The sequence below is a fragment of the Heterodontus francisci genome, chromosome 9 (assembly GCF_036365525.1).
Source record: "Heterodontus francisci isolate sHetFra1 chromosome 9, sHetFra1.hap1, whole genome shotgun sequence".
Classification (NCBI taxonomy): Eukaryota; Metazoa; Chordata; class Chondrichthyes; order Heterodontiformes; family Heterodontidae; genus Heterodontus; species Heterodontus francisci.
This window is the reverse complement of record NC_090379.1, coordinates 96,958,715-97,030,803: the sequence shown is the minus strand read 5'-3', so window position 1 is coordinate 97,030,803 and position 72,089 is coordinate 96,958,715. Positions and strand designations below refer to the sequence as shown.

The 72,089-nt window shown below is 46.4% G+C and overlaps 1 protein-coding gene across 1 annotated transcript; it reads right to left on the bottom strand.

The window, feature by feature from the left end:
* Positions 1–25,095: 25,095 nt before the first annotated feature.
* Positions 25,096–30,279, bottom strand: LOC137373348 (putative nuclease HARBI1). The gene is made up of 5 exons (XM_068038169.1): positions 30,115–30,279; positions 29,692–29,868; positions 29,409–29,588; positions 26,838–27,060; positions 25,096–25,388 (listed from the first exon to the last, which is right to left on the bottom strand). The coding sequence occupies exons 1-5, from the start codon at positions 30,277–30,279 to the stop codon at positions 25,096–25,098; spliced, it is 1,038 nt and encodes a 345-aa protein (XP_067894270.1).
* Positions 30,280–72,089: the final 41,810 nt, after the last annotated feature.

Genomic DNA, 72,089 nt, shown 5'->3' with positions numbered 1-72,089 from the left:
AGGAACAGATCATGGGGACAATTTAAAATGGGACGCTACGCCGGGAGGAACCTAATGAGTATTTTACAGAAAATAATGAAGAAAATAACAACACAAGAACCTGTTGGGTAATTTATTGTTTGAGTGCTGATGTTGTGGGAAGTCACACTTAAACTGCATAGGATTCAGGTCACACCACACCTAAAGTCTTCCATCTAGAACTGGTCTCATGAGAGACAGTCAAACCATGGAGGTGGTGCAGGGACGATTCACAAGATTGCTTGTTAGTTGTTAGAAATCTGAGCTATGGGGAAACAATTAGGAATCTTGGGATTTTCAGTGAAGAAAGGTGATAACTGAGAGAGAACCTCAGAGGTATATAAGTGAATCGATGTTACGGAAAAAGATAAGTCTAGAACATTAATTAATGCAGGAAAAAGAGACATAGGCTCAAACTAGTGAAAAGCAAATGTAAGACAGATGTCAGGAGTTCTTCTTTACAAGAAGAGTGATCAACATTCGGAATGGACATTTGAGTAGCATAGTGGAGACAAAGACCTTGGAATTATTTTTGGGTTGGATGGTGCTATGGTGGAGTGTGGTGGTATGGGGGCTATAGTTTCTTTCTAGCTCAAGTGGGCTAAGATGAACGGAGTCGTTTTGCTCCTCTGCATCTATATTGTAATCGTGATCATTTCTGCTCCTGTCATCAGAATCAGTTTACCATCTGTTTCCACTGTTGCTGAGTTTTGCAGTTGCAATTGAAATTACATAATTGAATACAGGATTGCTGTGACCGTCTCCCATTCAGTGCCAGGTGGCAGGAAGAGAAAAGATATGTGAATAATTTTCCCAGTACTCCAAGTCCAGCCATCTCTCCCTCCCTTCCTCTTCATCCCCAAGCAATTTTATTAAAAACATGTGATTCTTTTTTTTTCTTAGGAAGGAGGGTGTCAGAGGATCATTTCTGCTAATAAGGAGAAAGGATTTTTTTTTATAGAATATAAAATGATGGCTGGAAGTCAAGAAACCCAGTCAAGAAATTATGATATCAGAAATCCTATCTTTGTGGTTTATGCAATCAGCTACAAGCAGACAGCTTTTTGCAGCCATTATGCTAATAGACACCCTTTATCTTTGTAATATATATAGTTTTTTTAAGCTACGAATAATTGAGTGTGTGACCCTCTCCTCCATTATCAGCATTATGTTTTCTTTACCAATACCAGTTTAGCTGTTGAATCATATGACAGATGTTTGACAACAACATGCTTGACAAGAGTTATAACGGGGTAGTTGACAGGAAGAGAAATTTTACTGAGAGGTTATATAAATTTACAGAGGCATAATGCTCTTGTATAAGAGTATATTGCAGTTGTTACATGTTATAGTTAGACAGCACATTTCTTCGGTGTTTTGAAAGGGTGAAATCTGTTTTCTAAGCATCTACATAAGAATCCACTTTAAAGATTTCAAAAATCAATTCATCATCCTGCATAGTTGATAGATTTGTTGCTCACTTCCTCAGAATGGTATTTCTCCATATGAAGGTATTCATTAGACTTTCAGTCCTCACCAGACCATCACTGCTGCTGAATAAGTGTGATTGCTGTTATTTAATGACATACTTTGCACAGCAAAGGACAATAAGTGTCAAGGTCTGACTTAATAAATATGTGAACCAATTTATAAATAGCTGCAAAAGGAGAAACAATGTAGTAAACATCTCTGTTGAAAATAGGCCAAACGCCTGCTAATGTCAATCTACATAACATTTCCCTAAAAAAAGCACTTTCTATCTTTACATTAAGGGTTCTTGTCGATTATATTTCCTAGAGTATTAAAGTAATATTTTGTTTATTGTAAAGTTATACCACAGAAAATCCTATTATAAATGGAAAAATATGTTCTCCTGAAAAGAGAAGGCTGAGGGCTGACCTAACAGAAGTACGCAAAAGCAAAATATTGCAGATGCTGGAAATCTGAAACAAAAGCAGAAAATGCTGGAAATACTCAGCAGATCAGGCAACATCTGTGAAGAGAAAAACAGAGTTAATGTTTCAGGTCCATGGAACCTTTCATCAGAATTGGCAAAGGTTAGAAATGTAACAGGTTTTGAGCGAGTGAAAGGGGTGAGAGGGGGAAGAGAACAAAAGGGTAGGTCTGTGTTAGGGTGGAGGGCATGAAACATTAAATGAAAGCCAAGTAAAGAAAATGCTAGAATCTATTATAAAGGATGTGATAACTGGATACTTAGAAAATAATGGTAGGATTGGATAGAATCAACATGGATTTATGAAAGGGAAATCTTGTTTGCCAAAGGAACTAGCAGAATAGATAAGGGGGAACCAGTGGCAGTGGTGTATTTGGATTTTCAGAAGGTTTTCGATAAGGTCCCACACTGGAGATTAGTAAGCAAAATTAGAACACATGGGATTGGAAGTAATGGATTGAGAATTCGTTAACGCACAGAAAAAAAAAGTAGGAATAAACAGGTCATTTTCAGGTTGGCAGACTGTGACTAGTGGTGTATTGCAAGGATTTGTGCTTGGGCCCCAGCTATTCACAATCTGTGGCAATGAATTGGATGTAGGGACCAAATGTAATATTTCCAAATTTGCTGATGACACATAACCAGGTGGGAATGTGAATTGTGAGGAGAGATTGGGCTACCTGCAAAGAAGAGATAGTTTGGGCACAGTCAAGGCAGGGTCCCTCAAACGGGAAAGGTAGGGTAAACAAATCCAGAGCTCCCTGGATGACAAAAGAGGTAGAGATTAAGATAAAGAAGAAAATGTGTGCTTATGACAGATGTCAGGTATAAAATACTATTGAGAACCAGGCTGAATATAGAAGGTGTACAGGGGAAGTGTTAAAGCAAATAAGAGAAGCAAAGAGAGAGCATGAACAGAGACTGACAGCAAACATTAAAGGGGATCCCAAAATGTTTTCTATCGACATATAAATAGTAAAAGGGTGGTAAAGGAGGAGTGGGGCCGATTAGGGACCATAAAGGGGGTTTACATATGGAGGCAGAGGGCGTAGCTGAGGTATTAAATGAATACTTTGCATCTGTCTTTATCAAGGACCTTCCAAACCCTCAACCTCTATCACATAGAAGAGCAAGGGCAGCAGATGCATGGGAACACCACCATCTGCAAGTTCTGCTCCAAGCCACACACCATCCTGACTTGGAACTATAACGCCATTCATTCACTGTTGCTGGTTCAAAATCCTGGAACTCCCTTCCTAACAGCACTGTTGGTGTACCTACCCCATATGGACTGCAGTGGTTCAAGAAGGTAGCTCACCACCACCTTCTCAAGGGCAATTAAGGATGGGGAATAAATGCCAGTGATGTGCACATCCCATGAATAAATAATAAAAATAGGAAGAAGATGCAACCCAGGCAATGGTGAAAGAGGAGTTAATTCAGACACTGGAAGGGTTTAAAATTGATAAAGACAACATATTATATAGGCTGTCTGTAATTAAAGTGGATAAAGCACCAGGACTGTATGAGATGCATCTGAGAATACTGAGGGAAGTGAGGTTGGAAATCGCAGAGGCACTGGCCATAAGTTTTCAGTGTTCACAGTGAACACCCTTGTTCAAGAAAGAATGTAAAGATAAGCCCAGCAACTACAGGCCAGGCAGTTTCACTTTGGTGGTGGGGAAACTTCTAGAAAGATTAATTCGGGACAAAATTAATAGTCAGATGGACAAATGCGGGTTAATTAAGGAAAGCCAGTATGGATTTCTTAAGGGAAAATCATGTTTAACTAACTTGCTGGAGAATTTTGAGGAGGTAACAGAGAGGGTTGATGAGGGCAATGTAGTTGATCTGGTGTACACGGACTTTCAAAAGGTATTTGATACAGTGCCACACAATAGACTTGTGAGCAAACTTACAGCTCATGGAATAAAAGGGACAGTAACTACATGGATATGAAATTGGCTGAGTGACAGGAAACAAAGAGTAGTGGTTGATGGATATTTTTCAGGCTGGAGGAAGGTTTGTAGTGGAGTTCCCCAGGGATCAGTGTTGGAACCCTTGCTTTTCCTGATATATATTAATGACTCAGAGTTTGGTGTACAGGGCACAATTTCAAAGTTTGTGGATGATGCAAAACTTGGAAGCATTGTGAACTGTGAGGATAGTGTAGAACTCCAAAAGGACATAGACAAGTTGGTGGAATGGGCAGACAGGTGGCAGATGAAGTTCAATGTAGAGAAATGTGAAGTGATTCATTTTGGTAGGAAGAAAATGGAGAGACAATATAAAATAAACGGTACAATTCAAAAGGAGGTGCAGGAGCACAGGGACCTGGGTGTATATGTGCAGAAGTCATTGAAGGTGACAGGACAGCTTGAGAAAGCACTTAATAAAGCATACGGTATTGTGGGCTTTATCAATAGGGGCATAGAGTACAAGAGCAAGGAAGTTGTATTGAACTCGTATAAGACACTAGTTTGGCCACAGCTAGAGTATTGCATCCAGTTCTGGGTGCCGCCCTTTAGGAAGGACGTGAGGGCATTGGAGAGAGTACAGAAAAGATTTACAAGAATGATTCCAGGGTTAAGGAACTTCAGTTATGAAGATAGATTGGAGAAGTTAGGACTGTTTTCCTTGGAGAAGAGAAGGCTGAGAGGTGATTTGATAGGGGTATTCAAAATCATGAGGGGTCTGGACAGAGTAGATAGACAGAAACTGTTCCCAATTGTGAAAGGATTGCGAATAAGAGGGCACAGATTTAAAATATTTGGTAAGGGAAACAAAAGTGACATGAGGAAAAACTTTTTCACACAGCGAGTGGTTAAAGTCTGGAATGTGCTGCCTGAGAGTGTGGTGGAGGCAGGTTCAAATGAAGCATTCAAAAGGGAATTAGACAGTTATATGAAAAGGAAGAATGTGCAGGGTTACAGGGAGAAGGTGGGGGAATGGAATTGAGTGAATTGCTCTTTCGGAGAGCTGGTGCAGACACGATGGGCCAAATGGCCTCCTTCTGCACTGTAACAATTCTGTGATTCTGTGACAGCCGAGGCCTCTGACAGTCAGAGGGCTGTGGTTGGCCAGGCCCAAGCTGAGCCCCAGGCTGATGACGAGTCTCTGGTTTCAGCAGCACAAGGCATGCTGGGGTTGCAGGGAGAGGTAAGGAAACATCTGGCAAAGATGCCAGAAGCCATGTGTAGCCTTGAGCAGACGGTGGGAGAGTCCATCCATGCTTTGAGTGCTGCCATGTCCCAGGCATATGAGTGCATGGCTTCATCCATCGAGGGGTTGGCAACACTCTTGGACAGCCACATTCCGCAAATGCGCAAGGACCTGCAAACCCTCGTCTTGGCCATGAGGTCCACACAGCAGTGGCAGGGCGAGAGAAGGACCAGCAGGTCGGAGAATGTTCCAGCTCCTTGTTCTTCTCCAGTGAGCAGGGAGGCTCCAAGGAGCCTTGAGAGGGAGGAGGAGAGGATGCGCTCCACATCTTGGGTTTCCCCTCAGGATGATTCGAATGTGCATACTGGCTCCTCATCCCCTCTGCCAGTGAGGCAAGCTCCAGCAGCCATGATGCCTGAGTGCACTCCTGCACCAGTACAGGAGGCACCCAGAGGAATCCTGCCAAAATCATCCCAAGCCAAGTGGCATCATGATCAGCAGCCTGCTCCATTCTAGCTGCTGTTGCAGGGGATGTACCCCGCAGGAGCACACGCAAATGTATAAAAAAGACACCTTGACACACATGGGTATTCACGGATGAAATAGATATCTTGTGTTTAATGTAATTAAAAGTTTATTGGTGCAAATCTTCAGCCTTCATTGATTGATAAACACATTCCACCATGGCATGAGTGTAACTACTGCAATCCTCTCAAATACCTTACTACTACTACCTTACAAATGACCACTGACATCATTAACATGATCGTTTCATTATCCGACTGATGGCACATGGGCACTGGCTGAATTGGATCTTGCCATTCAGGCTGGAGAGCAAGATAATATGGAGGCAGAAAATGTGACACTACATGCACGGGGGTGCGTTTTGGTCAGAATATTTATTGCAAGTCATGGATTTCGGAAAAGCTCCATTATAAGACACTGCCTTGCTTCTCTTGCACACTGCTCAAGATAACTGCCCTCCATCACTCTTCTAGGATCTGCTATGGTTGCTTGGCCTTGTGTACCTTCGGTGTCCTCTTTGTCAGAGGAAGTCTCATACTCCCACATGTCTTCCTCTTGCAATGCCTCCTCCTTCTGTAGTGCAATGTGATGTCGAACACAATAGACCACAATGATGCGCCCAACCTTCTGTGGGGTATACTGAAGGGCTCCACCAGATCCATCAAGGCAGCAGAAATGCACCTTCAGCATACCAATGGCCTGCTCGATGGTTGCTCTGGTGGAGCTGTGACAGGCATTGTAATGCTCTTCCGCATCATTGCTGGATTTCCTTACACGTGCTAGAAGCCATGTCCTCACTGGGTAGCCCTTATCCCTCAGAATCCACCCTTGAAGGTGAGCAGGGGGAGTGAAAAGATGTGGCACCAGGGACTGCTGAAGTATGAATGAGTCATGGCAGCTTCCTGGGAAGTGGGCACACACTTGTAGGAACTGCTTTCTGTGGTTGCACACTATTTGTACATTAATGGAATGAAAACCCTTCCTGTTGATGAAGGCAGCTGGTTGGTTTGTGGGAGCCTTGATGGCCACATGCGTGCAGTCGATTACACCTTGGACCAGTGGGAATCTCGCAATGGCCTCAAATCAATGGCCCTCTCACCCTGACTCTCAGGGTCTGTCCTGTAGCGCAAATACTCGCTGGCCCTCCTGAACAGAGCATTAGTCACCTCCTTGATGTAGCGGAATGCTGCGGATTGAGAGACCCCACACATGTCGCTGGTGGATCCTTGAATGATCGAGAGGCATAAAAGTTTAGGGCCACAGTAATCTTCAGGGTCACAGGCATGGGGTGACCACCAAAACCCATTGGTCGCAAATCGATATTGAGCAGTACGCAGAGGTCTGCGACGGCCTCTCTGGACAGCCACAGTCTTCTCCGGCTGTTCCGCTCTCAGACATCTGCAGGTATGTCAGGCAAGTTCTATATACTCGCTGCTGTATCTGCGCTCTTTGTTGTTTTCTCGGCTGCTGATGCGCATGTCTGGGAGTTCTCCCAACTCCCCCCTCACAGATACCACTTAGAGTTCTCCCAACCACTCACCCCATGCCACCAACACCATCACCACCACCCGCACCTCCCCCCCCCATTCCGCACAGATAATGCAGTTGCTGAATGCTTCCAAACAACCACTTCCCCTAATAACAGCGGTAAAGTAAATTACCCTTTCGAGTCACCGAGGACTCTCGCCTTGGTGCCCCCAGCTTTTTAAAGACACGAATCTGAAGGCACGTGAGTGCCACACACCCAACACAAGACTGCAAACACCTGGTAAAATCGCTATTAACTAGACTCAGATGTATACTAATGAGTATTTAACATATGTAAATGCCACGGCACTTCGCCACCTCCGACAGAATCAGAACCCGGAATTGTGGTGTCGAGTTCCATGATGGACGAATCTGCGGCGATTCTCCACCCACCCCTTCACTTAAAAACTCCCCTGACAGAGGAGCATAAAGTTCAGCCCATTTTTTTTGTTGTGAAGTTATACCACAGAAAATCTAATTGTAAATGAAAAAAATATTTAAATAACACATATAAACTACTTTCTTTCTTGGAGTTGCTGACTCATGTTTGTCTCTGGAACATTTCCCACCTGCTGGTACCCTGCTAATAGAGTCATAGAGATATACAGCACTGAAACAGGCCCTTCGGCCCACCGAGTCTGTGCTGACCATCAACCACCCATTTATACTAATCCTCCATTAATCCCATATTCCCTACCACATCCCCACCTTCCCTCAATTCTCCTACCACCTACCTACACTAGGGGCAATTTACAATGGCCAATTTACCTATCAACCTGCAAGTCTTTGGCTGTGGGAGGAAACCGGAGCACCCGGCGGAAACCCATGCGGTCACAGGGAGAACTTGCAAACTCTGCACAGGCAGTACCCAGAACCGAACCTGGGTCGATGGAGCTGTGAGGCTGCGGTGCTACTCAATGCGTCACTTTGCCATCCATTCTTTATGCATAGACCTTAATGATAGGTTCTGGCAGGTTATTCAACTTTAGTGTGAGATGGGACCACTGCCAAACCTGATCTTGCTCTGGCCCAACATCTACACGCATGCTGTTTCAAGCAGGGTTCACTAGTTAGTGAAAAGGAATGGTGCAGTTTTGTGTTGTTGTGTGTTCCAGTGGATGGTGTGGCACAGTCTGTTAAACACAGCTGTGGGTGCTTGTACATTAATGTCCTGGGACCAAGAGCTTTTAGTAATGTAGTTTTGCTCAGCATTGTCTTTTTTGAGATTCTGGGAAAAGGTGAAATCATGATAAAACAGGTCTGAGGTTATTTCCAGCTGTTGGTAATTTTGAGGCCATTTAAAGGTGGCAGCCCATTCCAATACAAAGCTAATCAATCCTGGAAGGGGCCAATTACCATTGATTGCAAGGCAGCATGGCTCTTTTGAGAGTGGAAGGTGTCTGGAGCCTGCCTCTAGCACAGTTAGCGCAGGGGTCACACCTCGTAGAAGCACTCACAAATGTATAAAGAGCACCTGGGAATTCACGGGTGTATTACATCTGCCCTTTATATTGTTTTCTGCTCTCTCATCATAAATGGAGTTCACATTCATTTTTGTAAAATACACATTCTTTCATGCCTGAATTGGGAGATGCTGCCATCAACCTTCCTCCCTCAATGGGCTGCCAGCGTAGGCACGGGCCGCGGTTGATAAGCGTCTCAGATATGCCACAGCACGCGGTGCAGCTGGACGCTAGGCACAGAATCGAGATAGAAAGAAGGCAACAGGCAGAATGCAGTGAGGTGAATCTCTACAGAGTCCACTTTGACAGGCCTTCATGATGGAAGGAAGTGTGTATGTATGAGTTTTCTCCTGTCTTTCTTGTGCGTCTTTCAATGGTCCCAGTCTCCGCTGCAAAGGAATCAATATCTAATGGTGCCTACTCAGTAACCTCCCCCACATCCTCCTCATTGGATTAGGACTGGAAATCACTGATATCTCGTTCATGCAAGGCCTCCCCCCTCTGCAATGCAAGATTATGCAGAGCACAGCAAACCACCATGATATGTAAGACCCTCACTGGGGCATACAGCAGAGCTTCACTGAATCTTATCCTCAGCAGCCCAATGGCCTGCTCAATAATCACTTAGGTGGAGCTATGGTAATTGTTGTATCTCTCCTCTGCAGCAGTGCGAGGGTTCCTCACAGGCTTGAGTAGCCATGTCTTCTCTGGGTAGACCTTGTCCCCAAGAATCCATCCCTGAAGGTGAGTGGGGGACCAGAAAAACTGTTGCACCCAGGAACGTCGAAGTATGTGGGCATCGTGGCTGCTTCCCGGGAAGTGGGCACACACTGCAGGAAATGTTTTCATTGGTCGCAGACCAGTTGAGCGTTGATGGAGTGAAAGCCCTTGCAGTTGATGAAGGAGGTTGGCTGGTCTGTTTGAGCCATGATGGCCACATGTGTGCAATCTATCACACCTTGCACCTAGAAGAATTCAGCGATGGTCACGAATCCAATGGCCCTCTCTGCCTGTCTGTCAAGATCAATCCAGGAGTGCTCATAGTTGCCAGCCTTCTTGAACAAGGCATTGATCACTTCCTTGATTCAGCGGTAGGTGGCACTTTGGACTGCCAAAGTATATCGGCATCATGGCTGCTTCCCGGGAAGCAGGCACACACCTGCAGGAAATGTTTTTGGTTGACCGTTGATTTAAGGGAAGTCCTTCCCTTTAAAGAAGGTGGCTGGTGGCTCTGTGGGATCCTTGATGGCCACATGCGTGCAGTCAATGACACCTTGCAGCTGGGGGAATTCAGCGATGGCCCCGAAACTGATAGCTGTCTCCGCCTGACTGTCATGGCCAGTCCAGTAGCACACATTGGTCGCTGGCCCTCTTGAACAGGGCACTGGTCACCTATTTGATGCAGCGGTGAGCTGTTGCCTGGGAAACCCCACACGTCCCTGGAGGATCCTTGAAAACAGCCAAAGACGTAGAAGTTGAGTGCCACGGTGATCTTCAGAGCCACAGGCATTGAGTGTCCATCAAAGCCTATGGGTTGCAGCTCACCCTGAAGCATGGTTCCTAAGTCAGTTACTGTCTCCCTGGAGAGCCATAGTCTTCATTGACACTGCTGCTCGCACATTTGGAGGTCGCTGAGTCGAGTCCGGTGCACTCTCTGATGTGGGTAGGCCCTTCTTGTACTTGGCTGCTGCCGCTTACCTATTGGAGCTTCAAAGGCGGGCGCAGCTACATCCTGGCCCTTCCTCCCTCTGAGCTGCTGTTGTGCTGCACGGGGTCAACAAAGACATACGAACATACGAATTAGTAGCAGGTGTAGGCCACTCGGCCCCTTGAACCTGCTCCACCATTCAATAAGTTCATGGCTGAACTGATTTCTCCACATTACTACCTACCACCGATAACCTTTCACCCCCTGGCTTATCAAGAATCTATCTACTTCTGCTTTAAACATATTCAAAGATTCTGCATCCACTGCCTTCTGAGGAAGAGCGTTCCAAAGACTCACAACCCTCTGAGAGATGGGGTGTATGAGACCCATGCCAGCTAATCAGTAGCCCTCCAGAGTGCTGTCCTAGCAGAGACGAAGTTGCCTTGGCACCTTTCACTTTGCTACTCCCCTCAGAATATATGCTAATGCCCCTCAGTGCCCACCCTTGCAGATAGCCCAACACCTGAGATATAGCCCAATGAGGCAGAGAGCCTGACACTATATCCACCCGACCCTTGCACCTGAGATATAGACCAACCGGGCAGAGAGCCCAGCACTGCAGGCCAACAGTGGTCTCTGCTCACCCACCACCACCACCACCCCTCCAACTCACCACCACAACCCCCACTCACCACAACTTCCCTTATCCAATGCTCCCCATGGCTGCCTCCCTGTGGCGTCATTGAGGCCTTACCCAGGTACCACACCTTTAAACGGCCAGAATCAGAAGGCACGAGATCCCTGGAGACTGTTGACAAAATTTAAACCCCCCCATAAAATCGCGATCACTTCCATGCAAATGTATTGAAACGAGCTACCCAGAAATTTAAGTGGCAGTCCCACCATGTCGGAGCAGCGATGCCACCTCCGAGCTTTTCTGCTGCTGACAAAATCCGGAACTGACGTCACAATGTCGGATTTCTGAGCAAGCGCATCTATCGCAATTTTTTCAGCCCCCTCGCCTCCACTCCCACTTTTTATGGCAGCACAAAATTCAGCCCAAAGTGTGCATAGCCTTTGAGACAGCAAGTTAAAAAAATGTTTGAGAAAACTTTAGATTTCTGACAGATTTAAAACAGTGCTGTTTTGTTCTTGTAAATAAACATCTTGGTAAACTGTTGACTCTTGCCGTGCATTATTTCTAAAACATAAATTTTGTTAGAACAATCACTGCAATTCTACAGATGACTGTCTTTGAATTATATGCACATGGATATTAATGGGTGCGATCACTAATAATATTTATGAAATGGCACAATCATAAACACATGCAACAAGCCAAGATTCTCAATTTTTTACAGCCATGAGTGGCAGATGATTCCAGAAACTGTAGAGAAAGCACAAATCAGGTTGTACAGTTAAATTGAGTGCCTCTGAGTGTGGAGGTCCCTGAGTGTGGATTTCCTCAAGTGAGGAGGCCCTTGAGTACAAAGGTCCCTGAGTGTAGCGTTCCTCGAGTGAGAAGGTCCCTGAATATGGATTCGCCTGAGTATGCAGGTCCTTTGATATGGCAGTCAACAGTGAGCACAGTATATTAACTGGAATGAAAATTTTGTGGTAATCCTGCCCTATAATTTTGCACAGAATGTGAAATGTACTCATATTCCATTGCCTGCAGTTAATCCATAGTATAACAACTGTTCAAGATTGTGTAGCCTTCGACTACCTGCCCAAAGTGTCTTTTCATCTGACAACAGAATAATAACCCACAGGCAGGTGTTAAGAGAGCTTTTCTAACCATTTTGCTATTTATATGCAGCAGCAAAGATCCAATGTGGCAAAGGTGACAGGAAAATAACGATAATTCATTGTGTTAGATATTCATTGATTTCTCCAGTATTGAACTGCAGACGATTTCTCCATAAATTCTCAGTAATTACAAAACGCTAATCCTTCAGCATGAATATTTGCCAATAAGGTTAAGCATTCAAGTGATTACGATTCCCATCTTTGATACAGAAATGTACTCAGAGTAAAACCCTAACATAAAATTGGAACTGATAAATAAAAGCAGAAAGCACTGACAGGGAAGGGTTCTTCTTTGCCAAAGTTATAACAAAATCATAAATACACTTAGAAAGAACTAACACTGAGTCTGCAGCACATGAACAGGCCATTCAGCCCAACTGGCATTTATGTTCCACACGAGCCTCCTCCCAAGCCTCTTCTAACCCTAACAACCTTCTATTCCTTTCTCATGTGCTTATATATCTTTCTCTTAAATGCATCTATGCCTCAACTACTCCTTGTGGCAGCAAGTTCTACATTCTAACCACTCTTTGGGTAAAGATGTTTTTCCTACCTTTCCTATTGGATTTATTAGTATCTTTCCTTTATGTATGGCCTCCAGTTCTGGCCTTCCCACAGGTTATTACTGGTGAGAGATGATAGGGATGGTTTCCCCTTTTTCACCTCCTGACTGACTGAAGACAGCTTTTTTTTTAAAAAGGTGTTTTTTAACCCCTAAGAACCGACAAATGACAAGTTTTCCTGTAAGTTTAGAAGAAAGGTAAATGTTATTATACAACACCCAATCTCACACTCATACAGATACACACACACTCAAGAAAAGATAGAGATGATAAAGATAATATGCATTAGGTCTGATGATTTAAAAGAGTCTCTGTTAAAATTTGCTTTTCTCCTGGAGGGAAGACTTGAAACGGTGAAGGCCTGTAATCTTTTCCCTTGTTCACTGAAGAAAGACTTGGAAGGTTCAGAAAGATGGATGCACTATTGCAGACGGTTCTTGTTATGTTCCAGCCGAAGGTCAATGACTAAGTCCTGGTACGATTTCTCAGGTAGGGAGTTCAACTCCCTAATCAACTAACCTAATCTTAGGCAGGGTCCCCTCTCTTCGATTGCATAGATGGATCTGTCTGCCCAGAATATACCTTTATTAAAGGTCCTTATCAGAAACCTAGTTTCCATCTTGCGACCATAGTTTCTCTTTCTGGTGTCCTCATAAATGGTTTTGATGGTGAGGCCATTGTTAAACAATGGAGTCCGGGTGTCATTCATCCTCATAATAAAGTAGGGCTTTTCGCACTGTTGCAGCCAGGTGGGGAGGGGGTATTAGGCTCCCCTTTCATCCCTTCTCTGCTTTGACCGCAACAGGGTTATCCCTTTTTAACATCGTGGTTTAACTTAACACCTCACTGAGCCCTTGATCCTGTTCATCTAATGAAATTGTAAAAGAACCAATCAGACAGGTTTTCTTGAGTTTAAACAAGAAAGATGTAAGTTTATTATATTTAACTCTCTAACCCGGTTTGAAATACGAAAAATACATGACACATTTACACACACATTCACACGAGAGTCACACACACACATTCAGGAATAAATGGCATTTAAATACAGTTTGTGAGTCCAACAGTTCTCAGCTGAAATTGTGTTCCTGAAGTCCTCGCTGGGGCACACGCATGGTGATGGGCTCGCTTTGCTCAGGGCTCCTGAAGGCAGACGAGGGGGTTGATTCTCGTCCCCTGGTTGCTGGCTGTGGCGGTCTGTAGGCTTGAGGGGGTTCCCAGTCACAGACAGATCTTTTCTTGATACTTTCTTGGGTGAGAGAGAGGGAGAGAGCCCACTTCGTTGACGGCTTTTCAGTTACTGCTCTCTGCTGTCTGTGTGACGAAGCTCTCAGTTTCTCCAGAGCTGTGCAGGCAGTCACATGACTCTATCAAGCCCCTTTGTTTTTTAATGAGATTTTTTCTGGAATATTCTCTGAGATTCAATGTGCTACATGTCTCAAGATATCCAGTCACACTTGGAGGGGGTTGGCTCTTTCAAAGTCAATGGGTGTAGGTGGCCTTGACAACCGTGTTGATAAGGCCATTCTAGGTAATTCAATCACTGAGAGCCAACCATTGTTCTGGCTAGGCTGGGTGAGACTTTTCATCTCCACTTTAATCCTTTGGTGTTTCAAATGTGAATTGCAGTGGCCATCTTGGCTACCAGTTTTTAAAAAGTTACTCATAGGATTTTTCCATTAAAAATCCAATGTAAGGTTCCAACGATGAAGTCAACATTTTCTCTTTGGTATATAGGGTTTTCATGACAACAGCCATTCTTTGAAATTTGAATTTGGAGTCAAAAGGTCTGTGACAGTATTGTTAACTCAATCAGTTTGAGAGAAGCAACCATTTCCACAGAAAAGTTCATTTGCATTTTAATGATTTCTCAGGAATGTGTCCAGAAAGATAATTTGTATTTTACTGATTTCTCCAAGACTTTTCCAGAAACGAAAATAAGCTCAGGGTCCTCGTAGTTCTATGTGTATTGGCAGGAAAGGAAGAGTTACCTGACCTCGTACTCCATTTTGTTTACAAGAAAAGTGTTAATTTCAGGTTTATTTCATAAGTTCATTTTATAGTTCATAAGTTCGGATTGCGAGGGCATAACAAAGTGGAAATATTTTCTCCATGTCTACCCTAGCAAACCCTTTTACAATGTTAAAGACTTCTGGCAGGTCATTCCTCAGCCTCCTCTTTTCTCGAGAAAAGAGTCCCACCCAGTTCAGCTGTTCCTGATAGATATAACCTCTCAGTTCTGGAAAGGTAGTCAAGGTAGCAATGGGAGTCAGTGGGCTTAGAGGGGATATTGGTGGATCGCCTATCCCCAGAACTGGAGAAAGGGAGTCAAGGCACTTTCTAAACTGCTCCAACGGAGTTCAATGTAAGCTTCAGGAACAACACCTTATCTTTCGATTAGGCACTTCATAGCCTTCCAGACTCAACATTCAAGTTCAACAATTTCAGATCATAACCTTTGCCCCCATTTTTTCAGACAACAGCTTTTTGGTAATGATTCTGCTATTACCATTTACACTTCTGTACTCATATTTTATTTCTTTACTTGTCCCATTACCAACCCCTTTTCCTTTACACCATCATGTCTTTTGTCATTTAATCTTTCCTGTCTTCTACCTGATCGCAGAACTTCCCTTTTGTTCTTTTCTCCCCTCCCCTCTTTCGCTGCCTCTATAGTTGCTTTTTCCAGCTCTGATGAAAGATTATTAACCTGAAATATTAACTCTGTTTCTCTCTCCACAAATGCTGTCTGACTGCTGAATATTTCCAGCATTTTCTATTATTATTTCAAGCATCGGCAGTATATGGCTGTTGTAACAGTTTGCAGGAAGTGGTTTAATATTATATTTGGCAGGTGAGTGCTCGAAACTAATCAAACTTCATTCTTGTGATTTCATTGTGACATATTGGATCTTTAATTTGATCCAGGTATCCGCTGTTCCCTCTATCATGAATTCATTGTAATGAGTGACTAACAGTGGGGCATTGTGTTTTATACAAGTACTCTTTATTATTATTGATTCATACCTCAACATGTGTTGTCTTGCTTTATTTTATATTTCTATGCATTTTACAACAATATATCTATAAATTTCCATCAAAATAGTTTTAAGAGAAACATGTTAAAAATTACTGGACTGAGGCACATTCTCAGGGGTGAAATTGTGGCACAGCTATTAATGGATTAAAATTGCACTGTGCCATATTAGTAATGAATGTGTAAAGATGTTTGTATGAAGCTCTTCTATGTAGCATGTTAAATAAAGCTTATATCTCTTGGATGATCCCTTCACATTCTTGGAGTTGATATTTGACAATCTCAGTTTGGATGAGGTGGAAAGGTGACTATCAGTAGAACATCTGGTAAAGTGGGTCACACCAAACACCATTGGTTTGCCCCATTTTTCAGGCATAGAGGTTGTGATTTGTGACTTGCCACACAGGTTCTGGTGAAGGTAAGCAGCAAGTAAATTTGGTGCTGCCATCTCATTTACCTGACAATAGCATTGGGCCAATCTGCCCAATGCTGGCTGTCTCTGCAGTTCGCAGGATTATGCTGATAGCACATGGTGGAGCCAGTCTTCTGTTTTTAAAGGCAGCCTGTCCCTCTTAAAGTGAAGCTGCACTGAATTACAGGAAGTTGCTGTTAAATGCTATTGCTGCAATTCTAAGTAAGAAAAATGGAACACCAGGCAGAGAGAGGGCTCCAGGGTCACATATGTGGTCCTGGAGGCCTTAGTTGCAGAGGTGCACTGGAGGAGAGATGCTATGGTTCCACAGGGGGCTGGGAGGCCCCCATAACTGCCCTCAAAAGGGATTAGGAGCAGCTGTCCAAGGAGGTCAATTCCTGTCATCTGGTCACAAGGACATAGCAGGTGTTCCACAAGAATGACCTTATGCAGGTGGTCAAGGTCAGTGAATGCATCTTTACATGACATCTCCTACCCACCTCACCACCAACCTCTCATGCTGCTCAATGCACCACACCCCTATCCCTCACCCAGCAGAACTCTCTAGCACTCAGGAACCATGCCCATCATCCAGATATTCTGTCTCACCCTCAAACACGTTCGAGCTGAATGTTGTAGTTGGCGGGCGCGGAACATGGCAGCCGTTCCCACATGGGACCTGCACTGCTGCGATTAGGCAGCGGGCGGCCACTTAACATAATGGCGATGCCATTCACAGCATCAGCTGAGGCAGGAGCAGGTGCTGGCGCCATTTTTGAAAGGCTGACAGTTCTGCACACAGTAGAACATAATGCAGAGTTTAGTTATACACAAAATAATGCAGAGTTGCTCCTTCCCACCATATACTAAATAATGCAGAGTTGCCCCCTTCCCCCATACACCAAATAATAGAGTTGGCCCTTCCCCCATACATTAAATCATGCAGAGTTGACCCTTCCCCCATACACTAAATAATAGAGTTGACCCCTTCCCCCATACACTAAATAATGCAGTTGTCCCCTTACCCCATACACTAAATAATGCAGAGTTGCCCCTTACCCCATACACTAAATAATGCAGGGTTGCCCCTTCCCCCATACACTAAATCATGCAGAGTTGACCCTTCCCCCATACACTAAATAATGCAGAGTTGCCCCTTACCCCATACACTAAATAATGCAGAGTTGCCCCTTACCCCATACACTAAATAATGCAGGGTTGCCCCTTCCCCCATACACTAAATCATGCAGAGTTGACCCTTCCCCCATACACTAAATCAGGCTGAGTTGTTCCCTTCCTTCCATACACTAAATGATGCAGAGTTGCCCCCTTCCCCCCCATACACGAAATAATAGAGTTGACCCTTCCCCATACATTAAATAATGCAGTGTTGACCCTTCCCTCATACATTAAATAATGCAGAGTTGACCCCTTGCCCCATATACTAAATAATGCAGAGTTGCCCCTTCCCCCATACACTAAATAATGCAGAGTTGACCCCCTTACCCCACACACTAAATAATGCAGAGTTGCCCCCATCCCCCCATACACTAAATAATAGAATTGCTCCTTCCCCCCATACACTAAATAATAGAGTTGACCCTTCTCCATACATTAAATAATGCAGTGTTGACCCTTCCCCCATACACTAAATAACAGAGTTGACCCTTCCCCCATACACTAAATAATAGAGTTGACCCTTCCGCCATACACTAAATAATGCAGAGTTGCCCCCTTCCGCCCAGACTCTAAATAATGCAGAGTTGACCCTTCCCCCCAGTCACTAAATCTTGCAGAGTTGACCCTTCCCCCATGCACTAAATAATAGAGTTGGCCCTTGCCCCAGACACTAAATAATAGAGTTGGCATTTCCCCCAAACACTAAATAATAGAGTTGACCCTTCTCCCATACACTAAATAATACAGAGTTGCCCCCTTCCCCCCAGACACTAAATAATAGAGTTGACCCTTCCCCCATACACTAAATCTTGCAGAGTTCACCCTTCACCCATACACTAAATAATAGAGTTGACCCTTCCCCCATACACTAAATCATGCAGAGTTGACCTTCCCCGATACACTAAGTAATGCAGAGTTGCCCCCTTCCCCCCAGATACTAAATAATAGAGTTGACCCTTCCCCCATACACTAAATAATAGAGTTGACCCTTCCCCCATACACTAAATAATAGAGTTGACCCTTCCCCCATACACTAAATCTTGCAGAGTTGACCCTTCCCCCATACACTAAATAATGCAGAGTTGACCCTTCCCCATTCACTGAATCATGCAGAGTTGCCCCCTTCCCCCCATACACTAAATAATGCAGAGTTGCCTCCTCCTCCACTTTACACTAAATAATGCAGAGTTGCCCCTTCCCCCCATTCACTAAATCATGCAGAGTTGCCCCTTCCCCCCATTCACTGAATCATGCAGAGTTGCCCCTTCCCCCCATTCACTAAATCATGCAGAGTTGCCCCCTTCCCCACCTCAGTGGCACCAGCTTCTCTTGGATGGGAAAGTGAAGGCACGTGAGTGCCACATGACGTGTTCATGATTGGGAACTGAAGGTGAGATCGCTGTGTATTACATTTAAATGAATGCAAAGAGGTAATTACCATATGGAAAGCAGGGTCTCTTAGCAGAACGGCGGAGGTGCTGCCACAGAGCCTCACTGCCGCCGAGAAGATCAGAACCGGCAATCTCTGCGTTGGGTTACATGGCAACCGCTGCTGCTCCGATTCTCCGGCCCCCGGCCCCCACCATGAAACCTGATGTGTTGGGCTGGGAACAAAATCCAGCCCATTCCAATGATGCTACCCTCACATCCACCTCTTGCTGCTTCCACATATCTCTAGCTATTCAGATAGGCACATCCCGCAAACACAGCGCTACACAGTCACTGACATTTTACCTCTCTCTTGTGGGTCAAGATGGCACATAATAGAAGGAACAGCAGAACTGGCGGGGGTCAAGGATGCCTGCATTTCCTGAGAATTATGGAGATGGAAGCTCTCTGCATCAAGGGTCCTGCTGCGACAGAGCCTGTTACATCGACATCGCTGAGAACATTAAGGATAATGCTATGTTACTGCTTTATACCCCTTCCCAACTTCCAGCTCATCCTCACCCTGCTGTCTGGCATGGTGAGCAAACTGCTGATGGTGTGACCATGGACCTCTTGTTCCCATCCCAATACCCTTCCCTCACCCCAACCTTCCCCTTCTGACTTCCTGCTTTCAGACAGCCAGGAGCAGCCGACTGCACAGGAGCCCCAGCAGCCCCGGGGGGAGGAGCGATAGCAGTAGCACAGCAATGATAAAGAGAGCCCATCACTGGATCTGCCACTCCCAGCCACCAGCTCTGATACTGGCACTGTACATACCTTGGAGACTAGTATAGAGTTAGAATCTGAAAGTGGTGAGTCACCGGGCATGAGTGGGCAGCAGCCAGGTCAGGGGGAAAGGATAGTTCATGTTCTAGCTCACCAGAGGACGAGGTCAATGTCAAGTTCTGCTACAAGAGTCACAGATGAGGACCTCGCTGGGATGGCATACAGGAGAATGCTGATGAGGATGCACACTGACGCTGGCCAGGCAAATAACACACTGTCACTGTCAAGGAGTAAGGAGGTTCCAACATGACAGGGAATCATGCAGAGCTTGCCCTCTCCGTAGCCTCTCCTTTATCTCCCTGTGGTCCTACAGACCGAGAGGCACTCCAACTGCAGCTCGCAGACCTCTTGCAGCCTTTGTGTGGACAGGTCACCAAATCCTCTTCCCTGCCTGTGAGGATGCGGCAACACTCCTTTCTAAATCCAGTAATTCACTACAACACCTCCAAAAACACTCTACAGTACTTCCAGATGCTACTCAAAACAGAAGTTCTTCAAATTCACCTTACCTGCAAGTTGGGTGCATGGTCCTTTAAATAAAACTAGTGGTGGGCCCCATTTGCAGCTGAACGCGTGATCTTTGGAGAGTGATGTATGATTTTGTTGAATGGATCTGCGTGGACCAAATTGGGACAATGGCCGTCACATCAGCCAGTAGAGTCATCGAGTCATTTATGGCACAGAAGGAGGCCATTCAGCCCATCGAGTCCATGCCAGCTCTCCACAGATCTATCCAGTCGGTCCCATTCCCCTGCTCAATCCTATAGTCCTGCAAATCTAGGCTGTGGTTTTAACTTTATTGAGACCAAAATTCCTGGGCTTTGGAGAAGGCCTCTGAAGCAGAAGCTGCATGGACTTTTCATGCTGAGACATTTTGATGGAGGTAGTAGCTGACGATTCTTTTGCCAGTTCCCACTGAGGCCCCCTCCCCACTCATCCCCTTGCTACATCAGAACAGGCAGGACCAGAACCCCAATGTCACCTGCCAGAAATCATGTCAGCTCTGCCTCACTTGCCCACACCTCAATACAATGTTTACCTGCACTCACATGCCAGTGATGTCATCCTGACAGAGCACGCTATTGCTGCTAAGAAAGCTAAATTGGCTAAGTGGAATTAAAAAATAAGAGCTTTTTGGCTATAAAGATCCACCCTCTCCCGATTACAAGGTACCACTTGGAAACTCAGAATAACTGCCCTATTAATGCTAAAAACCCCATTCCAGGTCAAGGCTGGAGCTGATTACCAGTGGAAATCCCTGTCTGCCACATTTCAGGTAGTGGAGCAGAGCTCTAAGAATTTTGGGTCCTTTGTGTTTTATCTCATTCTTCCTTCATTACGCAGTGCAGTTAATAATGTAAGAAAATACTGGCTACTCTATTTAGGTTTTAAACACCTTGATCAGATTACTCTTCCATCTTATATACTCAAGGGAACACAAGCTAAGTTTATGTAACCTATCCTCACAATTTAACCCCCTAAGCCCTAGTATCATTCTGGCCCAGCTTCTATCAAACAGTAAATAAAAGGTATTTTACAAACAAATATTCAACTTTGTGGAACATCACAACTTTTATGACATTACAAATGAATGTTTGAATGTACAGTATGAATCATTGGCATTACTTCTAAGTCATGCAGCTGGTATAGGAATGTGATCTGACGGATGGTAAAAGTGCCTCCACCAGCTGGTGGTTCTAGTGCCGCTTGTTTCCTGTTCCAAAGTGAAGGGTTAAAGTGGGATGATGATAGTACTGTGGTTGAGGACATGAAAGACTGGGACACCTTGAGAGTAAGTTGTAAAGAGAATGTATGTGTCAGTTTGAGACAGGTAGCATCTTACCTTTATTAGCTATTGTGGTTGCATAGATTGAATATTGCCTAAAGAAGCCTTGGGTTCTTTGTAGAGCTAAAGAGTAACGCATTTCCAATATACAGATATCACTATTTAAACTCTCCGCAAGCTTGCATAACCAGCACATCTTGTTGCTGCTTCTAGCTTCTTCTCAGCCTAATACCCATGTGACTATTGCATCATCATCATCAGTACAGTGGGAGGGGTTTACTCTCACTGTCTCAAACATTAACCCTTTCAGGTACTTAAACTACAATCTTGGTCAGAGTTCCCCTGACATCCTCTGGGATGCCTTCCAACCTTTACCCCATCCTCCATCTTTAGCACCAAAACCACTATTCCTGTATCTGCTCAAGTAAATGACATTATCTTGGTTTCAAGTCTTTGTGTTCCTGTCTAAAAAGGTTGATTAGATTAGATATACAGCACTGAAACAGGCCCTTCGAGTCTGTGCCGAACATCAACCACCCATTTATACTAATCCTACACTAATCCCCTATTCCTACCAAACATCCCCACCTGTCCCTATATTTCCCTACCACCTACCTATACTAGTGACAATTTATAATGGCCAATTTACCTATCAACCTGCAAGTCTTTTGGCTTGTGGGAGGAAACCGGAGCACCCGGAGAAAACCCACACAGACACAGGGAGAACTTGCAAACTCCACACAGGCAGTACCTGGAATCGAACCCGGGTCCCTGGAGCTGTGAGGCTGCAGTGCTAACCACTGCGCCACTGTTGTGCATTGGACGATTTTAGCATCTGAAACTCAAAACTCTGAAGTGTGACTTACTGCTTCCTCTGGGCTCAGAACTTGATGACATATTACTACAGCAAGTGATTTATCATGGCAAAAAATGCTCAAAGAAAAACAGGGGAAGTTGAGAAATTCACAGAGACAGGTACTGTTACCAAAGTACAAGAAATTAATTGAAAGCTTTCACCTTTAACATTGATTTCCTGTAGCTCTAACAAAGGCTGGGTCTTTGGAGAATAAATTGTGGCTATTGATACAGTTCAGGTGCTTTACAACAAGGACTCAAGCTCAGATGAAAGAAATTGGATAGACAATTTACATTTAACTACTTTACACAAAGAGTGAAGAATTCATGGAATGGGCAGCAGATGGCATCAGCAAATATCAAAAGGGGAGTGGATGTTTACCAGATTGGGACTATGAAAGGCAAAGTAATGCACAATATTCGTCTTTGAGCTTGCTTAGGTGGACTGGAATGGTCTCTTTTGGATCTGTGCATTCTTATGTTCCTAAGGCTAGGAGGGAACATTGAAACTTAGCAGGCTTGCATTTCATTGGCAAGCCTTCTATCAAAAGATCAGAATAATCAGGAATTGACATCAGGGCCGGAATTTTCGTTCTGGGGGTGCGAACCCGATATCCAGAACATTTCTGTGTCCCGACCCTGTGCCACTTCAGTGTCAGTGATGCGATACAATTTTCATATCTAATTGGCTCAGGGGCAAGTCCAGAACCCAATTAGAGACACCAGAAGCATCCTGGAGGTGGAACCAGGTTTCAGAGGGCAATTTTAAAGGCACGTGGCAGCCATGACTGGGCTTGCCATTGCCTTCAGTAGGGAGATCAGAGGGTCAGTGTTAGCATGGGCATGTGATCCCAGGCAGCACCACTGTTTTCTGATGCCTCCCTGGAGGTACTGACGGATGCAGTGACAGAGAGAAGAGAGGTGTTCTTCCCAGAATCTAGAAGAAGAAATGCACCCAGAGAGACCATGAGGGTTTGGATGGAGATGGCCACAGACATCAGCAGCAGGGTCACCAGAGGTACCTGGGCGGCGTGCAGGAAGAGGTTCAATGACCACTTGTGGTCTAGTAAGGTGAATGGCCAGCAGCACCCGGTTGATTGGTCGCCAACTCTCTAAGAACTAGAATGCACGCGAACTGACCTCACAGAATGTCCATAGTTCTCCCCCATATTGTCAGAGTAAGTGAACGGTCACAACACTGAGATGCAGCCACCCTTGCATATGGGGCAACAGTCAGATGGGGACATCACTGAGGGGAACATCAGCCCACGTGTATGTCATGCTGGAGGGATGAGGGAATCATTCTCCTCTTATCCTGCAGGAGAAGAGAGCCCTTAATGTACGAGCGATCGCCAGAGCGGATGGTGGCCCAACTTCACACTTTGGCCCTGATGGAGAAGGCGGCGCTGGAGATTGCCAGGGTGCCCTCGAGGCATTCGGTGGGGGATGGTAAGATGGGTGGCCGTGAGCAACAGGGTCCTTGGATAGCTCTTTCTTGAGGTGAAAGGCATGGAGGAGACTCCTGCCCAATGCGAGCTATGTCATCTGAGGGGTTGGTTCTGCTGAGGCACTTGTTGAGTGGCACGAGTCCTCATTTCCACATGTTTGTGTTTTTCAAAGGGCCAGTTGCCGAGTGGGAGCTAAGTACACCTGCCCAATCGGTGACATCATCCTCGGCAGGGGGAAATTTCATGGAATCAGCACTGTCACATCCTACCTTGGTACCTTCCACCCGCGCAAGCACACCCATTTCAGTTGGACCCCACCTTAGTGTAGAAAGAGGAGCGCTGGGTGAACCTCACATCACATGTGAGCAGGAGGAGGTTAAGGCAGAGTCTGCTGTGGGCAGTCTCCCTCAGAGGATGGATGACAGACACAGCGATGCTTTGCTGGGTGAAGATGCTATGCCCTGGGTGGCACAAACAAGGTGGGCCTTTCTTGAGAACCAGAAGCAGATAAGTTCCTGTTTGTCGGAATTCCTGGAGGCCTTGAGGAGCCATGGGCAGGCAATGGAGGAGTTCATGCAGAACATATGCTTTGTCATGACCCAGGGATTTTATTGCATGAGCTCTCACCTCCATTGAGAGATTGGGCTACCTCTTAGAGAGCCATATGCAGCACCCCTCTGAGTGGGTGCAGGAGCAGCACGATGATACACGCAGGAAGAGTGAGACTCTCTGTAGCATCGACTGCTCAGTGGCGCTGAGATGCTCAGAGTGGATACCAGGCGCCTCCCAGTCAGTAGGCTCATCCAGCATCCATGGGCACCAGGAAAGGGCTGAGACAGTCGAAGCAGCAGATGAAGGGGCCACCCCTCAGAGGGCACAGGCGTCATCCTTCAGCCCCTTACCCCGTCCGACTCAGGAACCACCTATGTGCCAAGGCCCTGTGACACAGGCAGCCCCTGCCATGTTGCAAACGCTGCAGCCTGTGGAGGCGGCAGCCTGTGGAGGAGCCTCTAGGGCACTTCCAAGATAAGGATGGAAGGCACAGGCATCTTAACCAGAGGCAGAGACTAGACAGCAGGCTGCCTCCACCTCATCCTCTGCCACAGGGGGAGCACCCTGTAGAAGTGTTAGGGAAAGAAAGGTGCTACGCCGTTGACTTCATTTAATGGGTGACTTGGGCGCTGTTTTGGACATGTGTCTGTTCTTTTGTTATCATCACAGTATAATTTGTTTATGTTATCACTCTGAAATGGGTGTTACTGATGTTTCATTTTAGAAGAGGGATATAGCATTGTCGGTGGGGGGTGCGGGTGGGAGAACGTGGGGCCCTGGGAATGTTATGCACCTATGCCTTGTGATGTTGGGGAATGTTGTTGGGGTAACCCTCATTCTGAATGCTCATGGCTGGCAATGGAACCTTGCAGATAGTGATATGATAGCTCGCTATGCCTGAAAGTGAATTTTTGGCTCATCAGCCACAAAAGCTCAGGTGCGATCAGGGGAAGTGCTGCTGAATCAGCGTGGTCCTTGAGGCCATGCCAGCTTGGAGTTCACCCTGGGGTCTGGGACAGCGTTGCCGGGCGTCCTCTGCTGCCTGGTCACTGGCCACCTCTTGAGCGAGACTGTCCTCCTCCTCTTCCTCCTCATCTTCCTCCTCTGAGGTGGAGTGGCATTCCAGTTCCTCCTCTTTATCCAGCTCCAGGCCTCTTTGCATTGTCATGTTGTGCAGGACGCAGCAGACATCCATGATGTGAGACACTTTGGCTGGCTCATACTGGAGGGCACCACCTGACCAATCAAGGCAAAATGGAAGTGCATCTTCAATAGGCCAGTGATCTGTTCAATGCAGGTCTGTGTTAGAAGATGGCTTTGGTTGTAATGCCTCTCTCCACCTGTGTCTGGGTTTCAGATGGGCGTGTAACGTCTGGATAGCACCGGTTCAGCTGCTTCTGGCGCTTGTAGGGGACGCCGGGTGAGCGCCCTTCTCAACAGGCCATGCCACGTGGACTGCACTGGAAGCAGCTGGTGGTGCAGCAGGCACCCCCTGGAGGGCGATCGAGGCAGTGCTTCAGGTATGAATTCTGCACCTGGGGGTTTCAGGTTCCACTCCAAATTAATGTCAAATTGTGAACAGTTTGTGCTGTGGATGGACAGACACAAAGTTCTGGATGTGACGGCACAAACAGGCCTCGATTATGACCTTTACAATCATCATAGAGAGGAGAGGAGATTTTTATGCTATCAATTTGGGCTGGATTCCAACCTAGGTCAGGAAGGACAATGTTCCATCTAGTCCCCACCAATCATGTTTATGTAACCAGATCATTCCAACTACTTAGTGGAAGGATTACTTCCAACATAACTCAACTCCTTAAGACAGCAGATGGCAAGAATCTTTATTTGAAAGATTATGGTCTGCACAATATAAGGAAGGTTGGTATCTATCTTTAACTACACCGTACAAGGATATAAACAGTATGATAGTAATTGAGCGATGAGTATCAATGTACCTATCTATGGGCATAGGAATAGAACCAAGAGGCACGCTGTTACCAGTACTATTTGCTTTATATGGTAATGCCTTGGTCGTGGAAAAATAAATTAAAGAAATAAATTATGTGCTCTTTGTGGATGAAATAGTGGTACAGGCAGAGAAAGAAAGACCGTGAGGGATATGAAAACAAATGCTGATTTGAATTCAGCAAAAGTAAAAGTACGGAGAAGTATAGCGTTGAGCAATTGACATTATTGTCATCAGGATTTCAGTACAGAAATCATATCTCAACTTTGCTGAATGCAATCTTTCAAAGATTAGTTGATCATCTTTAGACTGTGTGGGTGAGAGAGGAGCCAAGCCAAACATAAATGCTGGGCTGAATTTAGTTAACCCATCGCGAGTCCCAGCAGCAGACCCAGAAGTGGGTGCTGTTGCCATTCGTCTTGTGTGCGGCCGGTTCAACATGATCATGCAGCGGGCAGCCATTATCAAAATGGAGGGGTGAGGCCCGTCATATTACGTGATGGGGGCGGCCAGCAAAACACTGATGGCGTCATCAGCAGAGATGACGCAGGTGCAGGTGCTACATTTAAAACGCTGCCAGCCCTGCTTAAACTGCTGCTTCACTGACTGACTTTGCTGCTGCTTTGCCTTTGCTGCTGCTGTGCTACTGACGACACCCCCCCCACCCCTCCCCAATCCACCTCAGCCCGGAGTCCCTCTGCTGCTTTGCTACTGACCCCCTTGCCTGGAGTCTCTCTGCCGCTGTGCGACTGACCAAGGTCTCAAAAGGCCAGGAGCCCTCTGGAAGCCAAGAGGAACCATGTCAGGCAGAAGACACTGGATGGCCCCATGGTTCAGTGATCCCTCCCTGGAGATTCTCCTCCAGCCTACAAGGTTCAGACGGGAGGTTCTCTTTCCAAGGGATGGCAAGAAGAGGTCCACCTGCCGGACCAAGCTAGCCTGTATGGAGATTGCACAGGAGGTCAGTAGCCGTGAGGTCATCCAATGCAACTGGTTTCAGTGCAGGAAGAGAGTCAACGACCTACTTCGTTCTGGCAAGGTGATTGTTCTATAACTCTCTTCTCTTTGGGGTTTGCTTGTGGCTCTACGGGGAGCAGCATGACAAGGGGAGGGAATCACCACAAAGGCAATGGCAAGGGGGTAAGCATCACCACATCTTGGCAGTTGTATGGATGCATCTCGGCAACAGATTGCCTTCTTTCACAGTTCAGTCCAATGATGTCCCCTCAGAGCGGATGTCGGGGGGAGCCATGTAGGAAACCCCCCCTGGGGACGAGAGGCTGCCACGATCTGAATTGTTCTCTTCCTAAGAAGACTTACTATGTCCCTCTTTCCACTTGCTGGACAAACAGACCCATAACGTCAGGGTGACCTCAAGGACAGGCGGAGGAATAGGCGATATCTGGCCTCTTTCAACGGCTGAGAAGGAGGCACTGGAGTTAGCGGGGGCCCAGGGCAGCCATTCAATAGCAGATGGTGAGACTGGCGTCTCCACACAAGAGTGAGGAATGTGTTCATGTGTCCTCCACCAGACTAAAGGAGATCCACATCACGCCTGGTTGGCATGACAAGATCTGCACAGTCTAACTCATACATGTTTGTGTTCTGTCATGTTGGTCAACGTCTGCAGGAGGCTACAATTGAAGGGCAGTAGCCGTCAACCTGTAAGGAGGAGTAGCAGTCAGAGGATGTACTGTCACATGATTCTGCCTGCACCTTCCACCAGCACAGATATTCCACCTTGGTGGGTTTGCGCTCGGCCTTAGAATCAGGATCGCAAGCTGGTGAGAGCACTGCACATGTGCCCTAGCAGCTGGCTGAGGCTGAGACATCCAAGGCCACTGATAGTCAGAGGACTGTGAGTTGCCAGGCCCATGCTGAGCCCAGGCTGATGATGAGCTTCTGGTGTTGACAGCACAGGGCATGCTGGAGTTGCAGAGAGAGGTAAGGCACAATATGGTGGAGATGCCAGAGACAATGCACAGCCATGAGCGGACGATGAAGGAGTCCATCCATACCATGACTGCTGCCATGTCTCAGGCGTGTGAGCACATGGCTTCCTCCATCGAGAGGTTGCCGACATTCATAGAGAGCCAAATCCCACAAATGCTTGCAGACCTGCACACTATTGCCTTGGCCATGAGTTCAATGCAGCAGTGGCAAGGTGAGAGAAGGACGAGGTTCCTGAAGACTTCTCCAGGTCTTCATCCTTCTCTGGTCAGCAGGGAGGTTTCAAGTCAGCCATGAAAGGGAGGAGGAGAGGCTGACCTCCACAGCTGGGGACTCCCCTCAGGATGCTCTGAGTGTGGACAGTGGCTTCTCATCCCTCAGTCAGTGAGCCCAGCTCCAGTAGCCTCGATACCTAAGGAGAGTCCTGCACCTGAGCAGGAAACCCTCAAGCAGCTGGGGCCCTCTAGGTTTCAGGCAGCCAGACGATGGTGCCAAATTCAACCCAGCCAAGGGACAGCCTGATCAGCAGCATGCCTCCAGCCCAGATGTTATCACAGGGGTCACACCTCATAGAAGCAAGCCAAAAGACTTGCAGGTTGATAAGTAAATTGGCCATTATAAATTGTCACTAGTATAGGTAGGTGGTAGGGAAATATAAGAACTGGTGGGGATGTTTGGTAGGAATATGGGATTAGTGTAGGATTAGTATAAATGGGTGGCTGATGTTCGGCACAGACTCGGTGGGCCGAAGGGCCTGTTTCAGTGCTGTATATCTAATCTAATCTAATCTAAATCTAATCTAAGCACTCGAAAACGTATAAAGAAAACCTCACATTGACACACCTGAGGTTTCATGGGTGTTTGACATTTGCCATTTGTTTTGTGTAATAGGAAATAAGAACAGGAGTAGGCCATTCAGTCCCTCGAGCTTGCTCCGCCATTTAGCTAGATCATGGCTAATCTTCTAACTCAATGCCTTTTTCCCACATTATCCCCATTTCCCTTCATAGCTTTAATAGCTATAAAGTTCCATCATTATTGCAGTTCACATTCATTGTTGGAAAATTCTTACTCTTTAATGCCTTAGTTTTGAGATTTTGACTTCACCCTTGGTCACTCATTGGGCTGCCAGTGTAACCACAGCCCTCCTTTGGTAAGGTCTCAGATGTGTGTGGTTAAGCTGGGCATTAGGCACGGAATCCAGATAGAAAGGAGGTGACAGACTGAATCCATTGAGGTGAGTGTTTATTGAGTTTATTCTGAGAGGTCATCATGGTAACTCGAAGTGGGTAAGTATGAGACTGTCTCTTGCCTCACTAGCCTGTCGCTCAATTTGCCTGGCCCTCCAGTGCAACGGGTTCAAGACCCAGTGCTGCCTGCTCAGTAGCCTCCTGCTTATCAGTTGAGGACTGGCGATCAAATATGTCCTCTTCATGCAAGGCCTCCCCCATCTGCAGTACTAGATTGTGCAGAGCACAGCAAACCACCACGATACGCGATACCCTCACTGGGGCATACTGCAGGGTTCCACTGGATCAATCAAGGCACCAGAATCCCATCTGCAGCAAACCAATGGCCTGCTCGATGGTTGCTTGGGTGGAGCTGTGGCAATTGTTGTACCTCTCCTCTGTTGCAGTGTGAGGGTTCCTCACTGGCGTCAGTAGTCATGTCTTCAGTGGGTAGCTCTTGTCCAAGAATACATCCCTGAAGGCGAGCGGGTGGCCTGAAATGCAGTGGCACCTGGGACTGTCGAAGTATGTAGCCGTTGTGGCTACTTCTCAGGAAGCGGGCACACACCTGCACGAAACATTTTCATTGGTCACAGATCAGTTGAACTTTGATTAAATGAAAACTCTTTCCTGTTGATGACAGCGGGTGGCTGGTCCATTGAAGCCTTGATGGCCACATGCATGCAGTCTGTCACACCTTGCACCTAGGGAATCCAGCGATGGCCCTGAAACCGATGGCCCTCTCTGCCTGACTGTCAGAGTCAGTCCGGTAGTGCATTTAGTTGCCGGCACTCTTGAACAGGGCATTGGTCACCTTCTTGATGCAGCGGTGGGCTGCTGCCTGGGAGACCCTACACATGTCCCCAGTGGATCTCTGGAAAGATCCAGATGCATAAAAGTTAAGTGCCATGATGATCATCAGGGCCACTGGCGTAGGGTGACCACCGAAGCCCACAGGTTGCAACCTGACCTGCAACATGGCGCATTAGCCGGTGGCAGCCTGGGGAGTTGCAGTCTTCGCTGATAATGCTGCTCGGACATTTGGATGTACTGAATCAAGGTACACTCTCTGGTGCAGGTGGGCTCTTCTTGGCATGGCTGGCTGCCGTAGCTCTCATTGTGGAGCTTCATGGGCAGGCACAGCTGGCCCTCCCCCCATCAAAGGAGGTGTATCACCCAACAGCGGTCCAAAAAGGCAGATGATCAGTAGCCTCCAGAGCGCTGTCCTTGCAGAGGCAAAGTTGCTCTGACATCTTTGCCTTTGCTTCTCCTCTTTGCTTATGTGCTAATGGCTGAGTGCCTACCCTTACTGAGCCAACCCTCTCATTCAATAGTATGGCCACCTGATCCTCTTACCCAATAGTATGGCCACCTGATCCTCCTAGCCGATACATCATCCATTTAATTCTAAGCCTCCCATTGAATTGCTAACAACTGCATGCAAACGTATTATAACTATCTGTTCAGCAATTCAAATGGCAATCCCATTGCATCGGAGAGGCGACACTGCCTTGGAGCTTTCCTGCTGCTGGCTAAATCCAGAACTGATGTTACAATGTCGGACTTCTGGGTGGCGCACCCTATGCTATTCTCTGGCACTGACCCCACACCCCCACCCCCCAAAGTCTTCATTCCCACTCCAAACAGCCTCACTAAATCCAGCCCACTGTGTGGTTTCTTCAGATATATACGTGATTGACAGCTGCTTTTGAATTTAGCAGACAGTTATGCAAATTCACAGGCTTAGAAATTGGATTCCATCTGAATTGAGCCATGATGCTGATGCAGCGCAAGCGCTTAATGAGGCTGGTGGCAGGAGCACACCAAATTGTTTGTCCAGCCTCATTTATTTATCAGAGGCGAGCTGCAGGCATCATTCGCAGCTCCAGAGACAACTCACAGCTGCCAGGAAGCACGACAAGCGGCTGGCTCGGATGGTAGCTGAGTGCAGCTGAAGGGAGAGGCAATAGGGAGGGGGTTGAGCAGTGGTTGGCAGCGCTATCCAGCAGCAGGGAGAGACAATAGTTAGGGGGATGAACAGTGAGCATTAAAAATAGGCATTAGGCACCATCACAAAGCACAATCGGCCAGAATGAAAGGAATGTGACCAATTAAACTGAAGTGGTTGTGTGAGGTTACAAAATTACTTTTCAGCCTTTCCAAAGGCCGGACAGGGGAAACGAAGTGACTGGCAAAAACCAGTGGACAGTTATACAATCATGGAGGCAAAAAAAAGGGTCTGAATTTTGGCTGCAGGGGCAGGAAACGGAAATCGGGACTGCTTCTAGGTTCCAAACCCACCCCTAGGGGAAACAGCAATGAGCCTCAAGATTCATGGGGGCAACCAGTTAATTTCTATAATAATGGATTTGGCGGCCAATTAGTGGCTGGGGGGCCAGGAACGGAGATGGGCCAACTCAAGAGCGGGTCCAATTTAAACTGTGGCTGCTGCTTGATTGGTGAAAATGGACATTGAAGGCTCAGAGAAAACTTGATTGCAACTTGATTGCCTGGAACCCAGGGCAGGGCAACCTCTCATTTTCCAGACGCCTACCTGGAGGTCCGGCTGGAGGCTGTGAGAGAGAGGAGGGAAGTCCTCTTCCTGGAGGATTGCAGGAGGAGATCACCCACACAAACTGAACAGGTGTGGATGGACATCGCTGCCACTGTCAGTGGCAGAAACATGGTGAGACGAACCTGGATCCAGTGCAGGAATTCACCAAGGAGGATAAGAATGCCACCCCTCATGGGCTGCCTTCCTCATCCTCGGCCTCCTTTTCTGCTCTGATACTGGGAGCATCTGTGCAGCAGGGCCCAGTGACAGAGGCTGCCCCTGCAATGATACAGATGCAGCAGCCTCTGGAGATTCTTCCACAGGCACCTCAACGATGAAGATGGCCACCTGATGCATCTCAGCCACAAGCTGAGGAAAGTGAGCAAGCTGCCTCCACCTGCTCCAATGCCACAAGGGAAGCACTGCATAGAAGTGGCCAAGTATGGAGGTTACCGTGTCGTGCAGAGCACTGAGTCGGTCACTGGAGTGTCTTCTTGCTGTAACTGTGCACTGTCTTCCTTTCTGAGCACTATATAAATAATGACACTTGAAGCCACACGTGTGAGACTTCTGTTATTGATGGCAGGACAAGAAAAGTGTTGAGGTGGTGAAGGTGATCAAAGATTGCTCATCAGTGACGGCAGAACCACCGGGCAAATGTGAATCCTTCATTGGTGGCAAGAGCTTAGATGTTCCAGGCTGCATCTTCAATGGATAGTTCTATACCATGCCCTTCATCCTGGGTCAGAGGGGCTCAGTTGAAACGTTCCTAAATAAGGTGATCCCTACATTCATGACTTCCGAATGAGACCTTCGAGCTCTGTGCCACACTCGGCCAACACCCTGTGCAGCTGGAGCAGCTCTGTGTTCTGTATCCACCTCTCCTCCTCCTCTTCCACATTCTGCTCCTCCTCTTTCTCCGATGAGCTGCATCCATCCAGGGCCTCATTGTCTTCAAGGTCCACACCTCTCTGGGGGGCCATGTTATGGAGAGTACAGCAGACCACCATAATGAGAGAAATCCTTGTAGGAGTGTAACTGACCAGTACAAGCACCAGAACTACATCTTCAGAAGCCCCATGGCCTGCTCAGTGGTGGTTCTACTTAGCAGATCGCTTTGGTTGTCTTGCCTCAGCACCTCTGTCTGGGGTTCTTGTAGAGAAGTGAGTAACCATCTATTCAAGGGATATCCCTTGTGTCCTAGAATCCAATCACAACTTTGGGGGTTGGAGTGAGGTGCTGTGACTGCCTGGACTGGCGGAGGATGAACGAGTCATAGCAGCTGCCAGGAAAGCGAACACACACATGAAGGAAGCTCCTGCTTTGGTTACAGACCAGCTGAACATTGAGGGAGTAGAAGACCTTCCTGTTGATGAATCTCACTGGGCAGTCACTCAGTGCCGTGATGACAATCCGGGTGCAATTGATAATGCCCTGCACCTGGGGGAATCCAGCAAAGGCAGTGAAAACCAATGAAATCTACGCCTGCGAGGCCTCATCTGTAGTAAATATAATGTACCGTCCAGCTCTGGCAAACAGGACATCAGTGACCTGTGAGATGTAGTGGTGGGCCAACCATTTGCGAGATGCCACCAAGGTCCACAGATGATCCTTGGAAGGAGCCAGAGGTAAGGACGTTCAAGGCCACAGTGACTTTGATGGCTATTGGCAGCACATGGCGAGCAGTGCTGTGAGGTGTGAGGTCTTCGGTGACAAGGGAACAGATGTCTGTGACCATCTGCCTGGAGAGTCGTGGTCTCCTGCAGCACTGGTTCTCAGTCATCTCCAGGTAGCTCCATTTTCGCCAGTAGATTCTATGCTGAGGGTATGGCTCCCATGTCCCACCTGCCCCTTATTCCTCTCCTTTGCCCTCCTGACGGCCAGTGCTCTGGCCTTTCTTTGGAGCCCCTTATTGCCACTGGGCCCAAAATCTGAGAGTCCTGCTCCCTTTGCCAGCTGCTGCCTTCCTTGTGTCCAATTTTCCTTGACAGCCTTGTCCCCAAACCTCTGACCCCCATGATGCCAGGAGGGTGACAACCCTCTGCTCTGTCCATGTGCTTATTGTCCATTCTCCCCACCACCTGTACTGTGTCAAGGGCACCTGTTTGTCAATGACTGTTCCCCTCTGTATATTCATCCTTTTAAGGGTCCCAGCTAATTCTCTGGAGCGGCCATGAGTGGCTCTCCACTGTATACCCACTTCCCATCACCTAGTTTGCCCCAGACAGTGCATGCAGCCATGCACTTCCATGAAAATTTCAACTCCCCTTAAAGGGCTCTTAATGATCTTCTAAAGCAGCTTAATTGGCCTTAATCAGGTAGCGGGTGGGATCATGATCCTGCCCTACCCCCTGCTTTGATGAACATGGCTGGCGCCGGCAATGGCATTGGAAAATTGGCATGCCAGCCACGCCAGTATTTTTGGTCCCCACCTGCCTCCATTCCCATGCCTGGCAGGACCTGAAAATCCAGCCCAGGATCTCTGAGCAAGTGATGGTGATGTGCACCTAAACTCCCTGTTCAATGGCTGACATAGCAGAACTGCTGCTGTGTGAGTGAATGCAGGGAGGGTAACACTCCAGCCACCTGTTGCAGAGCACTGCAATATAGCATGCCTGCTTGGAGGTGCTGGCAAGGGCCAAACAGGATCTGGTTTTGTTGTACACTGATAGAGTATGATTGCTATGATTACTCCAGTACCATTGTATCAGGGCAATACCAGGATGGTGGTAGGAAAATTAGATGGACTGGTCTTTTCTCATCTAGAAATTCCTATGTTCCTAAAGTTGGGAAACAAAGTTGGATAAAAGATGGTGCAACTTAAGGAAGGTGCCAAGGTAAGACCACCAAGCATGCCTGGCACAAGTAGGCAAGCCAGAGTGTCGCTTATCAACCTGTTTCACATTTATTGCTGGCCCATACCAAACTCTCACGCTATTTTACAATGGCTCAGTTGGTAGAGCTCAAGTCTCTGATTCACAAGGTTGTGGGTTAAGGCCCCCTCCAAAGACCTGAGCACAAAATTCTCGGCTGACTCTGCAGTGCAGTACTCTCAGAGATGCCATCGCTCAGATAAGATGTTAAACCGAGGCCCTGCCTGCTTTCTAAGGTGGATGTAAAAAGATCCCCTGGCACTATTTCGAAGAGGAACTGGGGGGTTCTCCCCAATTTTCTGGCCAATTTCTATCCCTCAACCAACATCACAAAAACAGATTATCTGTTCATTATCATATTGATGTTTGTCGGAGTTTGCTGTGTGCAATTTGGCTGTCACATTTCCTACATTACAACAGAAGCTACACTTCAAAAAGTACTTAATTGGCTGTATAGTTCTTTGGGATGTCCTGAAGTTTTGAAAGGTGCTATAGAAATGCAATCTTTTTTTCCTTCATTACTTATCTTGCAATGCATATACAGCAGGGACAACATTCAAGCTATAAATTACAGTTGAAAGCATTCACAAATAGACAGTAGTTTAATGGATCATTTTTGGACCTGTTCCCCATGGGTCAGTGTCATTGATTTACTCGATGTGTTTAAACTTGAGACTTGAGTACAATGGGCATAAATCTAAAGATGACACATGAAAATATGGACTGTGAAAAGGACTTTCAGCAACTCCAGGAGAACAAGGACATGCATTTGCTTGACAGATGGCAAATGAAATTTGACGGAAGATTTTCCTGGATCTATGCCCAAGATGCTTAGAGGATTAAATTATGATGACAGGTTGTATACATTTACTTTGACTTCCTGAGTAGAGGGGATCAAGGTGTTTAAATTTAAATGGATTTCATAGGATGGATTTATAGAATCATAGAACAGTGCAGCACAGATTTGACCCATCAAGTCTGTCCTGGCTCTTTTGAGGAGCAATCCAGTTAGTCACAGTCCCTGGCTGTTTCTCCACATCCCTGCCACATATTCTCCAATTCCCTTTTGAAAGCTACTATTGAATCTCTGTCCACCACACTGTTAGGTCATGCATTCCAAATCCTATCCCTCGTTGCATAAAAAAGTTTTCCTTATGTCACCTCTACTTCTTTAAACATATAGAAGCAGAGACAAATGCAATATATCATGAGCAACAGCACAATAGGATTTTCAGGGGCAGAATTTTTACGTTTCGATGGGGGCAGGCACGGACGTGTGCGGGCATGAAAATTAGCGCCCCTGGCTGGCGTGCTGGTTTCACGTTGCTGTTCCTTCCGCCGGTGATTTTCCTCAGGACGGGGAAGGCAGATCCCGGAAACCTGCCCAAATTGGGAATCAGGCCAATTAATGTAGTTAACGAGCTCATTGTCAGCTCTTTTAAGGACCAGTTTGAGATTTTTGTGAGGGCGCACGGGTTGCACACTAGATCAGGGACAGCCCAGGTGCATGGAAGCACCAACATGGCAGGGAACCAGTCATGGCCACACCATAAAAGGGAACGTGGCTGAGAGGGGCACTCAGCCATTAGCACACAGGTGCCATTGGGTGTGTAGAGGTTGTGGAGAGAGTAGTCTGTACACACTCAGGCAGTGCAGGGGCTGGTGACCCTCCTGGCTTCATAGGGACATTAGAGGAAGGGGTTTAGGTTCCAGATATAATTGTGAATGCAGCTGAGTGCAAGTAAGACAGCAGATGGCGGTGGGATTACAGTTCTCAGATATTGGGTCCAGTGGTGATGAGGATCAATATCCTCAGCAGCAAGGCAGTGCCCTGGGCATGAGGAGGGCAGAGGAGTTGGACAGGGGGCAGATAGGCAATGGAGGTCATACCCTCAGCATAGGATGTACTGCCAAAGACAAAGCCATCTGGACATGCTAGAGAACCAGTGCCACAGAAGCCTGTGCCTATCCAGGCAGATGGTCACCAAAATTTGTGTCCTCATCACAGAAGACCTCACACCTCACAGCACTGCTCACCATGCCCTGCCAACATCTGTCTAAGTCACTATGACCTTGACCTTCTTTGTCTCTGGCGTCCTCCAAGGAACAGCTGTGGACCTCAGTGGCATCTCTCAAGCGGCAGTACACTATTGCATCTCGCAGGTCACTGATGCCCTATTTGCAAAAGCTGGGTAGTGCATACAATTTCAAACAGATGGGGCCTTGCAGGCACAAAGGGCAGTGGGATTCACCTCCATTGCTGGCTTCCCGTAGGTGCAGGGCATCATCAATTGAAACCATGTGGCCATGAAGGCACCAAGGGCTTCCACTCAACATTCAGCTGGTCTGCTACCACATGAGCTTCATGCATGTGCGTGCTCGCTTTCCTGGAAGTGGCCATGATTCTTTCATCCTCTGACGCTGCAAGGTGCCACAGCTCTTCATTCCACTCCCCAAACCTTTGTGGATGGATTCCACAGGACAAGAGTTATCCTTGAAGAGATGGTTACTCACCCCTTTACCTGACTGCAAAATGGAGGCTCAAAGGCACTACTCACAAGGACCACCATTGAGCAGGCCATTGGGCTTCTGAAGATGTGGTTCCAGTGCCTAGACTGGTCAGGTGACAGCCTTCAATGCACTCCTAAAAGGGTCTTGCTAATTGTGGCAGTTTGCTGCACTCTCTATAACAGAGAGGTATGGACCTTGAAGAGGGTGAGGCCCTGGAACGACACAGATCATCGGAGAAAGAGGAGGACGAAGATACAGATGAGAGAGGTGCCCCCGCTGCCCAGGGTGGTGGCTGGGCTCACTGCAGGACTTGAGGATCTCGTCAGGGTGCTGTCAATGTCAGGGACCATCTGATCCAGGCATGTTTCAGCTGAACCCCTTTAACCCAGGAGGATGGCATGGTCTGGAACTCACTTTGAGCTGCCTATGAGAACACCTCCATTGAAGATGCAGCCTTGAATGGATCCATTCTTACTGTCAATGAATGATACAGATGTGTCCAGAGATCTCACTGTCCCCCTTCAAAGACCTCTGTTTCCCCTCACCACTTCTTCCCTCTTTTCCAGTTTCACCAATAAACTCACACGTCTGGAGACATGTGCCAATATTAACAGTCTCTTCCAAGATTAACAAAGTGCACGCTGACAAATGAAGCAAACCCCAGTGAACCACTTAGTGACCTGCTCGACATGGTGACCTCCGTTCTCGGCCACTTCTATGCAGTGCTCCGCTTGTGGCCTCAATGAGGTGGAGGCATGTGTCTGCTTGGAGCTGAGATGCACATGCTGATCATCCTTATCATAGATTTGCCATCTTCAGAGGCTGCTGCACAGGCATCAAGGCAGGGACAGCCTCCATCACAGGGCCCTGCTGCATAGATGGTCCCTCAACCAAGGAGGCCAATGATGATGATGGCGAAATATGAGGGGTGGCATGCATGAGGGCCCACTGGTGTGCATGTATCTGAACTGGTGGAGAGTGCATTTGTAAGATGTGACAGTGCTGGCTCTGCTGTTTCAGCTTCTTACGATGGATCCAGTGCCATGACATGCCTCAGGCATTCCCCTTCCACGTCAGAACCTGAGGGAGACACAAGAAGGAGATCATGAGAACTAGCTTTTGATAGCAGTTGCCTCTGCAGCTGACTCTTTAGTGTGCTGTCAGAGAGGGAGGAGTGCACTCCATCTGCTTCATCTACAGATATCAATATCTTTTCACCCTGTCCTCCAGGAATGCCCATTTATCCTTCCCTGACTTACTCCTGCGGGGCCACCCTGGTGAATTCCATTGCTCTCTCCTCCATGGCAGTGATGATGACAAGCAGGGACACTCCTCCTCCAGTCAGAACCCTCCCTCTGGCATTGTGCCCTTTTCTCCCGCAAGAACACTGGTGGGCCCTCGTGCACGCTTAGATAGGGTGGCATGAGGTGAAGAGCATGGCACTAGTGAGCAGGAGGGGTTACCAGAGGGAGAGGCAGCAGTGGGCAGACCCCTCAGAGGATGGAGGACAGACACAGCCCTGCTTGGCTAGGCACAGACGGAGAGCCTCGGAAGTCACAGGAAAGGAGGTTCTACTTAGAACAGCAGCAACTGATGTGTATTCACGGGTCAGCGTTTCCTGAGGCAGTGTGGAGTAACAGATGGAGAATGGAGGAGTCCATTCAGCTCATGTGCATCACAATGGCTCTCTGACCAATGCCAGTGGCTCATATACATAAGAAACTGTATGTATCAGTGCTGACAAGTCCTCAACGGCGCTAGGGCTCTGAGCCTTGCTGAGGGGTCAGTGAGTACCCTGGAAACACATTACTTCCATGTTCAGGAGCAGTATGCGCTCTCATTCTCCTCAGCAGGTGTCTCTGCTGGAGGTTGAATACCCAGAGGCCTGTCATCAGGGTCTTGCATTGCACTCACCTTGTAGGACCAAAGAAGGTCATTGAACCTTTTCCAGCACTGGGTCCAGTTCCTCAGGACCACACTTCTGCTGCTGACTATCTTATCCACCTCCAGCCGTGCCAGCTCTGTTTGGCTGGGTGGCCTTCTCCTTCCACCCTCCTCCATGAGTACCTTGAGATCAGCATCTGAGAAGCGAGGGGCAGCTCTGCCCTGGGTCCCGCATTTCTTCTTTCAAACGGCAACCACAGTAATGGCTGCCATAATGCCTTTAAATCAGGGCTGCTCTTGCAGAGTACTGCCTCCATCTTACGCCCATGGCAGCTAATCAGCCATCCAACCACGCTTCAGCCAATTAGCAGACCGCCTCTGCAAAAATCACAGGCTGTAACTGCTCCCCCCCGCCCCAGCCTCCCCCTGCCACCCCAGGGTAGGGTCAGGACTCAAAAAACATCCTGACGTTAGCAAATCCTGCCCAGGTTACAAATTTATTTCATAGATCTCAACTTTTTTAAACCAGCAAAAAATTGATGTACTTTCTTAGCTCGGTGTTTTCCAGATACAGACAAACCATATCCACTGGTGTGGGCATCAAGAGTAAGGGGACGTAATTTTATACATAGAGCCTGGCCTTTTAAGAGTGAAACTCAGGAAACACCTTTTTCACATTAAGGGTAATAGCAATTTGTAACTCTCTCCCCAAAAGGCTGTGGGTGGTTGGGGTCAGTTGGCGTTTTCAAAACTGAAATAGATAAATATTTTATAGGTATGGGTATCAAGATATATGCAGCAAAGGAGGATAAATAGAGTTAAGGTGTAGATCAGTCATGGTCTAATTGAATGATAGACCAGGCTCGAGAGGCTGAATGGCCTCCTCCTGTTCCTAATGTTCCTAAGGGCACTGGGTCACCTGGTGCAATGAACATCGGTAAATCAGGCTTTAATCTAAAGGAGGAAAATTGGGAGGGTTTGCACTTGTACATTTTGCGCTCCAAAAAACTTATTTTTCCAAAATTTACTGTGGCCAAGTGATCCTGCACAACTGGGTAGAGGCCCAGGATAATCACCACTTTAATATGGATAATGTAAGAAATGATGAAGAGATACAAACTAAATGGTAAGTATTTGAGAGGAGCATAGAGAATTAGGGGTTCAGATACATGTCTAAATGGAGGATAAGTTGATGAAACTATTAAAGAGCATATAGAATTTCAGATTATAAAGTAGAGGCAGAGAGTGAAAAAGGCAATAAGGAACTGCTCAACCTACAACAATCATTAGTCAGGTGACAATTAGAATATTGGGACTGAAATTCCATGGCTCTTCCAGTGCACCTTCATTACAACTTTGGAGGGAAGGCAGTGGTGGGGCAGCAAACTAGGCTGGAGCCTGGATATGCTGGGTCCTGAGATTTCCTGGGAGTTTTTCAAAGCCTATGTCTGGGGCCTGGGGTTGGTGGGGGGGGCAGCCTCTGCCAAAACAAAGGCATTATATGGACTGGTCAGGCCCAAGGGCTGGGGACGGGTTCTCCCGAGTGTGGCAGTTTCTGTGACTCCTGCGTGCAAAATGAAGCTTGGGGGATCATGAATTAATACGGCCAGAAGAAAGGGTTGTACAGCTTCAGGAGTGATGTTTGTGTGATTCACATTGAGGGCTCAGGCCTGCACTGTGGCCTGGACCCTTAAAAATGGTTGCGGTGGGGGGGGGGGGGGCGGTGGGAGGGGGTTTGTGGTCAGATAATATTTTTAGGAGTGGCCTTCTTGGGAAGGGGTCTCATGTGTGGCACAGCATGATGTTTCTGGTGGGGAGGGAGGTTGGGCCAATGAGCACAATCTCAGCTTAATCACCAGCAGAATTTTGGCACTGTTGTATCCAGTTTTGGGCATCCTACTTTAGGTCTAATGTCAAGGGCATGAAGAGGATAAAGAAGAGATGCACTAAGATGACACCAGCATTCTAGCATAATGTTATTCTGTCAATAGAGGTGTCCCTGAGGGAAAGGAGCAAGAGGGCATCATGTCCCCAGCACCTCACAGCAAACTGCTTCCATCTCTCATTCGAAAAAACAATAGCACAGCTACATCCTCTCTGGGGATTGGTTTTTCAGAAGAAAGCAGTAGGGCGAGTTACCAAGTATGAGTGAGGAAGAGCAGCTGAGGTGGAACTAGAGGAGTAGAAGTCTGCTCAATTTCTCCTTTAGCTGCTGAGCACAGAGATGAAGACCTCAACATGAGCATTTAATTTGCTATTTGAGTATGTGCCAGGGTCCCTGCACAGTTTAAACACTGTACACAGATGTGTAGTGATACAAGAGTGGCTAGCCAAACTACAGACCAGCAGAGAGAGCATGGGAACTCCAGGGCTATCTCAAACAAATGATTTCAGTCCAAAGCCCAAGCGCTATTTCATTAATGAGCAATTTAGGGATTATAGACACCCTGTGTTCAAAATAGATGAATCTCATGACGACCCACCCCCACACCTGCCAAGAATGAGGCATATTAACTTTGTCATATGAACATTAATTTTAAACTGTTGCTGGAGTGAAGAAATGACTTGTTTTACAAGAGATCACCAGACTCTTGGCTGGAGGACATTTGCATACTAAAAGACAGTGCTTAGAGAGACAAAGGAATTACTCACTGATTCAATTAACAGAGATTGGGCAGGGCAATGGTGATCCACATCTTGTCGGGGTAAGAGACAGGACTACACCACCACCCCCCCCCCCCACCCCCCCACCACCACCGAGAGCTTTGGAATCCACAAACGCAAGAGTGGTTAAGCCAGCTGGTCACATGACTAACTGGTTAGTCCAGGCTTTTTGAACTAGAGATGGGACAGTTTGAATTCAGACTGCAGAGATTGCTACTGAAGCTGGAACAATAAAGCCTCTCCCCTGGCTGACTCTCTATTGCTTTCTCACAAGCCTCTGGACCCACTGAAGACCCGTAAACTTCAAGAGAGAAAGAGACTCCTACATTGAAACAAGTTAAAGCGTTCACTGGACCCCAACGAACAGCAAGACTTACCGGCAACCAAAAACTCAGCATCAAACTCAAAGGACTGTAATTACAACCCAGCTGTTGCCTCAAACTTTTCCCCTTTATTCTTTTCTACTTTTTCTGCCTCTATCTGCATGTGTGTTTGCCACATCTGCATGCTAGCATGGTCACTTCACGTATTCGTAGTCGTTAACCAAATTAGAGTTTAAGATTAATAAACTTCCATCTTTCTTGTTTAAATCTAAGAAAACCTGTCTGATTTGATTTCTTTGCCTTGCAATTGGAAAGCAGCGAACAAGGATTCACTGAGGGGGAGCTACAATAAACCCTGTTACGGTTAAACCAGGCAAAGGCTGAGAGGGAACCTCTAGCCCCCTATCTCACCTGGTCGTAACACTTGTCAGGTTTCAAAATGCTAGAGAATATTGCACATGTATCCCTGATTTTAATCACTCCACCAATGGTAGCCATGCCTTCAGCTGCCTTGGTCTGTAGCTCTGGAATTTCCCCCCTAAACATCTTCACCTCTCTACATCCCTCTCATCCTTTAAGATGCTTCTTAAAACCTAACTCTTTGACCAAGCTTTTGACCATCTGCCCTAATATCGCCTTATGTGGCTCGGTGTTAGGTTTTGTCTGATTACACATCTGTGAAGCACCTTGGGACATTTTACTACATTAAAGGCACTACATAAATGCAAGGGATTGTTGTTGTTGAATTGGATTGAGCATCATGACACAGGGTCTTCAACAACCACATTACTGCTCAGTGACCTGGTCCCTTTCAGATCATTAGACACGTGAAAGGAATACGTAGCAGCAGGGTAATAGCAGCAATTGGAACAGATGATGGAGTTGTTTGTAAGGAATGACAGCTCATCCGACCCAACTAATCATGTTGTCAGCCTTAGTTCAGTGGTAGCACTCGCATGTGATTCAGAAGGTCACGGATCCATGTCCCACTCGAGACACTTGAACACCTAACCTAGGCTGACACTTCAGTGCAGTACTAATTGAGTGTGCTATTTTTCACTGAGACGTTAAGCTGAGGCTTTGTCTGACCTGTCCAGTGGTTGTAAAAGATGCCGTAACATTACTTGAGGAAGAACAGGGGAGTTTACCTGGTGTCCTGGCCTCTAATTATCTCAACAAACATCACTAAAGCAGCTTATCTGGTCTTTCTATTTTTGGGGCCTTACTCTGTGCAACTTGGCTGCCATGTTTCCCTGCAATAAAACTGTGACTGCACTTCAAAAGTACTTCATTGATTCTCAACTGTTCTGGGACATTCTGTGTTTGTGAAAGATTCTATAAAAATGCAAGTTCATCCTTTTCTTTCTCTCATATGAATCACAATGAGCCAGACAGCATGTAGGCATCTACCATAACATTAGATGTGGCACCAGCATATACATCTCATGACCCCAGTACAGTGAAGTACTGGACCTCTCTGTCCCAGGAAACATGCACTGACACCCAACAGCTAGCCACCACACTTTCTCCTTCCACTATCATTTAGATAGGTTCAAGTCCCAGAATAAGATACATTGAGTACTTAAGATGTGGGGCAGAGGGCGGTAGTGGATTGTGGCGACCAGCTTTATTGGACATATGTGACTGTGCATGAGGGTTATGTCTGCCTTAAAATGACTCCTCCAATTGAGTTTCTGCAGGTTCAGTGTCAGTGCACCCACACCACCCCAATCCCATTAATGGTTGTGGCTGGGCCTCTTCCTTCACCTATTGCCATAGTAAAGTCTCTTGTATGGCAATATCAACAGACTACAATGATCTTTGCCACCTTGGTGGGGGCGATCTGTTCTAGTATTCCATTGGTATGTTTGACAATGATTCTGATGGCCAGGTGTGTTTCATTTTTGTTGTTGTTCTGCTCTGTAAGGTGATGTAATATAACTCATATCCCAGGATAGCTGCCATTTACCTACATAATTTTCTGGCTATTGTCAGAGACCAGCTACACATTAACGTAAAGGAGTCTATTTCTATTCGTGTAGGCTGTCTGACTGGGCCAGGGACCCATGAGGCTGCTTGTGTGCCTTAAAAAATGCACTGCTCTTCTGGCAAGGGTGGAGAGAGCACTGAGTTCTCTTATGCTGCTGGCAACTTACAATGAGGAAGATGAAGAAGAAGTTAGCCTTGACAAATAAGGCAACTGTGACCTGCCTTATACACTGGTGCACTGCTGCTTCTGAAATATGGCAAATAACCCCTGCTGTTGTTTGTGAGGATACATTAGCGCAGACTTCCAGGATTGGCACTGGCCGACCTGACCTTTCATTCGAAGTTCTAGCTCAAGAGAAGCTGTATTTCCCTGACTGCCTGTCCAGTGAAACTTCAGCAATTGAGGCAGATCTCCTAGGGTGTGTCTGGGTAGATATGTGTCATCTGTATACATGGATTGCGGGTAAAGATGAGTACAGTGCTACTGCTTCAGTTTAAATAAAACTCCTTCTCAAGCCTTCCTGAAAATAAGAAATAGACAAGGATGCCTAATTGTGTCGCCCCATCTTATGATTTGTGGTTATGATAAATTAAATTGCAGCTGCCAACAAGCCATTGATGGAAAATAAGATGGAGGCAAATAAGTTCTTAAAAACCAGTCACAATTGCAACCAAACAAATGAATAATGAGTATTGCACAAAATAAAGTCTTAAAGCTATTAATAGCGCTGCCAAGTATAATCCCAAAAATATAAACATATCAATCAGCGCTCATTTTAAACAGGCACTCAAATGACTCTAAAGCATTCCTAGCTTTAAAATCAGGAGTCACCAAATAATTAATATAATTTGTGAATCCTTAAATGTTATGAGATAGGTGTTAGCTCTCTACACCAGGACACAACCTAGCCACAAGATGGCTGTTATGATCAGGTGAGGAGGGGTCAAATGGTTCCCCTCTTTTCAATCTCCTTGTTTGACCACAACAGGTTTACTTCTTTTTTAAAAAAAATACACTTGCCAATTCAGTGAGTGTTTAACTATTTACGCGCTGTAATCATAAAAGAACCAATCGGACAGGTTTTCTTGAGCTTAACAAAGAAAGAGATTAGGTTTATTATACTTAAACCAATCTAAGTAAAATAATAAAGTATGCTCCAACTTTCACACACACACACACATACACACACTCTCTCTAAGTTCACACACGCACACAAATAGATTACAGAGTGAGGGGGGGAGAATAGATTGGTCAAATTAGAGTCCAGAGAAATAAAAGGGGTATACAGTCTGTGGAGGTTGGTGACTCAGCTGGCTTCAGGCTGAACGCGGTAGCTATGCAACTTTCCCTCGATGGTTCCAATGCTTCTGATTTAAAGATATAGATGGCTGATCTGGCTGTTCTCCCAGTGACAGCAGTGTGGGGGTGATTTCCTTCCAGGGGTCTCTGCAGCAGGGCCATCCCTGGGTGATCACGGTCAGCAAACAGGGTTCGAAGCTTGCAAGGTGATGTGGAGAGAGAAGGAGGAAGGAGGGACCACACTCAGGTCTACTTTCGTCAGTGTCTCAACTGTTTGTCTCCCTACTGCAGTGAAAGCAGAAGCTTAAGCACACGAAGGGTGGGCCTGCCACATAACCGTCACCCAGTAATTCCAACATGGTCATTACTAATTTATTCCCCCTTGCAACTTAATTAATTTGCAGCTGGGAATCTCCTTCTCACAGCAAGGGACCCATTGTTTAGTGGTTTGTCTCCATCAGTTGAATACCTCAGGTGAGGTATTAATGCCTTAATGCCTTGCCAATGCGGACAGGATATGTGGTTCACCAGGTCATTGCCCTTGATGGGTCTTTGCAGACATGGTGTTTCCTCTCAATGGATTGAAATGTGGAAGGTACAGTGATGCAAAATGGGGTAGCCATCTTTGGCTGAGAGCTGAAGTCACCTTTAGTCTCTGTTTTAAAAAAAATCAGTTTGGGTTTTTAGCTGGTGGATTAAAAATCATAATTTGACATAAAGCACGTTTTCATGGCATGGCCCACACTTCCAGCAAGGGTGTTTACCTGACTCTCTGCCCCCTGTTCACCTCAATGCATGAACTTAGACTACCTATTTCATCTTACAGTAAAAATGCAAATTAAAATAAAATTAAAATTAAAATAAGTTAAATAGAAAAGATAGCTTATTCAAATTTGCTTAGACTGAGAAGGACAGTTCATTAATAGAGGCAAAAGTTTAGAACTACAATTAGTACAGGATGGATTTTATGAATTCATCACTTGCAGGCTGTGCATTATCAGGGACTTATATGCAGAGGTCAGTGGGCTCCACAGGATTTTATATCAAATGGATGGAAAATCCTGTAGGACTCACTGAGCTGTATCCCAAATTCCCAATATGAGTCCCTGCTGGATGAAGAGCTCCCAAAATTAAAAAAAATACTCTTAAAAGAAATGTTTTATCTTTTTCTTTAATTCTGACACACAGGTCACCATTTTTATGTTTACTTATACAGGACAAGTCAATTGTGTTTTAATAAGAATCCTGAAGTTTGTAAATGAAACAAAAGCATTGTTAATTAATACTTGAACCCCTCTTCATTTTGAAGATTTCATGAGTAGTTGAAGAGTCAATATGAGGTCTTGAGGATGTGCTGTGCTGGAGTCACTGCCAACTCCTCAAGCCTCTCCTGCTGTGACACTGTACTTATAATGTTGTACAGATCATGTTAAGGGACCATATCTGTCCTGTCAATGAGCAACAGAGTTGCAGTTACGTTATGTCCTAATGCACTCGTTCAAAAGTAACTTTCCTTTTTCTCATTATTCACTAAGAATAAAATGAATTAGGGACACAGAAAGAGCCAAAATACACAAGAGATTCAAAATGTAAACTGTCTCATACATCATGAAAGGGTTGAAGTTTGCAATGACCAGCATAGCCTTGATATTAAGCTGTGTGATATTAGCAATAAATATGACACATTCATAAGAAATTCCTTTGTCTGTTATCATTTTGTGAATGTTAGTCTGCTTATTTTAAATTTCAAGGCCTACATTTCAAATGGTAGAAGTCTGTTCAGGTGGCCTGGGGGAGGGAGTACACAGTGTCCACTGGGTACACTTGATGCCTTCTATGAACTAGAACGTATTAACAGGGCCAACAACATTTTACTTTAATTTATTAAGTTTCCTTTAATTTACTCATAGTTTACAGCTCATTGTTTGTGCTCCTTTAAAAAGGGAGCACTTGTTAACTTATTGACGATGACAAGGTCATCCTAATTGGCAATTTACATAAAGGGGTTAGAAATCTGTTGAGTGATCTGTTCTCATCATTTGCGTAAGGTTATCATTCCTGTAAATGTTTAGCCATAGAAGCAGACTGAAGAGATAATGGGGCCTAAATTTGATAACACCTAATAACAGGCACAAAATGGTAGGCTAGCTGGACTCTTGCACCAAAAGACAGGGTCCTAAATTTGTCCTCGGGTGCCAATTTGAAATCTTGAGGCACCTCGCCAGTCTGGGCTCTTTGAATTTCGGCTGGCTTGGATCTGTAGGTAAGTTCATGGAGGGACAGGGAGGTGATCGGGAAAGGGCAAACAGGAGCAGGGGGGTGAGTAGGAGGGGGCATGAGTGGGAAAGTGCAAGTGGGGGAGTGGACAAGCAGGAGGGTGGTAGTGGGAAGGAGGTGCTAGTAGAAGAGGGCAAGTGGAGGGGGCAAGGGTGAGTGGGGGGGTGATGAGTGAAGGCGGAGGAGGCTGTTGTGGTGTACCTTTAAGGGGCATGTCTAAAACTGCTGTCTATCACCAGACAGAATATGATGTATGTGTAATCATCGCGCAGAAGTTAGGAGCCGTCACAGAGACTAGACGTGTTAGTGAACCTCCCAGTTATTGTTGTAGATAGTTTCATATCTTCAAATAAAGAACCCACTTATTTTAGTTACCAATCCTCCTCGTGTGGTTGGTGTGTTTGTGTTAAAGAAAGAGAAACACTATATGATGGCAGTTGGTGGTGTTTGAAGATTTGATTGGAAGATTTTTCAGGATCTGCAGCACTGAACCCCTCAACATGCTACAGAATTCCAGTGTGTGTAAGTTTGATGGCATAACACATTCATCTATAGTACTTTCAGCAGTGTGGAGTCATAGAAAGCCATAGAAAGTTTACGGCACAGAAAGAGGCCACTTGGTCCATCGTTTCTGTGCCAGCCAAAAAAATGAGCCACCCAGCCTAATCCTACTTTCCAGCATTTGGTCCATAGCCCTGCAGGTTACGGCACTTGAGATGCATATCGAGGCACCTTTTAAATGAGTTGAAGGTTTCTACCTCTGCTACCCTTACAGGCAGTGAGTTCCAGACCCCTACCACCCTCTGGGTGAAAAAAACTGTTCCTCATCTCCCCTCTAATCTTTCTACCAATCACTTTAAATCTATGCCCCTAATCACTGACCTCTCTGCTAAGGTAAATAGGCCCTTCCCATCCATTCTGTTCAAGCCCCTCACAATTTTGTACATCTCAATCAAATTTCCCCTCAGCCTCCTCTGTTTCAAGAGAACAACCCCAGCCTATCCAATCTTACCTCATAGCTACATTTTTCCAGTCCTGGCAACATCCTCGTAAATCTCCTCTGTACCCTCTCTAGTGCAATTACTTCTTTTCTGTAATGAGGTGACCAGAACTGCACACAGTACTCAGGTTGTGGCCTAACTAATAACCTCCCTGCTCTTATATTCTATACCTCGACTAATAAAATTCCATATGCCTTCTTAACCACCTTATCGACCTGTCCTGCTACCTTCAGGGATCTGTGGACATTCACTCCAAGGTCCCTCACTTCCTCTACACCTCTCAGTATTCTCCCATATATTGTGTATTCCTTTGCCTTGTTTGACATCCCCAAATGCATCACCTCACACTTCTCGGGTTAGATTAGATTAGATTAGAGATACAGCACTGAAACAGGCCCTTCGGCCCACCGAGTCTGTGCCGACCATCAACCACCCATTTATACTAATCCTACACTAATCCCATATTCATACCAAACATCCCCACCTGTCCCTATATTTCCCTACCACCTACCTATACTAGTGACAATTTATAATGGTCAATTTACCTATCAACCTGCAAGTCTTTTGGCTTGTGGGAGGAAACCGGAGCACCCGGAGAAAACCCATGCAGACACAGGGAGAACTTGCAAACTCCACACAGGCAGTACCTGGAATCGAACCCGGGTCCCTGGAGCTGTGAGGCTGCAGTGCTAACCACTGCGCCACTGTGCGGGTTGAAATCCATTTGCCACTTTTCCGCCCACCTGACCAGACCATTGATATCTTCCTGTAGTCTACAGCTATCCTCCTCACTATCAACCACACAGCCAATTTTTGTGTCATCTGCAAACTTCTTGATCATGCCCCATACATTTACATCCAAACCATTAATATATACCACAAAAAGCAGGGCAGCCAGTACTGAGCCCTGTGGAACACCACTGGAAATAGCCTTCCAGTCGCAAAAACACCTGTCAATAATTATCCTTTGTTTCCTGCCACTGAGCCAATTTTGTATCCAGCTTGCTACATTTCCCTGGATCCCAAGGGCTTTTATTTTTTTAACCATTCTGCCATGGGAGACCTTGTCAAAAACCTTGCTAAAATCCATGTAGACCACATCAACTACATTACCCTCATCAATCCTCCTTGCTACTTCTTAAAAAAATGTAATCCAGTTAGTCAGACACAATCTTCCCTTCACAAATCCACGCTGATTATCCTTGATTAATCCGTGCCCTTCTAAGTGACAGTTTATCCTGTCTCACAGAATTGATTCCAATAATTTACCCACTACTGAGGTTAGACAGACTGGCCTATATTTATTTGGTCTATCCCTCGCTCCCTTTTTAAACAACGATACAACGTTCACAGTCCTCCAATCCTCCGGCACCACACCTATATCCAGTGATGACTGGAAAATGATGATCAGAACATCCACTTTTTCCTTCCTGTCTTCTTTTAACAGCCTGGGGTACATTTCATCTGGCCCTGGTGATTTATCCACTTTCAAGGACGCTAACCTCATTAATACTTCCTCTCTCCCTATGTTTATCACATCCAATACTTCACAGTCCTTCTTAACTACAATATCTGCATCGTCCCCCTCTTTTGTGAAGACAGACACAAAATATTCATTAAGAACCATACCAACATCTTCAGCCCCTACACATAGGCTACCTTCTGGTCTTTCATGGGCCCTACACTTTCCTTCGTTATCCTCTTACTCTTAATGTATTGATAAAACAGCTTTGTGTTCACCTTGATTTTGCTTGCACTCTCTTTGCTTTCCTAATTTCCTTTTTGATTTCACCCCTCCACTTTATACTCCTCTCGGCTTTCTGTAGTATTAATCTCTCGGAGTCTGACATAAGCTTTCCTTTTCTGCCTTATCTTACCCTGTAAGCTCCTTAACATCCATGGGGCTGTAGATTTGGCCGTCTCACCCTTTCTCTTTGTGGGAACATGTTTACTCTGAATCCCTTCAATCTCCCTTTTGAATGCCTCCCACTGCTCTCACACTGATTTACAGTGGAAGTCTCCATGTAAGTGACTCTGCAACAGTGTAGATGTCCATTACACAGCAGAGCCATGTGATCACGCTAAAACAACTGCAGATCGGGGGACCATTCTTCTAAGTGCAACTGCTGATACAGCTTGCACAGAAAAAAAATATTTTATGCAACAGACCCCATGAGGTATGGCACTGGTTATCAGGGCACAGTTCAAGATCATCGAGGTGGGGGGATGCCACCAAATGCTCGAGACAGAAAATGAAAAATAATAAGTCCGTCGAACGGCAGCCTCCAACAACTTTGGGAAGGCTGAAAAAGACCTTCATTGCCATTAAAATTTTTGGCTCCAAAACTCAGCTTTGTGGGCGTGGCCTAGCAAAAGAGCCAGACGCCAGCAACAGCGCCATCAATCCCAAGTCTGACAATTAGGTGTGGCCATCTAGGGTACTGCAAATCAGTGGAGCCACAAAATTTAACCCCCTTAAGGACTGTGCAAGTTTAAATCTTTATTCCTGTCACTGATACTCTTCAAGACAATAAGATCACGAAGTTTCCATCCCTAAACTGGAAGACAGCAGATCTCCACATTGAATTTAGATTATTCAGGCAGAGAACAGAATTGTGTTTTCTTGCTCTGGCTGTCTCCGAACCAGACGACAAGACATAAAAGTGAAAATTGCTATTAGGAATGAAGGCCTCCACAGGTTAAATACACTTTCTGAAGATGACCTAAAACATAGGAACATAGGAGCAGGAGTAGGCCATTCAGCCAGTCGAACCTGCTCCACCATTCAATTAGATCATGGCTGATCATCTATCTCAACACCACTTTTCTGTGTTATCCCCATATCCCTTGATGCCAGTAGTATCCAGATAGGTATCAATTTCTGTTTTGAACCTGCTCAATGATTGAGCTTCCATAGCTGTTTGGGGTAGAGAATTCCAAAGATTCGCCACCCTCTGAGTAAAGAAATTGCTCCTTATCAGTCTTAAATGGCCTACCCCTTATTCTGAGACTGTGTCCCTGGTTCTGGACTCACCATCCAAGGGAAACATCCTTCCTGCATCAACCCTGTCACGCCCTGTAAGAATTTTGTAAGTTTCAATGAGATCACCTCTCATTCTTCAAAACTCTAGAGAAAACAGGCCCAGTTTCCTCAACCTCTCCTCATAAAATAATCCTGCCAGCCCAGGGATTAGTCTGGTGAACCTTCATTGCACTTCATCTATGGCAAGTATATCCTTCCTTAGGTGAGGAGACCAAAACTGCACACAATACTCCAGTTGTGGTCTCACCAAGTCTCTACGCAATTGCAGCAAGATTTCTTTACTCCTGTACTCAAAATCCAACATACCATTTGCCTTCCTAATTGCTTGTTGCACATGCATGCTAGCTTTTAGTGACTCATGAACAAGGACACTAGGTCCCTTTGGACATCAACACTTCCCAACCTCTCACCATTTAAGAAACACTCTGTCTTTCTGTTTTTTTCCACCAAAGTGGATAACTACACACTTATTCACATTATATTCCATCTGCCATGTTCTTGCCCATTCACTTAGCCTGTCCAAGTCTCCTTGAAGCCTTTATTGCATTCTCCTTGCAAATCACATTCCCATCTAGTTTTGCGTCATCAGAAAACTTGGAAATATTATATTTGGTCCCCACATCCAAATCATTTATATAGATTGTGAACAGCTGTGGTCCCAGCACTGATCCCTGTGGTACCCCACTAGTAACAGCCTGACATCCTGTGAATGACCCGGTTATTCCTGCTCTCTGTTAACCAATTCTCAAAGACCCATGTAAGATATAGGGCTGCATTTTACAAGCCAGCTGCATTCACGACGTCGGGGGTTATGGGGGTGGGGGTGGGGGGGAGTCTGGAAAATGCCTCCAGCAGAGGCCTGCCACAGGCCTCGACGCCAGGAAGGCCTGGCCTGATATTGCTGGCAGCAGCGAGGTCTCGTAGTGGCCGCCCCGCCGCTCGGTGATGGGAGCATAATTTAAATATTTAAATGTATTTAAATTAATTAATTAATTATTCACCAGCTCCCGCTATCCAATCCAGAGCGATATTGCTGCCGGTGGCCGATACTCCAATGCCTTGGGACACCTGTCCGGGGATCCGAGGCGGAACACTGGTGGGGAGCGGGGAGTAGGTAAGTGTTTCACTGCGGGGTTGGGAGTGGGGAGTGGGGTCAAACTCATCTGATTGGTGTAGGGGATGGTGGGAAGAGGTAAAGTTCACAGTTTATGAACTGTTGGGGAGGGGGAGGTCAAGTGCCCAAGGTAAGTGTTTTTGGGGGGGAGAGGGCAAGGAATGAATTGTATGGTTATTGAAGGGAGGTGGTAGAGGGGCGAGAAACATTTAATAAATTTTTTTGAATCAATTTCAAAAATTGCAAATCACTATCTCTTTAAATAGTTAAATTAAATGGAAGAGCTCAAAGCCCTTTAAAAATGGCGTTGGCACCTGTGCAATGGTGCCTGATGCCATTGTTGGGGATGGTCAGCCGGCCCCCTCCACATCATTGGAGTGGGCAGTCTGCCCCAGCCATTTAAATGATTCACCGCGATATCACAACGGCTCCGTGATGTGCGGTCCGCGCAGGCAGACCGCCATTGTTGCCGTCTGCCACCGACATGTAAAATGCAGCCCATAGTCTACACTGGAAGACCAGTTGAAAGTTGAACTTAACTTCCGAATATGCCATCTCAAATTTATGTCATTCAGACAGCAGCCCAAGGAGACGATAGGTCAGTTTGTGAGCTGTTGTAGAGATAAGGGGAGTGATTACGACTTTTCAGAGGCTGAGCTAGCTGACAGAATTATTGAGCTCGTGATATCTACCTTTATCGAGTGTTCCAAGAAGATCTTCTCGCCCAACCCAAAGGCTATGCTTGGAAGCTTTGCTTAAAAGCAGGTGCAAATCTGAAGCCCTCTTTTGGGTAGACAGAGTTTACAAACTCTGTGCACGACATCCACCATTGGCACATTTGCCAATGCAACCAAACCTGGTAAGCCATCTAGGCTGTGCGGCCTCATGCATTCACCACGAAATTGCCTGGCCTTCCATGATATTTGCAAAGCATGTGGCACCAGAGGGAACTGGAAGCGCCAATACAAGAATCAAAACCAGAACAGGTGGCTCGACATCAGGACCAGCCTCAGTTGGATGTGCGACAGGTGCAGCATCCCAACAGACAGAGGGAGCGTTCCAAATTCCACAAGCATTAAATCCAAAAGATGACCAGCCAAACTGCAAGATTGGAAGGTGAGGATGACCAAAGCACTGACACACATAGTGAGTAGGCATTCCATACTGTCAACATCACAGTGTATTGACATGGTGGTACATTCTGAAGCCTTTGTCACTATCCACATTATGTGCTCACAAAAGCCTGGGAAACATACACTGGACCAAAATTGACACAGGTGCAGCTGCCAACATTCTACCACTTCGCATTCTGAAGAACAAATACCCACAGAAATGGCAAGTTATGGCTCAACCACTGCCAAACTCACAGCATACAACGGCTCGGAGACTCTGTCCCTGGGATCCATTATACTCGAATGCCAATACAACAACTCACCTTGGTCACCCCAAACTTTTACATCATGGACACCACAGGCCTAGTGATTGCAGGCCTTCCAGTGTGCAGAGACCTGACCTTGGTCATATTTCATAGCATCAACACAATAATGGGGAAGACAACAGACCACAAAGAACAACTGCAGACAATCTGTGATGAACAGGAACAGGCACTGCAGGAGCTGGCCTACAAACTCAGCGGGTCAAAACTCAAAATTGAGGCAAAGAAGCCAACAAAGCATTGCAGGGTCCTACTGGAAGCTGATCTGAAAATCGAGAAGGAGTGGAAATGGGCTCTACAGAATGACCTTCAGAGGGAGAGGGATACCATCTCAGAACTGAGAGCACAAATACAGCAACTTAACACCCTAAAGATGGAATTCCTTCGATTACAAGAAGGTATACGGACAAAAGGTCCAAGTGCAAACACTCAACAGCATGTCACTGTGGAGAAAAAGATACCAAATCAGGGAAGTACCAGACCGAGAAATACCAAATAGCCCAATCTCAAGCTGAACACGGTCTAAGACATCCTACACACAGCCAGATTTGTGAGAACATACAGAGATCTCAAACCAACTTCACAGCAATCAAGTCTAGAAGTATCAGTAAACCACCTTTATGCTTCAGAGACTTACAAGTTTATCACTTTGTATAATCATATATTGAAACATAACAGTTTTCTCTTGATGTAATGTAAATAGTTCTGATTGTTTATGGATACAATTTTAACTTGGAAGAAAGGGGGTATACCTTTAAGCGGTGTGTCTAAAACTGCTGTTTATCACTAGAAAGGGTATGATGTACATACTCATGCAATTATTGAGCAGAGGATAGGAGCAGTCAGAGTGGCCAGACGTATTAGTGGATCTCCCAGTTATTGTTGTACATAGTTTCATATCTTCAAATAAAGAACCCACTTATTTTAGTTACCAATCCTCCTCGTGCGATTGGTGTGTTTCCGTTGAAGAACGAAAAACACAATGGAGGCGAGCAGGCTCCAGCAGCGGCCTGTGGTATTGCTGAGCACTCCGGATCCTCCTGGCTCCACATTATGGTAGGTTTCTAAAATGTACCTACAGATTCCCTCGGCAGCCCCCAACAGTCTCTTCAAGGACTGCTGGTTAAACGCTGCAGAGCCTGGAAAACTAGTTGTTGCAGTGTAAGCTCCGACTAGTTGGAATAAATTTAGCAAAGGGCTCCTGGAATGGGCGCAGGATGCCTCCGCTCATTTCTGGCTGGCACCAGAGCTACTTAAACAAAAGGTTGATGAATTTAGCAGTGGGCCGAATGCCTGCACAAATTGGGCTGTAGCTCTGATAAATTAGTCATCATCATTGTGCCTGTAAGACAGGATGTTGAATTTATATCCCAATGCTTTTCTGATTTTGGAAGACAAGACATTACTTGGTATTTATTCTCAGCTGGAGTTGGACTCAATACAATCAAATTCTGTTAGGCCTTGGAGCATGTTCTCCACACATCTGGCCTTATTTGGTTATCTAGGATGGTGAGCAAGAGGAGGGGAAAAATAAATTTGTCAAGAATAATATGGATTAAATATTTAAAACAGCTTTTTACAACATTAATTTATGATATTGAAACAGAAAGTACCTTGGGGAACCATACAGCCCAAAAAGCCTATCAAAAATGGAAATCATTTTACTTATCTGGACTAGAGGAACTTGGAACTAAACTGAGAAGGAAAAATAAGGCTAAGGTTGTGTGGAAAAATACCAATTATCAATTATTTAGCACAAAAGTGTATTTTACTTGTCATGTATAGGACAGATTTTTTGGTCCTGCAATTTCAGTTCTGGGAAAGTGGGTAAATCTGATCTTCACCTGGGGTGGGGGCAGAACATGGGGCATAACCCAGTTGTGCCAGGATTCCTCCCGAGTTAGACTGGACCTTTAAGTTCTGTTCTGGTGAGGTTTTGTTGGTGGTGGCGGTGTTTGTGGATAAGGGTTGTTGGATCTTCTGTATGCACCCTTCCACATCAAGGGGGCATGTCAGGAAAGATCTTGCCTATCCATCCTTGAAAGGCATCATTGGCTCACCACCACCTTCTCAAGGGCAATTAGAGATGGGCAACAAATGCTGGCCTTGCCAGTGACGCCCACATCCCATGAAGGAATTTAAAAAATTGGAATTCCTGACATCTGAAGACCCCACACCTTCACTAGAATAATCTAATTGATTCAGGAGGGAACTCATCACCTTCTCTGATGGTTGAGCGTCAATGGTGGGAGCTGAAGAACAAGAACAAAACTGTTTACTTTGGCTCGTTGGCCTGTGAGGGGACCTTAGGCAGAGTGGTGTGTACTGCTCTACTAAATAGTGCCAATCCTGCCCATTCTGTCCTGACCTTGCTGGTGTGACACTGCCGGTGGTGCAGCCCACCCCTGCTAGACCTAAGTACCCATCCCTAGGGTTTGCAGTGGGGTCTCCAGATGGGGCTAGACAGGGTGGGGATTCAGCTCCACCAGTGGAGATAGCCCCCAGGAACTTCAGGGCCCTTATGTCATTGGCTCAGTATCTCCTAATAATCAGTGCTGCTTGGTGTGTAATTATGGGTTGAAGGATCAGAGCTAGGAACCTGCAGCTGGTCTGCCTCATAAGGAGGAGGTAGTTCACCCAGACTTGGCAGTTAGACAATTTTCCATCAGTTGCAAAGTCTGGCAAATATCATTCTTGGAATGAGAACAGGAGTCTGATTTGTGACAAGCTCCATCAGCTGGCTGACAACCAAGACATGATAAACGAATACTTTCTATCTATTTTCACAGAGGAGGAAGAGGACAAAATACAGCTGATACAAGGGAGCCTAAAAATAAGTCAAAGGGAGAAATTCAGTGGATTTAATATTAGTTAAAAAAAATTGTAATTAGAAATCAATGGAACTTCAGATAGGTAAGTCTCCAGGAAAGAAAAACAAGAAATGCTGGAACCACTCAGCAGGTCTGGCAGCATCTGTGGAAAGAGAAGCAGAGTTAACGTTTCGGGTCAGTGACCCTTCTTCGGAACAGAAGTCTCCAGGAAATGATGATTTCCACCCCAGGGTATTAAAGGAGGAAAGAAAAAAAACTGACATTTATATATATTTTTTTCATAACCTCAGGACATCCCAAAATGCTTTACAGCCAAATAAGTACTTTTGAAATGTAGTTACTGTTGTAATGTAGGAAACATGGCAGCCATATGTATAGAGTAAGCTCCCATGAACAATCATGTGATAATGAACAGATAATTCATTTTTTTTAGTCATGTTGGTTGAGTTATAAATATTGGCCAGGACACCGGGGAGAACTCCGCGTGATATCAAGAAACGACTGAAGGCACTGGATATTGCAAAGGCTATGGGCCCTGACAATATTCCAGCAACAGTATTGAAGACCTGTGCTCCAGAACTTGCCACGCCCCTAGCCAAGCTGTTCCAGTACAGCTACAACACTGGCATCTACCCTGCAATGTGGAAAATTGCCCAGGTATGTCCTGTACACAAAAAGCAGGACAAGTCCAACCCGGCCAATTACCGCCCCATCAGCCGACTCTCAATCATCAGTAAAGTGATGGAAGGTGTCATCAATAGTGCCATCAAGCAGCACTTGCTTAGCAATAACCTGCTCAGTGAACCTCAGTTTGGGTTCCGCCAAGGCCACTCAGCTCCTGACCTCATTTCAGCCTTGGTTCAAAGATGGACAAAAGAGCTGAACTCAAGAGGTGAGGTGAGAGTGACTGCCCTTGACGTCAAGGCAGCATTTGACCGAGTATGGCATCAAGGAGCCCTAGCAAAACTGAGGTCAATGGGAATCAGGGGGAAAACCCTCCGCTGGCTGAAGTCATACCTAGCGCAAAGGAAGTTGGTTATGGTTGTTGGAGGTCAATCATCTGAGCTCCAGGACATCACTGCAGGAGTTCCTCAGGGTAGTGTCCTAGGCCCAACCATCTTCAGCTGCTTCATCAATGATCTTCCTTCAATCATAAGGTCAGAAGTGGGGATGTTCGTTGATGATTGCACAATGTTCAGCACCATTCGTGACTCCTCAGATACTGAAGCAGTCCGTGTAGAAATGCAACAATATCCAGGCTTGGGCTGATAAGTGGCAAGTAACATTCGTGCCACACAAGTGCCAGGCAATGACCATCTCCAACAAAAGAGAATCTAACCAACTCCCCTTGACATTCAATGGCATTACCATCGCTGAATCCCCCACTAATAACATCCTAGGGGCTACCATTGACCAGAAACTGAACTGGAGTATCCATATAAATACCGTGGCTACAAGAGCAAGTCAGAGGCTAAGAATTCTGCAGCGAGTAACTCACCTCCTGACTCCCCAAAGCCTGTCCACCATCTACAAGGCACAAGTCAGGAGTGTGATGGAATACTCTCCACTTGCCTGGATGGGTGCAGCTCCAACAACACTCAAGAAGCTCGACACCATCCAGGACAAAGCAGCCCGCTTTATTGGCACCCCATCTACAAACATTCACTCCCTCCACCACCGACGCACAGTGGCAGCAGTGTATACCATCTACAAGATGCACTGCAGCAACGCACCAAGGCTCCTTAGACAACACTTTCCAAACCCGCGGACTCTACCAACTGGAAGGACAAGGTCAGCTAATGTATGGGAACACCACCACCTGCAAGTTCCCCTCCAAGTCACACACCATCCTGACTTGGAACTATATCGCCATTCCTTCACTGCCACTGGGTCCAAATCCTGCAACTCCCTTCCTAACAGCACTACCTTTGCGTATACCTACCCAAAATGGTCTGCAGCGGTTCAAGAAGGCAGCTCACCACCAGCTTCTCAAGGGCAATTAGGGATGGGCAATAAATGCTGGCCTGGCCAGCGATGCCCACATCCCTGAATGAATAAAAAAAAAGTTACTGGTATAGCACTCAGATAATTTCCTCACAAACTGCCTTGGCATAAAGGAGCTGTCTAAGTTGCCTCCTCCCTCTCTCTATCCCCTCCTCTTCCTCCTGCTCTTCAACTTCTTGCCATGTAGCTGCTGGCAAGGACTGTTCCACCATGATGGTGAGGCTGTGCAGCGTGCAGCAGACCACCATGAGACTTGGCACACACTGCTGAGTACAGCAGGGCTGCTCCAATGCAGTTCAGACAGCGTCTGCTCTATCATATTTTGTGTGGTAGCATTGTAGTGCTTGATTGATTTGGGTTTGATTGTATTAGTCTGTCCACTTATCTGTGTTCACTGCATTTGATTGCTTAAGTCAATGGGTGGAGCTTAAGAGTGAAAAGTGAAACTAAAAGACACAGCTAGGATCTTCTACAGAAAACACACCGGCTGCTCTGTGAAGACATGTACTGGAGCAGACCAGGATATTTTGACGTTAGCGATTATGAGGATACATTTCCTTTACCTATGAGTGATATTGATCATCCGTCTCATCAAGCTGATCAAACAGATCCACAACTTCAAATTCGTAAATCTAATCACAGGTCTAAGAGACTTTCCTATCTCAAAGACTATTTCTGTACTTAAAGAAAACAGACAGGTTGAACACAAGGAAATAACTCGATGTATATATGTTTGTTGTTTCGAATACTTTAATTCAAAAATAAGGTCTTGAGTCAAAAAGGGGAAAATGTAGTGTTTGATTGATCTGGGTTTTATTGTATTAGTCTGTCTACTTAATCTGTGTTCACTGTGTTTGATTGCTTAAGCCTATGGGTGGAGCTTAAGAGTTAAAAATGAAACTAAAAGACACAGCTAGGATCTCCTACAGAAAATGCACTGGCTGCTCTGCGAAGACATGTATTGAAATCATATAAGCATTTTTATAGTTTAATGTGCTATGAATAAACCAGTTGGTGATTTAATACAAGTGTGATAGCTGCATTCCTCTGAGATAAATCAGATATACATACCATATTCAGTAACCCGGTGCAAACATAACAAGCATGGCTTTCATTGTGTGCATGCTGCATACATGTGCATCGGTTGCGCACTGCAGTCATCAGCCATGTTGTCAGCAGATAACTCTTGTCGCTCAGTGACCACACTCTGGTTTGTCATGGAGGGTCAAATACAGCTGGCACAGGGGACAGTTGCAGAATGAAAAACACTGGGCATTGACCTGCATGATTTGCTGCCTATGGTCACACACCAGCTGGATGTTGTGGGAGTAAAACCCCTTTCAAATGACATGCAGTGCTTGCAAAGTGATGTGTGTGCAGTCAGTGGCACCCTGCACCATGGGGATTGTGAATTCACCATTGTGAATCTTTGGAATTCTCTACTCCAGAGGGTTGTGGATGCTCCATCATTGAATACATTTATGGCTGGGATAGATATATTTTTGGTCTCACAGGGAATCAAGGGATGTGGGGAGCGAGCAGGAAAGTGGAATTGAAGCCCAAGGTCAGCCATGATCATATTGAATGGCGGAGCAGACTCGATAGGCCATATAGTCTACTTCTGCTCCTATTTCTTGTGTGCTTGTATTCTTGTAAGCACCTGAGCTGGTGCTTGCAACAGTGAGTGACAGTGAATCATCAGGAAGACTACCCTTCTCTTCCTCCTCTGGCAAAGTGGTGCCCACATCTTCAGCACCTGAAGTGAAAGAGAGAGACGAGGGTTCACTTCAAATCTGGAGGGAAAACAGAGAGGAAAAAGTGACTGGTGAAAGGAGCCACCATCCGCGGTGCAGTGTGCAGCATAAGATAGAAGAAAAAAGGGAAAAAGATGATAAGGTGCGAAAAAAACCTACGAGATATCTCCTGCAGTGTTGTCACTCACCATGGCCATGACTCTATCCCTATCCACAATTGCCAGCACACTTTCTTTGATGAGAGAGAGGGTGTGCAGCGCAGTGGAGCCCAGCCTCCTTCGCCGGCAGCCGCCTGCCTGGAGTTGTGGCAATCGCTTCGGTCTTCTCAATATTTAGTTGGAAGAAATTTCTACTCATCCAGTACAAGTATGCCGATCAAGCAGACTGCTTTGTCTTGGATGGTGTGGAGAGCTTCTTGAGTATTGTTGGAGCTGCACTCATCCAGGCAAGTGAACTGTATTCCATCACAGTGCTGACTAGTGCCTTGTAGATGCTGGACAGGCTTTGGTAAGTCAGGAGGTGGGTCATTCACCGCAGATTTCCCAATCTCTGACTTGTTCTTGTAGCCACAGTATTTACATGGTTGGTCCAGTTAAGTTTCTGGTCAATGGTAACTCCCAAGATGTTGATGGTGGGGGAATTCAGCAATGGTAATGCCGTTGAATGTCAAGGGGAGATGGTTAGATTCCCTCTTGTTGGAGATGATCATTGCCTGGCACTTAAGGTGTGAACGTTACCTGCCACTTATCAGCCCAGGCCAGACTGAACGTTGTCCAGATCTTGCTGTATACTGGCATGGACTGCTTCAATATCTGAGGAGTTTTGATAGGACTGAACACTGTACAATCAACACGAATGTCCTTCAGGGGAGGAAATCTGCCATCGTTACCTGGTCTGGCCTGCATGTAATTCCAAACCCACAGCAATGTGATTAACTCTTAACTGTCCTCTGAAATTGCCTAGCAAGCCATTCAGTTGTATCAAACCTCTACAGAAAAATCAAAGAAGTATAAAACTGGATGGACCACCCAGCATCAACCTAGGCACCAGAAATTACAAATGCACACCCTGCCCAGTTGACCCTGCAAAGTCCCCCTTACAAGCGCCTGGGGACTTGTGCCAAAATTGGGAGAGCTGTCCCACAGACTAGTCAAACAACAGCCTGACATCCTCATACTCATAGAATCATACCTTAGAGACACTCACACTCCTCCATCACTATTCCTGAGTATGTCTTGTCCCATCAGCAGGACAGACCCACCAGAGGTAGCAGCACAGTGGTATACAGTCGAGAGAGGGTGGCCCTGGGAGTCCTCAACATTGACTCAATTAAGTCTTATGGCATCAGGTCAAACATGGGCAAGGAAACCTGCTGATTACTACCTACCGCCCTCCCTCAGATGACAAATCAGTGCTCTTCCATGTTTATCACCACTTTGGAAGAAGCATTGAGAGTAGCAAGGGCACAGAATGTTCTTTGGGTGGGTGACTCCAATGTCCATCAACAAGTGTGGCTCAGTAGAACCACCAATGACCAAGCTGGCTGAGTCTTGAAAGACATATCTGCCAGACTTGGCCTGGGGCAGGTGGCGAGAGAACCCACAAGAGGGAAAAACCTATTTCACCACATCCTTACCAATCTACCTGCCACAGACGCATCTATCCATGACAGTATTGGTAGGAGTGACCACTTCACAGTCCTTGTGGAGATGAAGTTCCGTCTTCAAACTGATGACACCCTCCATCTGTGCTCAAAAGGATGTACTCAGAACAGATCTAGCAGCTCAAAACTGGGCATCCACAAGGCACTGTGGACGATCAACAGCAGCAGAATTGTATTCAACCACAATCTGCAACCTCATGGCCTACAATATCACTCACTCAGCCATTACCATCAGGTCATGGGACCAACAATGAGGAGTGTAGGAGAGCATTCCAGGAGCAGCACCAGACATACCTAAAAATGAGGTGCCAATCTGGTGAAGCTACTGCACAGGACTGCATGCATGCTAAACAGTGGAAGTAGCATGCTATATAAGAGCTAAGCAGTCCCACAACCAACAGATCAGATCAAAGCCCTTCAGTCCTGCCACATCCAGTTGTGAATGGTGGTGGACAACTAAACAACTAACCAGAGAAGGAGGTGCCACAAACATCCCCATTCTTAATTCCCTCAGTGCAAAAGACAAGGCTGAAGCATTTGCAACCATCTTCAGCCAGAAGTGCCAAGTGGATGATCCATCTTGGCCTCTTCCAGAGGTCCCCACAATCATGGATGACAGTCTTCAGACATTTCAATTCACTGCATGTGTTATCAAGAAACAGCTGAAGGCCCTGGATACAGCAAAGGCTATCAGCCCTGGCAACATCTTGGCTGTTGGACTGAAGACTTGTGCTCCAGAACTAGCCATACCCTTAGCCAAGCTGTTCCAGTACAGCTACAACACTGGCATCTACCCGACAATGTGGAAAATTGCCCATGTATGCCTTGTCCACAGAAAGCAAGACAGGTCTAATCCGGCCAATTACTGCCCCATCAGTTTACTCTCAATCAGCTAAGTGATGGAAGGTGTCATCAACAGTGCTTTTCCTGACTTTAGCACTCAGTTTACAAGACACTCTGTTCCCCAATCACTTTGTGCTTCACAGTCTGTGCAGTAGCAAACACTGTCTCCTTAAATAGAGAGATTTGACTCACACCCGAGTTGCAACTGCTTAGTCAGCTTCCTGCTAATTAACACTTATTCAGGAAACCACTTTTAGCTGATTGACAGTTCACTACCACTGCCACTGACAGGCAGTTTCTGTTAACTATCTTGACTAATTTGCAGTTTCGCAGTTTTAAAGTTCTACATCAAATTCTAAACGTTAATATAAATTGCAAATTGAGAAATATTTACTAAAGAGATCCCACTTGCAAATTCCCAACTTTAGCACTCAGGTAAATGAAGCAGTCTGATCCCCGTTCCCCAATCAATCTGAGCTGGGTGTCATCAGTGTACACATGAAAACTGATGCTGTGTTTTCGGATGATGTTGCCAAGGGGCAGCATTTAGATGATGAATTAAAGGGGGCCAAGGATAGACACCAGAGGTAATGGTGTGGGATCAGGAAGAGACATCCTTGCCATTGGTTCTTGGGCCATGATTACAATAGGTAAGAATGGAACCAGGTGAGTGTAGTCTCACCCAGCTGGATGACAGTGTAGTCCCACCTAGCTTTGGGGGGAGGTTGGTGTAGTCAACCATGTCAAAGGCTACAGACCGGTCGAGAAGGATGAGGGACAGTTTACCTTTGTCACGGTCACATCGGATGTCACTTGTGATGTTTGTGACGAGCAGAGGTTGTCAACTGTAGGCTGATCCACGCAATGGCTAATTTTCCCACTGAAGACCTTCAATACTTGGTACTGTTGCTGTGGAAGGAACAGGTTGTTTGTGTGTGTTTAATGTAAAGATAAAATGAGTTATAGAATAAGACATTTATAATCTAAAATCTGAATCTATTTCAAGGAATTTGTTCCACTATTGGAGGATCAGTTCGGAGAAAGAATGCTTTTCAATATCTTCATTTTCATATGATCTACTTTTGTGTCACAGTGTATTTTACAATAAATTGGGTAATGACCATGCCGAGATGGAGGGTCTCACCATAATATGGAGCTAGTAGAGTCAGTGTTATTAGCATATTTTAATATCAATAGCATTGCTAAACTGCTTGGTTGCAGCTTAATTCTGATTACACTGTGGAGATTTCCTTTGCTTGTACTTGCTATCAGACCAACAAGCAAATTGTGGCTTGTAATCCTGTTGATTTATATCTTCTGCCAAATGAAGTGCCAGTATACCCTTATTAGGATCAGGCTTATGCTTTCACAAATTACAGAGAATTCATGCTTAAAATTAGTTGGGATTCAATAAGAGGACATAGAAAGGATTATTGTGGAACTGCAGCGTGGATTTTCTCAAATATAACATATGTGTTTTCAGGCCTCCAGTGCACCTTGGAGCCCACTCTCTGTCATGTTGTGCCATTCTTGTGTCTTTCCCAGGTCAAACTCACTTTTACAATGACTTCCAGCATCTCCTCTAGTGAAAATGCACCTCCCTTTTAAGGCTTGCAGGCTGGTTTTAAGTAGTGCAAGGTAACTTTTAACTGGTGCTAGCCTAACATGATTTTGTGCCCCCTTCTCAAGGGCTGGCAGCACGCTACAATCATTTAATTGAACAGACAGTACTAAGTTTGCATGCTGCCACCACCAGAATCAATGGACGCAGGTTAATTGCAATCTCAGCAATGACCTGGGGCACGAGAATGGTCAGGGAGGAGGTGTACTCATGAGGAGTTTGGTAGAGGTCTCTTGTGCCTCTTAAATGTCTTGTTCATTTCTTATTTTACACTATGTGGTCCCAGAAGATGTGGAGGTGAGCGATGCCTTCAGCAGTATCTCAATATCTGCAAGGGCACTTGTGCCTTCATTTACCTTGGCCAGCCTGGTGAGATCAGTAAAATGTCTGCAGCACTGAATAGCTGATGGTGGGTCAGTGCTACAAGACCACCAAGTCCACCAGACTTCCTGCACATCCTTTTGTGGGGACATAAATGTCTGCATGCCAAAGAACTTTTGCATTCTAGCCCTTTACTCTGCCGATATTATTTCTGATGCAGTTCTGACGAATCCCTGTGCTTTGGTCATTGCAGATCCATCCAGATACTGTTCCTCCTTAATTTTCCATATTCATATCCAGCGCCAGCTCTCTTTGTCATTTTCGTTCTCCTCCTGGACTTGCTGTACTTTAAGCCATTTCAGCAGCAGCAGCCTTTAAACTGATGCAACCCATACAAAGTTCCCTCCCTTCCAGCAGCAGAGACATAGTCAGGAGGAGGATATTAGCTCACACCCACCCTGCATATTGAATTAGGCCCGTCCAAGGGAAATGCAGCCAGGTGTGGTGGGCAGGTAGAAGTCCTGCCATTTTCCTCATGGTGTCAGGAAAATCCAGTTCTACAGGCCCCAGAATAAAAGTAAGTAGGGACGGGCTCAATGGGGCCACTCAGGCAGGTCCCAGAAAGGGGAGTGGTCGGGGGAGGTCATTAATGAGGGCAGGAAATATCTTTCAGCAGGGTCGGCCCTTACTGGCCATGGGCCGCAGAGTGCCTGGGCACTCCCCCCGTCCCCCACACTAAGCCCACAGAGAGGCCACCAGAGTTTACTGGGAGGTATCTCCACATGGCGGGGCCCCCAAAATAGCAGCAGGAAAAGGCACTTAATGGCCCTTAATTGGCCACTTAATGGCCTCAGTTAGCCTCTTGGGGAAAGGTTATTCTTGATCTTCCGCGCCCCCAGTAAAATTTCATGGCATCGGGAAGGCGACAGGCACACCACCCCGACTTGGCTCACAATTTTAATGCCCCCACTCCCCCTCCCCCCACCCCCTCACCTCCCAGCTGATAAAATCCAGCCTGACATCTTTTAAGGGCCAATAATAAATTTCCATTGCTGTGACAATGGGTGGGTTGTACATTGAATGTTGCATGTGCTCATAGCACCAGAGGCTGGCTTTGTGTTATAATAGAAGCCCCTTTGCATAATATCGCAGCTTTACTGGCACACAGTGCAGGAAGCAAAGAGATGTGTTATCTGACTTCAGCAAATCTTAAAGCACTGCTGACTTTGAACTTGTCAGCCATGGCTCAATGGTAGCAGTCTCAGCTCTGGTTCAGAAGATTGTCTCTTCAAGTCACAATCCATGAAATCCAATTGACAATCCCAATGCAGTACTGAGGCTGTGCCGCACTGTCAGAGTTTCTGTCTTTCAGATGAGATGTTAAACTGAGTTGGATGTAAAAGATCTGTTGGCACTATTTTGAAGAGCAGGGGAGTTCTCTCCAGTATCCGAGCCAATATGTATCCCCCAATCAACATCACTGAAATGGATTGTCTGTTTATTGTCTCATTGCTGTTTGTGGGAGCTTGCTGTGCGCAAATTGGGCTGAATGTAATGATCCCGCTGCCATACTTGGAAATGAGCGCTGTTCCCATCTGTCACGTGGGTGACAACCCCAGACGATCACGCAGTGGGTGGCCATTTTGCATAATGTTACACCGCCCATCCCCCCCAATCAAGTGGCGGGGGCGGGATGTGAGTCACCAATTACGGTGTCAGATGACTCCAGTGCAGGTGCTGGCGCAGTATTTAAAAGCCTGCCAACCCTGCATTCACTGCTGCCTTCGAGTCATCGGCAGCTTGGTGCAGCATAAAACTTTGCGTTACTGGTTCCTACATCCCCCAACCCCCCGAGGAGGACTGCACTGGATGGCCCCACGGTTCAGTGATGCTTCCCTGCAGATTCTCCTCCTGGCTATAAGGGAAAGGCAGCTGGTTCTCTTGCCCAGTGATGGCAAGAAGAGGTCCTCCTGCCTGACCAAGTAAGCCTGGATGGAGATCGCAGAAGAGATCAACAGCTTTGGGGTCACCCAACAGAACTGGATCCAGTGCTGGAAGAGGGTCAATGACCTCCTGCATTCTGCCAAGGCGAGTGCTGCACACCACTCTCCTTTTTTGGGATTGCATTGAACTACGTGGAAGGGTTTGCAACATGGGGAGGGTGACACTACCATGGCGCTAGCAGAGGGGTGAGGTTAGTACCTCATCCTGACAGATGTATGGCTGTGTCTCAGCCACAGGCCATCTTCCTTCACAGCTCACCCCCATTAACTCCCCTGCCAGCGTGTGTCAGTATGACAGATATCAGATTCCCCAGTAGGGGCTGAGGAGTTGATACTAGCTGAACTGTCATGTTGATCTCTCTGCCAATCTCTACAATCTCCATCCTTCCTCTTGCGGGATAAGTGAGCACTTGCTAGGAGGGAGACAGCCCAGACTGGCGCAGGAGTTCCTGGTCTGTGTCCTCTCACAGCAGCTGAGAAAGAGATCTTGGAACTGGCAGGGACCCAGGGCAGCTGCACAATTTTGGACAAGGAGACTGGAGTCCCTGCACAAGAGAGTGAGGATTGGCTCCCATCAGCATACTCAATAATATTGGAGACACACATTATGCGTGGTTGGCATGACAAGATCAGCACAGCCTAAACCCCACATGTTTGTGTTGTCTCATTCAGATCAGTGTGCCCAGGAGACCACAGCTACAGGGGGACAGTCGTCCACCACTGAGGAGGAGGAGCAGTCAGAGGATGCACCGTTCCATGACTCTCCAGCACCTTCCACCAGCGTAGGTACTTTCAGCTCGGCACTAGAATCAGGGCCACAAGCTGGTGATACCACTGCATACATGCCCCAGCAGATGGCTGAGGCTGAGACAGCTGAGGCCTCCGACAGTCGGAGGACTGTGGGTGGACGGCCCATGTGGAGCCCCAAGCTGATGACGAGTCTCTGATGTTGACAGCACAGGGCATGTCGGAGTTGTAGAGAGAGGTAGATGCCAGAGGCCAGGCACAGCCATGAGCTGACAATGGAGGAGTGCATCCATGCCACGAGTGCTGCCATGTCTCAGGCTTGTAAGTGCATGGCTTCCTCCATCGAGAGGTTGGCGACTCTCATGGAGAGCCAGATCCCACCTGTACACCATCGCCTTGGACATGAGCTCAATGCAGCAGTGGGAAGGCCAGAGAATGAACAGGAGCCTGGAGACTTCTCCCACTCCTCGACCTTCTCTGGTGAGCAGGAGGTTCAAGTGAGCCTTGAAAGAGAAGAGGAGAGGCCACCTTCAATATCTGGGGCTCGCCTCAGGGCACTCCGAGTGTGGACACTGGCTCCACAGCATCTCCACCAGTGAGCTCAGCTCCAAGAGCCGCGAGGCCTGAGGTCAGTCCTGCACCAGTGCGGGTAACCCTCAGGAAGCCAGGACCCTCCCAGGCCTCAGGCAGCCAGGGGACGCCCGCCAAAGTCATCACAGGCCAAGGGGCAGCCTGATCAGCAGCCTGTCCCCTGCCCAGCTGCTGTGACAAGGATCACATGCATAGCAGCATTTGCAAACGTATTAAAAAGACCACCTCGCTGCACCTGGGATCTCACGGGTGTAGGAAATATGTAATGTCATCAATTGAAAGTTCTTTTGTGAAAATCATTAGTGTCTGAAAGCCGTGTTCCATTATGCCTTAATTGTGAGCTCCTGACTTCTCCCTTAGTGGAATGCCAATGTGACCACAGCCCTCATTAACATATGTTCTCCCATGGGCATTAGCGCACATTGCAGCTGGTCACAAGTTAGGGAACACAAATGGAAAGGAGGTGACAGACTACATGCCTGAAGGTGAATCCTTATTGCCTTCTGGGGCAAAACGGTGGCATAGTGATAATGTCACTGAACAAGTAATCCAGTGGCCCAGGCCAATGCCCTGGGGAGACAGGTTCAAATCCCACCACGGCAGCTGGTGGCATTTGAATTTAATTAATTAATAAGTTCAATTAATTAATAGAAAAAATCTGGAATTAAAGAAGCTAGTCGCAGTAATATCTATCATCTATAACTATCAACGATTGTCGTAAAAACCCATCTGGTTCACTAATGTCCTTGAGGGAAGGAAATCTGCTGTCCTTACCAGGTCTGGAATACATGTGACTCCAGACCCACAGCAATGTGGTTGGCTCTTAACTGCCCTCTGAAATGGCCTAGCAAGCCACTCAGTTGTCAAGGGCAATTAGGGATGGGCAACAAAGGCTGGCCCTGCCAGTGACGCCTACATCCCATGAAAGAATAAAAATAAAATCTCAGGGAGTGGATGTCAGGGTGGCTAGAAACGAGTAATTATGAGGTTGTCTGTTGCCTTCTTTGCACGTCGCTCCACCTGTCTGGCCTCCAGTGCTGTGTCTTCACCTTTCATTGCTGCTTGCCCTTCTCCCTCCTCTGAGCCCTCCTTGTTGGTGGATGAGTGTCACTCAGGCATTCATTGTCATGTAAGGCCTCCCCCCCCACCCCCGCAGTGCTAAATTGTGCGGAGCACAGCAGACCACCACAATATATGAGACCCTCGTTGGGGAATACTGCAGGGGTCCATCAGATCGATCGAGGCAGCGAAATCTCATCTTTAGTAGCCCAATGGCCTGCTCGATGGTCACTCAGTTGGAGCTGTAGCAAGTGTTGTACCTCTCCTCCGCTGCATTGTGAGGGTTCCTCACAGGTGTAAGAAGCCAAGTCTTCAATGGGTACCCTTTGTTCTCGAGAATACATCCCTGAAGGCAAGCAGGGCACCTGAAAAGCTGTGGCACCTGGGACTGTCAAAGTTTGTAGGCGTCGTGGCTGCATCCCGGGAAGTGGGTACACACCTGCAGGAAACACTTTTGGTGGTCGCAGACCAGTTGAACATTGATTGAATGGAAGTCCTTCCTGTTGATGAAGGCAGCTGGCTGGTCCATGGGAGCCTTGATGGCCACATGTGTGTAGTCTATCACACCTTGCAGCTGGGAAATCCAGCGATGGCCCTGAATCTGATGGCCCTCTCAGCCTGACGGTCAGGGTTGGTCTGGTAACGCACAGAATTACCGGCCCTCTTGAACAGGGCATTGGTCACCTCCTTGATGCAGTGGTGAACTGCTGCCTGGGAGACCCCACACATGTCCCTGGTGAATCCCTGGAAAGATCCAGATGTGTAGAAGTTTAGTGTCATTGTGATCTTCAGGGCCACTGGCATAGGGTGACCTCTGATTCCCATAGATCGCAACTCGTTCTGCAGCAGGGTGCATAAATGGGTGACAGCTTCCCAGGAGAACCATAGTCTTTGCTGACAATGGCGCCGAGACATTTGGAGGTAGCTGATCTGAGGCCGGTAGACTCTCTGGCATCTGTGGGCCCTTCCTAGCCTGGCAAGATGCTCTTGCTCTCATTGTGGAGCTCCACAGGAAGGCGCAGCTGCATCTTGGTTCTCCCTCTGTCGGAGGCACCGCATCACACCAAGTACAGGGTGTATGACACCATGCCAGGTGACCTGCGGGCCTGCACATTGCTATTGATGCAGAGACAGCCCTGCCTTGGCGACTGAGTTTTTGACAATACTCTCGGTGGAATCCCTGATGGACCTCAGAGCCCAACCTTGCTGATGGCCCACCCTCTGTTCCAGCAGTGTGAGTGACCAAACATATCGCACAGCATTTGGTAACTCAATACATCCCCCAAACCCACACTGAACCCTTGCAGAGCCCCTGAGTCCCTGAACCGCCTTGCAGACTCCCCAAGACCCTGAACTCCCTTGCAGCGCTCCCAAGATCCCGAGCCCCCTTACAGAGCCCACAGCAATAAAATCTGACAATGGCTTCCGAACCCCCATCTTCCCCTATGCAGCAATGTTCAGGGCTGTCTCCCCGTCACGCAATGTGCCTTTCACCTTGGGGCCACCAGATTTTAACGGTGGTGCACCTGAAGGAACATGAGTACCTCTTGCCATTCCGAGGGCCAATCATTAAATTGTAAATAATTATTTTTAAATGCGTTTGAAAGAGCAGTTCAGCAATTTAAAATAGCTTCCCATCACTTCGGGGCATCAAAGCCGCCATGGTGCTTTCCTGCCGCTGACAAAATCCAGAACTGACGTCCTGACACCGAATTTCTGGGCAGACGGCTCTGATGCGATTCTCTGTCCCCCCCCACACCACCATACCCACCTTAAACAGCCGCATTAAATTCTGCCCATTGGCTGCATGTTTCCTACATTACAACAGTGACTGCACTTCCAAAGTACTGCATTGGCTCTGAAGCTTTTGGGGCGTCCTGAGGTTGCAAAAGACACTAAAAATTGTCCTGGCACTGATGGGTAGAAATGTCTGCAGCTAGGCCAAGACAATGAATGGTGCCCTTCCAGCAAAGTTCAAATATACCTATGGAAGACCAGTGGAGCCTCAAGCACTAAGCTTGTATTGAGACCTGGGGTAATCAGAGCTGGGAGTCAGTCACAAAAGAAGAATCAGAGATCGGTAGAAGAAATAGGACTAAGAAAATCTATGTTTAAAAGCTCGAAAGGAAAGTGTTATAGCTACAGGAAGTGTATATCAAAATCAAAGGAACAGGATTGGATTCAAGTGCACAGCAATAAAGCAACAAAAATACAGTCACACGGTAGAGAGGATCATTGTATTGATGTTTACAGCAGGATCAATAGAGCAGAATAACAGGATCAAAAAGGGATAAAAAGTTAAGATGCCATTTGGACCACAAATAGATTAAACTGTGAGATAGTAGAGCGAGAGGGGTAAAATACTGATCGTGTGCAGTCATATC

Coding starts and splice junctions, on each gene's coding strand:
- LOC137373348 (XM_068038169.1), bottom strand. CDS start 30,279: ATGTTGCAGGTCAGGTTGCAACCTGTGGGCTTCGGTGGTCACCCTACG. Junction 27,061..29,408: donor CCGTTGCACTGGAGGGCCAG/GCAAATTGAGCG, acceptor ATCTCCATACAG/GCTAGCTTGGTCCGGCAGGT. Junction 25,389..26,837: donor GAGAGACTCCAGGCAAGGGG/GTCAGTAGCAAA, acceptor TTGATTGGTCAG/GTGGTGCCCTCCAGTATGAG.